Here is a 72,089-nt window from a genome sequence, read left to right as displayed (position 1 = left end):
TATTAAATTCGTTGTTTTACTCTTTTGTTATTTTATGCTTTACATTACTGCAATCACTTATTAATCACCATCTTGTTTATTAAAATCAATTACTTTAAAAATATTAAAATGATCAATTACATGGACAATTTATCGTTGGCTTGCCTAGCGGCGACGTTGGGCACCATCACGGCCTATAGTAGAAATTTGGACCGTGAAAAAATAATTTAAGATTACTCCACTCAATTTCTCACTAAAGTAAGCTATATGTTTTTGGTCTTGCATAAGAACCGTACCTATACCTACCCCAGAAGTATCACACTCAACCTCAAAAGTCTTACTAAAATCGGGTAGTTGTAGCAAAGGGACTGAACTAAGCGTCTTCTTCAATAATTCAAAAGCCTTATCTTGATACTTACCTCATTTAAATCATTATACTTTCTAATTAGTGTAGTCAAAGGAGTAGCTACTGCACTAAAACATTTAACAAATCTCCAATAAAAACTAGCGAGACCATGAAAACTCCTAACCTGTGACATACTCTTTGGAACTGGCCACTCTCTAATGGCTTTCACTTTCGTTTCATCAACCTCTATGCCCTTCCCACTCACAACAAACCCCAAGAAAATCACCCTATCAACACAAAAATCATACTTCATAGAATTTGCAAAGAGTTTCTCTTTCCTAAGTATACCAAGCACGCTTTTAACATGCAAAAGATGATTATCCAAAGAATAATTATAAATAAGTATATCAAAATAGACAGTAACAAAATTACCTCTAAATGGCTTTAAAATATGGAGGGTGTTTACAGTGTTTGATAAAAAAAAAGCTGCTTAAGAAAAGCTAAAAAGTGCTTTAAAAGGCTGAAAACAACAAGTTGGTTGAACCTAACTTCTCCGTTTTTGGTTTAAAAGCTATTTTAGTTTGACTAATAAAATTACTTTCTAGTCCATTATAAGTTTTTATAATGCCAAAATTACCCTCAACCAAATAAACTCTAAAACCTCGTACTTGTCCTCTTTTCTTCACTTCTGAAGACAGCGGTCATCTCCTTTCCTCTTTCTCTCCGCTTCATCTTCATTTTTTCCGTATTTTTTCCTCAAACATTTCAGTGGAAATCAATCTTCGTTGTAAGTTCTTCTCGATTTTTATTGTAATCGTGATAATTTATTGATATTGCGGCAGTAACAAGGAGTAGATGCTGCATGATTTGTGTTTCCTCATCATTTGTTCAGTATTTGTGAAAAACCTATTTGGAAATGCTAGAAGTTATGTTGTTGGGCATATTTATCTGCTTAGAAGCCTGAAGAACATAATTTATGAACAAAAATATTTAGAGTTTGAATTCTAGTTGAGTTAACCTTTCTTAAATTATTATTTTTCACATAATCCAATTGAAGTAGGCTCTGCTGCAATATGAGAAATTAACAACCTATATACTTCCTTGTCTATCCCAGATTATGTTGTTTTCTCATAAACTTGTGTATATGAGAAATCATTTTAATTCTTGTCAAATGAGTAACTAAGTGCCTTTATAATTTATTCAAAATCTTTATTATCTAATTAGTAGCATTTTCAATCGACTTTTCTGAGAAAGTACTAACACAATATATTGTTAGAGACCAATTTTAACTTATTGTAATAATGTATTTCGTCCGAACATGTTATACAGCCAGCATAAATAAGTTCAATGAGCTACCAAACATAATCATAGGGAAGATAAATTTCAAAAGGGTGTTAATAACTCCTATCAAGATAAGTTTGCCATAAACTTTAAGCAAAGAAAGATAAGGTTCAAGAGGATGGCCAAGTTAAGTGAATCAGCAGCCTCTTGCATTTGTGTAGTGTCTGAACTAATAAGATAATCATCTGCACCAAGATGTTCCAATGCCTCTTGTCTCTTCTTATTTGAAGAGCTAATGACAATAACATGATGTCCTATTGCCTTTGCTATTTTCAATCCCATGTGTCCTACTCCTCCTAATAAAATTCCTCCTCTAAATCCACTCTGTTTGAAACCAAAATGGTTCAATGGACTGTATATTATTATGCCAGCATATAATAGTGGTGCTGCCGGTTCAAGTGCCATGCCATCTAAAATTTTCACCACAAACTTATACAAGACAGAAAGAAAATAATTTGGTTTTTGCTTTTACTCAATCTTCTAATAATACATTTTACTGAGAAGAATATTCCTACTTATATACTTTTTATAGTTAAGATATTTTAACAAACGTGTCTATCTACTAGTTGCATCTTTTTGAATAAATATTGTGTTGTGTTTAAGTCTTTGATGTTTTAGCAGTGACATAGATAACATAAACTCTCTTTTATGAATATCATGTTGCTATATAATTGTTTGAATCTCTCTATTTGGATGGAAACTAGATTACCCTATAACTATGTAATTACTTAAATCTTTCTTTTTGAATGGAAACATGATTTGATCTGGAAACTTAAACATATTAAAAAAGAGTACATTCATGTGCTCATTTCTCAAGGGTTACTCAAAAACTCTAGTTAAGGCAGATAACATAAACTCTTGTTGTGATGACTCAAAAGGTCATCACTTATTTTAAAAGTAAATTCTGCATTCTGAGGCCTTAAAAACCTCTTTCGGCATCACCTCAATTTGTGTGCGCAGTCCGGGCGCGTAGGCGGAAAGTAATTTTGTGAAAATCTGTGAAAAATGATGAATTTTGCATTTAAAATGAGTTTGAGTGACTTCGGTCAATATTTTGGGTAAACATACCCGGACCCATAATTTGACGGTCCTGGAGGGTCCGTAGGAAAATATGGGACTTAGGCGTATGCCCGGAATCGAATTCCGAGGTCCCAAGTCCGAGAAATGAATTTTTGAAAGAAATTGTTTTGCTGAATTAATTATGAAGTGAAGAAGAGAATTTATGTTTGAAACCATTGGTATCGTGCATGTATTTTGGTTCCGGTACCCGGTACATGTCTTATATGTGATTTAAGATAAGTTTGTGAAATTTGGTAAGAAACAGACTTGAAACGACGTGAATTAGATCGTTTTTGAGAAGATTTGGAAAATTTGAAGTTCTTAAGAAATTTCATGATTTTGATGCTAAATTTATAGTTGTTGATGTTATTTTAGTGATTTGAATGCACGAGCGAGTATGTATGATGTTTTTAATTTGGTGTGCATATTTGGTTTGGAGCCCCACGGGCTCAGGTGAGTTTTGGATAGGCCATGGGGTGGATTTTAGACTTGGAAAATTGCAGGTTTTCAGGTGGTGTGGTCAGGTCTGCAGGCTTCGCAAATGCGAAGCCTGGCTCTCAAATGCGATGAACCTTCGCAAATGCGAAGAATGGACATGGCAGCCTGAGTCACAAATGCGACTGTTTTCTCGCAAATGCGATGATGACTAGAAATCCGAGTGGATCGCAAATGCAAAAGTCCAATTTTCTGAGGGGTTCGCAATTGCGAACCCTGGTCGCAATTACGATATCAGAGACCTGTAAGTTCATAACTTAGACGCATTTCAACCATTTTTCACACTCTTTCAAAACCAAAACACTCTTGGGCGATTTTTCAAAGACAACTCTTCTTCCAAATTGATTGTAAGTCAATTTTAACTCGTTTCCTTCAATCATTAACATCTTTTCACATGATTTCAACTCAAAATCAATGATTTTTATTGGGGAAATTGGGTGTTTTGGGCAGAACCTAGGTTTTTCAAAAATTAGGGATTTGGACCTCGATTTGAGGTCCGATTTTAAAACAAATTATATATTTGGGTTCGTAGGGGAATGGATAATCGGGTTTTGGTTCGAACCTCGGGTTTGACTATGTGGGCCCGGGGGCAATTTTTGACTTTTTGGGTAAAACTTCGGAAAACTTATCTTCATGCATTGGCATTAATTTATTTAGTGTTTATTGATATAATTAAGTAACTTGTGGCTAGATACGAGCAAATTGGTGGTAGAATCAAGAGGTAAAGAGATAGTTGAGGCTTGAATTGTGTTCGTGGCATCGAGATAAGTGTTTGGTCTAACCTTAACTTGAGGGATTAGGAGTCGAGTCCTATTTGCTATGTGGTATTTGTCGAGTACGATGTATAGGCATGGTGATGAGTATCTATACGTTGGTGTCAAGCATACCCGTGAGTCTTATATTGTGATTATTATGACTTCGTGGTATTTTTCATGCTTTGATGATGATTTATATTGTTGGAAAAAGTTTGTGGAAGTAATTGTGACATTTGAATAGTGAGGAGCGTTGACTCAAGTTGTATAATGAAATGTGAAAGTATAAGTGGTAACTGAACCTTTTAGAGCATTGACTCAAGTTGTGAAGTGAGTTGAGAAATAAAAGTGTAAAAGAGAAGAGAATCATTATATTATCTCCCTTGCCAAGAATTTATTGTTTTTAATGTTATTTCCCTAGCCAGAATGTTGATGCTTCTTTTGATATTATTCCCTTGTCGGGACTTTATTGTTGAACTATTGTTCCTTTGCTTGGATTCTTATTGTAATTTCATTTATTCCCTTGCCCTATTATTTATGATTGTTGTTTGAGTGAGTAAGAGTGTTAAAACACGAAGGGTGATATCGTGTATGATTTGTGAGGAAAGAGTGTAAAGCACGAAGGGTGATGCCGTACCGCACGATGTACCATTATGTGCTGATTATATTGATTATATGGTTAAGACGAGAGTAAAAGCACGAAGGGTGATGCCGTACACATTTTCATTACTTGATTGCTTTGGTGAGGACAAGAGTAAAAGCACGAAGGGTGATGCCGTGCACATTTTCATTACTTCATTGCTTTGGTGAGGACGAGAATAAAAGCACGAGGGGTGATGCCGTGCACTTATTGATTTCTGATTCTTTGTTGATATCTGATATATATTGTGTCTTTCAATTACCTATTGTCTTTCTATTCTAAATTGATAGTTCCCCCGCAGCATGTTACCCCTCCCATACTTGACTGTATATTACTGTTCTTCTTTTCTGTTGTATATAGTTGAATTGCACAGGTTTATTTGGTAGTCTGGTCCTAGCCTCGTCACTACATCGCCGAGGTTAGGCTAGGCACTTACCAGCACATGGGGTCGATTGTGCTGATACTACACTCTGCACTATGTGCAGATCCTGGAGCAGCAACTTTTGGACCGTAGATTGGGTGGCTGCCTTCAGTCTATGTGGAGATCCAAGGTAGTCCTTGTGAGCATGTGATTTTTGTCTTATATGAATTACTCCCACAAATTCAAAACAAAATAAATTTTCCCATTATTTGTAATTTCGTAGATTTTTGTAGCATTTTTCATTAATTGTTTGCATTTGTCTGCGCATTTTAACTTTGTTTAATTAATGAAAAATACAAAAATATGTTGCATTTGCATTTAGGATTTAATTATACATTTTAGGATTAATTAACAAATTAGTTGTTTTATAAAAAAGGGAAAAATCACAAAAAATAGTTTATTTTGCACTTTTTAATTTTAATTTTGATTTTTTTGGTAGTTTTTCCTTGAATTTGGTTTTTAATTATTTGTGGTAAATGTTATTTAGAGTTAGTTAATGCAATAGTATAATTTGATTAGTGATTAATTTAGGTTTATTTTAAATTTTAATTTAAAAGAAACTAAAAAGAAAATTGAAAAAAGAAGAAAAGAAAAAAAGAGAAAACAACGAGGAAAGAAGTGGAAAGGGTAAGCTTAGTTTAAAATTGGCCCAAAACCCTCGCCTATTTCCGCCCAGGTCCGATCCCAGAACCGGTCCAAACCCCCACTATGACCAAACAACGTCGTTTTAACGACTTTTGATCTGAGCCGTTAATTTCTTCTGATCCAACGGATCGAAACTGAATGCTATTAGATATATATATGTCCGAAATGAGCCTACCCCTCCCCCCAAATCAACCCCCTCCATTCATTGTCTCCAAGCTTGGAGACCTAAACCCTAGCGCTGCCCTCATATCCTCTCCGCCATCTCTGCCGGCGGAGGGCCCCAAACCACCTCAAACTAACACCCTAGAACCCCCTTACTCCCCTCTTTCCAAATCCACACTCCATTACCCTCAAATCTACCCATAACCCCTCGAATCTTAGATCCAAATTCAAGCCTTAAAAGTTCAAAACCAGTTGCGGTCGAATCTGGTGGCATGCATCGACCCAGGTCGAATCTTAGATCTCATGTTTGGAAGGTTGACCACTACAAAGCTGATGCTAGTCGTTCTTTCTTGACAGAGAAAAATGACTGGTATCAGTTTCGTATGAGTCAAGATATCGAGTGTTATTTCGAGTTTAGCCTGTAAGTTTCATTTCAGTTTTGGGTCCGTTTCTAGTTTCATTTTCACTTATTGCCCCTCTTCTTTCTTTTCTTTTTCCTTATTTGAAATTTAACCAAATTTTTGGCCATGTTTGAGATTTGTCAGTTTGGTTTTCGCTGATTTTCCTTTTATTCTTTTTGTTTCCAAGTCTGTTCTCCGGTCCTGCTTGATTTGTTTGGTTTCTTTTGATTAAATGGCATGGGTATTGTTCCAATTAGTCACCTAGTCAATTTAATTAGGTCTATTCTAATAACTTGGTTAATTTCTTGCTCATTTGTGTAATCAGTTGATTGGTATAGGCTTAATTCTCGGAATTTTTGAAGTATTTGCCCTTTGTTAGTTGTCTGATTTGATTCAATCTATCTGTGTTTGGGCTTTGAAGCCATTACAGACCTCGCCCCAATGGGGTTTGATTTGGGTAATTGGGTCAGAATTGAGCCCACTTTTGGTTTCATTATCGGGTCAACTTGACCCATTGGGTTTCAGGGGGTAATAACTGGGTTTTAAAGGGGTAGTCTAGGTAACTAGCATAGGGAGTCTGGGTGTAATAACCTTAGGAAGCTTCCTAGAAGGGGGATTTGGGACTATTCTGAAATGTTGAAATTTACATCAGGGGCAACATGCTAAAATGAAAATTTCAGAAGGTGCAAAGTGCAAACCTGATTTTCTTGAGGTTGTCCTAATGCCTTGCCTATAAAGGCACCAAGACTTGCTATTCAAGGGAGATTTTGAAGAGAGATAAAAACTCCTAAAAACTGAGCTGCTAAAAAAAAAGAACATTGAATTTTTTCTGCATTTATTGGTTGAAAAACTACTTGAAATTCCTTTCAGTTTCGATATGTTGATCCTCCTTTGGTCAGAACTTTTGAAACTCCAAATTCCTGCACCTGGGTGAAGAAATGGCTTGATTTTTGGGGCTTGAGACTTTGGTTTGATCTTGTTTTGTGTGGAGTACTATCTAGTTGCTCTTTCAGTTCGAATTCCTTGGTTTTGGCTGACTTCTACACTGTTTCATTGCTGTCCTGCTACTTACTACCTACCGATTTCTGCACTTCTCTTGTTTCCCTTTTCATTTCCAGGTATTTTCAGAGTTGTGGATATCACTTAAGTGTAATTTGAAGTTTGGATCCGGAAAATATAATGAAATTTGATGTTATTTGTTATTGAGCCTCATTTCTCCTTCTTTCAATTTCATGCACAACATGTAATACTTAGCTGTAGAAAGTGTTTGATCAGTATATTTATCAATGAATCAGATGTAATCGAAATCTAGAACATGTTAGTTTTTTAAGTGTTGTTCTCTTAAGTCTTTCTCATCAAACTCTGTAGTCAGTTTGGATTTCTTTTGTCCGGTTTGCTCATCTCTGTCTTTACCTTTTTGAATTTGGTTTGTACTAATGGATAAATTATGAATGTAGCTCCTTGGGTTTAGATGAGTTAGCATCGAAATATTTCCAGTCAAGTTGTATGTGTTACATCTGAGCTTGTTCAGCTAAAGTCAATGGTTCGTTTAGTGTTGATTTCTGATTTTGAGCTTTACCAGAATGATAAATATAGGCTGAAATATGAAACCTCCCTTTAGGAGTATAGATTAGTAGATGTTCTTTTTTTTTTCTATCACTTTGAGGCTATGCATGCTATTTGTTAAAAGTGATGATGGTAATGAATGCTAGATAACAAAGGGGTTATTGTATGATTGTGTCTTCTAGATAGAGATCAATTGACGTTAAATATGCTTCAGTATTTGTGTAAAAGATGATCAGTATTTGTTTTAATTTTCATGCAACAATATGATTTGCAACTTTGAATTCTAATGATTTGATGTTTTGTGCCTTGTGAGGACTTGATCTTGAGTCTCAAGTCTGTTGAAGTTGGTCCTGTCTCAATGTTTGGGCTCTCTTTTGAGGCCCAACATGGATTATTGTGGAATTGGCATATTGGGCAATCTTGCATTTTTGTAGGCTATTGGGCCTCATGCTAGGCCCAGGCTTTTAAGTACACTGTATCTCGTTTATTGTTAGTCCACCGTTTAATGAATTAAATTTTAACTTTTAGCATAGGAGGTAATTTGAGTTCCTTTAGGTTTTTCCTTAATTAACTAGACTCTTTAAAAGGGGTTGAGGAGTGCCATATTAGCCAAATGTATAATTTATGGCCCTCAAAATTTAGTTTGAGTCTCCCTTAAAATTGGAATTGAGGTGTGCCGTGCCAAACAAAATCTCAAAATGCATGGCCCTCGCTTAGTTAATATTTTAATCCTTAGAATTCGAGGTGTGCCATTTAGCGAATTTTCCATGGCCCCCGCAAAGTTGAAAACGCGTAGTTGCTTTAGGCGCGTAATTTAAAATTACATTCTTAAACTCGGGTGAGCATTTCATGTGACCCAAATCCAAATCTTAACAACGTTAAATAAAATGCGTCTCGGACTGTGGGTGCATTTCATGTGGCGCGGTCTAAAGACGTATTTTAGATAACGTTAAAATCTTCCTTAAAATAATTAAAAGCGGTTTTAAAGTTAAAAATGCACATAGGCTTAAAACATGTACTAAATTTAGATAATAAGCCAATTATAACAGTTGAGCGACCATGCTAGAACCACAGAACTCGGGAATGCCTAACACCTTCTCCTGGGTTAACAGAATTCCTTACTCGGATTTCTGTGTTCGCGGACTGTAAAACAGAGTCAATCTTTTCCTCGATTTGGGATTTGAACTGGTGACTTGGGATACCATAAAATTATCCCAAGTGGTGACTCTGAATTTGTAATAAAAATAATCCCATTTCGATTGTCACTTAAATTGGAAAAACTCCCTTATACCCTTTCGGGGTAGGAAAAAGGAGGTGTGACAGCTCTGGCGACTCTGCTGGGGATCGAACCCAGAATCTCTGGTTCAGGGTTTAGAATTCGAGCTTAGAATAATTGTTGTATTTGGCTTTATTTATTATCTGATTTTATTCACATGTTTGGGCCTAATGTGCTAAGTGCTGCTTTTTACCGCTTTGATATTATCTGAACTGTATATAAACTGATACGAAACACTTCTCTTCTCATCTTCGGGGATGTGCACACTGGCGTGACTCCCTATTCTGTTAGTGTCATACCTTGAAATAAGAAAGAGGCCCGGACAAGTTACTAAGCCAGATGACCTTTTGGTTCCCGGTACGTAGCCCTCTCCTCGGCTCGAGTTGTCCGCTCGGGTGCACAAGTCTAAAACATTATACCCAGGTTTTATACTTAGAATAACTCATCCTCATGCCGGATCCCTAGTAGGAACGTTTGTTTGCATCACGTGCATTTGACTTAGGGGACTCAACACAGGGGTTGGGTCCGTCTAGGACAGGTGTACCCAAAATAACAATCCATCTTGATGCATCCTATGTGCTACATGTTGCATTTTTCAAGGGTAAAAGGGTCATTTGGCGGACCAATGATAATTGTGGGCAAATGAAAAAAAAGAAAAAAAGAGAGGGTAAAGTGTGAAGATAAAGCGAATGGGACCCAATTATGTTTTCTGTCAGATTTTGTTAAAAAAACAAGTTTGAAAATTCAAAAAAAAAAAGATTTTGCAATTTTTCATCATTTTCCGAAAATCAAAAATCCAAAAAAAAAGAAGGAGCAAGAAAATCCAAAAAAAAAAGATGTTGCATGTTTCATCATTTTCAAGGAAAGGCAAAAAATGTGTTTTCTTTAAATTAGTTGTTTTTTTAATTCTCGCTCGTATCCAATCTGCCCGAACTACGCGAACCTGAGTCTCGTCTCTCGGGATGGGACACATAGGCAACCCACATAGGGTCCGGTCTTCCTAGTAAGTCTTAGATTCTTGGCTTCGCGGGATCTTAGCCAAATCTTGCATTTTATCCACTTTTAGCCGCATAGGTTAAATTTGCAGAATAGCTTCAATCATGTATGGCATGTGTCTAGCAAGGAATGTTATTGTCTCATATAGTGTTGGTTTCAGTTTTCTCATACAGGTGTGAATCTACTTACCGGAGTTTGGGCATGACAGACGCCTTAGGACCATCCAGTCGGGAGTTTGCTTAAGGAATTTTTTTTAGTTATTATGTTTTGAGTCTGTTGTTTTTTTTATGTCGTTTCTTACCTTCTAGTTTTGCATAGTAATGTTGGATCTTTTGTTTTTATATTTCCTATTTTGTATTGGAAAAAGATGTGTTATAAATCAAAAATCCAAAAATGGGATATTTTGCGTTTTTATATTTCCGTTAGAATTTTCTTTAGAAGTACTACTCCTAGAAATTGAAAAAAAATCGTTTGATGTGGTTTTCCCTTAAGGCAATTAATATCTAGAACTTAAAATAAAAATTTGTTTTTATATTTCCTTTAGTATATTAGGACTAAAAAAAGAGAATTTTTGTTTTTAGTACCTCTTTAAATGTTTTCTCTAAGATATTAATTCCAAAAATCCAAAAAAAGATTTTCTTTTGAGGTTATAGAAAAAAAATTTCTTCTATTTTTACTAGATTTAGGACATTGCACCTAGAAGAAATAAGATACCTTATCTTCTGTTTATTTTTAAAATTTCTCCTTTAGGTAATTAAAAATTGAAATCCAAATATAATTTTTATCTTTTTCATTTCTCGTTACAAAGTTTTTCTTCAGGGATATCAAATGAAAATTTAAAATAAAAAGAGTCAAAAATATCTTTCTCTTATAGGATTTTTCTTAATAGAGTATTTGTTTCCAAAAAGAAAAGAAAAAGAAAAAAAAATCTGTTAAGCTTGAGTTTAGAATAGGTTATAGAACATTAAGTCTAGAAAATTAAAAAAAAAAGGTTTTGCTTCTTTTATTTCTCTTTTCTCATTAGAGTAGTCATTAAGGTAAAAAAAAAGAAAAAAAAGAAAAAGAAAAAAAAGAGAACGTTTGTTTGTTTACTTAATTCCCGATCTTCCAGAACTATGCAAAGATCTGATTCATGCAGGGTCATGATACGTAGGCAACCTACATAGGGTTCAATCAAATCATTTTTTTAAAAAAAGAAAAAGAGAAAAAAGGGAGAAGAAAAAAAAGATGGTGAAATTATGGGAGGTAAGAAATGAGAGAAAATAAAAGAGCGATAATCAGAAAGAAAAAAAGGGAAAGAAAGCGAGCAAGCTAAGAAGTGCGAGGAAAGAAAAGAAAAGAGAAGATTCAAATGGACAAACTGGGATGATGCCAAGTGACCTTATGACCCTCGAAGTCATTCTAGAACCATTAATTGTTGCTAGGTGCATTGCACGCAATGTGATATTTTTGCTGTTAAATGCCCTAACGCTAACGGGATGACTCCATTTTGTTCCTTTTGATATCTTCATAGAAAAAGGTGGTTGGTTTGTGGTTCTCGAAGTAGTAACTCCTCTCCACAACATAAAGTCAAAAGGCAATAGCGGACAACAACAAAATTGGGTTGGTTGATACCGGTGCCCGAAAGTAGTTGGTTGAACAGGACACTGGTTTGGTTGATGAGGTAAGGATGTTAAGACAACACATGACGGACATGTATCAGGCCTGGATGACTGGGAAGGCACCACCCCCGCCACCACCTGGCTTCCTAGATGCTGCCCTTACCCAAACTCCGAACACAATCCCAGATGATCCTCCATACTCTCCAGATTCACCCGCTTATCATAGCTTTACCAACCACCCTAGTAGCTCCATCACTCGTTCTCAAACTATCTTTTCCCAAAAGCGCCACCCTGTCACATCCACTATCCCCGACAATGAACACCCAATCAAAGCTCATGATGCCCAATATTACCCCTCAGAGGTTGCCCACAAGATTCCCAACTCATACAAGCAGGGCCCGCGGGATGAGCCTCATGTTGAAAATGAAAAGTTCACAGGAAGAGAAGGGCGAGATGGGATGCCCAGGAGGCTGAAAGGCATATAACAGTCCTTAAAGAACAAGCAAGGAATGGGAGACCAGGGTAGCGTGGATTACAAAGAACTATCTGTGTCCCCTAACGTTCGCCTGCCCACGGGATTTAAAGTGCCTAAATATAACTTGTATGATGGGTGTGGAGATCCGGTAGCCCACCTAAGGGTTTACTGCAGTGAAATGAGAAGTGTTGGAGAGAAAGATGACTTGTTGATGGCCTATTTCAGTAAGAGCTTGACTGAGGCATCTTTGGAATGGCATAATCGTCAAGATGTTGGTAAGTGGCCTACATTGGGTGACATGTCTCAAGATTTTGTTTGATATTTTCAGTACAAATCAGGCATTACCCTAGACCATTCCTCCCTATCTAAAATGGAAAAAAAGCCGGAGGAAAGCTTTAGGGAGTTTAGGCTCAGGTGGAGGGAGCAAGCTGCTCGAATCAGTACCCCGATTGGTGACGAAGAAATGGTTGAGCTTTTCCTACAAGCCCAGGGGCCCACCTTCTTCAATCATTTGATCCCGGCCTTAGGAAAGCCTTTCAATGATGTGTTAAAAATGGGGGAGATGTTAGAAGAGGGAATCAAGTCTGGCAAAATCATGAGTTGTTCGGCATTGAAAGATACTACGAAAGACATTCAGAACATCCCAGTAAGTTTGGGTAGAAGAAAGAGAAATAGAAAAGATGATCCGCTGGGCATTCCTGCTCAACACTTTCAGCCTCGACATCGGCCCTATGGATATCCTTGTGCACCAGATGATCCTCCCCAATGCTACTTTTTTCCACAGAAACCCCAAAGTCGTACGTCACTTTCCTAGTACCCTGTCCACAATGCACCACCACATGCTCCACACCCATGAGGCCCGCGATGGCCCACACCACTTCCCTAAATGTCTTACCCGCCCCCTCAATCATATCAACCCCTCCCGCAAAAGGTTCCAACTGAGGCCAGAATATAAATTGAAAAGACTACTGAAAAAGAAAAGGCTTTCACCCATATTGGATAATCATATGCCAGTTTGTTCCAAAGGTTGAGGCAATTGGACATGTTGAAACCGATTCAGATAAAAATGCCAAACCCTCTGCCAAAGAAGTTTGATTTTTCTCAAAGGTGCGCATATTTCTCCAATGCCCCGGGTCACAGTACAGAAAAATGTTGGCACCTGAAAAAAGCAGTTCAAAAGCTTATTGATATAGGTGACAATGTCGTGCAAAATCCAGATGCAGCAGACACTAGCCAAAGTCCATCGCCTGTCCGTAATGAGACACATATGGTGGGTATGATTTGTTCTGAAAAGGAATATGAGAATTCTTCTAAGATCCTTGGAGGTCCACGTGCTATGGATCTTTCAGCGCTATCAGAGTTTGATCTTAAGAACGAGCCGGCAAAAGGAACCCAAAAGCAATTTGTTAAGAACAATGTGATAAAGACTTGTGAAGGTCCTAGTATTGTTGATGCAGAATTCAGTGGCTAAGATGCTGAGCTTGGTGATCGGAAAGATGTTCCTCTCTTGGCTAGCCAGGGAGGAGTCTTGGTGGTTTATTTTGTTGTCATTTCTATTATCTGGGTTATTTCAGGGTTGTAATCCGGATATTGTCGTGTTACTCAAACCCTTCTATCCTTTTATTTTTGCCTAGTCTGTTTAGTTGTAGTAGCTCGTTTAGTGTTGTCTAGGTTTGTTCCAAGTTTGTAACCCCAGTTTAGTTTGCTTGTTTCGTTGTTCAAATTCTTCCACCATCTGTCTAATGCAATTTTCTGTTTTCTGTTATTTTTTGTCATTTTTGTTTAGTTCTCTTTTCTTTTATAGTTCTTTTCCTATTGACTCTAGTAACATGATATGCATGCGTAATTCTCAGCCTGGTATTAAAAAGTCAGTTTAGTCATGAAGCAATGAATGAAACAATTTTGAAGATGATAGGGACATTTGAGGGAAATAAGTAAAGGCATTTTGAGATCACTTCAAGCCCGAATTGTGTGAAACTAGGGCAGATAGAACATAAAGAAACCCTATTGAAATGCATCATGCTGTATCGATTTGAAGCTAAAGGCAAGTTTGCCCAAGTTAACAGGGGTCGTTCGTGGTAATGAGAGTGAGAGTGTTGTTCAATGGTACTTTGTATTTAATAGATGTAGAAGGAGAATGTGTGGATATCGTTATCAAGTCTGGTACAATCAAAAGATGTTACGAATGTTTTCCTTGGTTTGTTTAATTGTGTTGTTTGTACTTGGCATATTTTGAAGATTGGAATGACGAAGACATTTTGTTCTGCTATCTAAACACTTTATCCTTTGTTACCCCTTTGAGCCTTATTTATTTTCTTTCATACCCCTATTTTGGAATCAGTAGCAATGTTCAGAAACGCAAACGCAAAAGATAAGTAAAGGAAGAAGAGAAAAATGAGAAAGAAAAGAGAAAAAGAGAAAGAAAAGAATGAAAAGAGAAAGAAAAAAAGAAGAAAAACAACAAAAAGAGAAAAAGAAAGCAAAAAAAAAAGAGAAAGAAAAGAAAGAGAAAAGAGAAAATCACAACAACAAAGTAATTTCTATGACATGAACTATGTTCGACCTGATTCCTTTTAAGGATACGTAGGCAGCCTCACGGTTCGGTCCCATCAAAATAAAAATCCAAAAGTCCCCAAGCAAAGAAACTAGAGCAGAAGTTGCGGTTGTTGCGAGAAAATCTGGTTCCAAAAGTTGTAATTTTGAACCCGGTTGAGTTTGTTTCGAGCCTTTTGATACCCTTTCTTTCTAACCCCATCCAAAAGCCCACATTACGGTCCAGAGAAAGACTTTCCGATCAGTCTTTGAGAGATGCCGAGGCGAGCAAGTAGAGGTGAATCATATCAGGGGCAACATTCCGGTCCAAACAAGGAAAATTAAAAATGAGAGAGTCTTATTGGTGAAAACCCTCACGGGCACAAGGCGATGAAAGCTGAGAGAAATAAAAAATGAGCGAGTCTTATTGGTGAGAACCTTCATGAGCACCTTGAGGCGACTGTAAGTTGAGAGAAAGAACAAAATGAGAGAGGCTTGATGGTGAAAACCCTTTGGGCACTACAAGTCGAATAGGGATTGTGAATCAGATTGGATAATCGGAGCATTGAAGCCCAGTTTCACGGTTTGGGGGTATAATAGGAGTTGAACATCAGACTTGCTTGACAGAATATCCATAGGTGCATGTCATGGTTATTAGAGTTGGTATCCACATCTGATAGGTTTCTACTTTGTAGTTTTCTTATTAGGAATCATATCTTTCCATTGTCCTTTACTCTGTTCTTTTTATCTTGTTTACTTACTCTTCTTGAGTCTGTTTGGTCAGAACAAGTAAGAAATGACTTCAAAATTTGCCACCAGCTTTCCAATTGCACAAAATGGGATCTGGCTAGCACATCAAAGTGTCATAAGTCAAGAAAGAACAACAAGCGCATTGAGTTGGTAACAATTAACATGCTTTGGGATCCATGTGAAATACAAAGGTTTGGTATATATCAATTCATGAACAATGCAAAAGATGGAGGGTGTTAGGTGAACGGATCAAAGGTATTTTCTATGATAAAATTGACAAAGAAAGTGGTTAGTCAATAAACAAGCAAGGTCTTCGAGTGGAAATCAAAGTTATCATGGGAAGTGAAGGAGCAATCGCCCTCAAAGTCAAGGCCACAAACCAACCACCATATTTTTAAACTGACAAGATTTTTCTTTGATTGAAACAGGGGCAGAAAATTTCGTTTGTTTCGGAGAAACCCTCCTAAGGAAAGGCAAGCACCAGACAGCTACCAAACTGGGGCAGAAAATTTTCTTTGTTTTGTCTATTTTGTTGAAATCAGGTGCCCACCTGAAGAGCACGGGAATACAGTTCAAGTTCAGCAATCAGGCGTCCGCCTGGAGAGCACGGAAATACAGTTCAAATTCAGCAATCAGGCACCCACCTGGAGAGCACGGGAATACAGTTCAAGTTCAGAAATGAGGCGCCCCCTAGAGAGCATGGGAATACAGTTCAATTTCAGCAATCAGGCGCCCCTGGAGAGCACGGGAATACAGTTTAAGTTCAGCAATTAGGCGCCCACCTGGAGAGCAAGAGGGTTCAAGCTCAACAATCAGGCGCCCGCCTGGAGAGCACGGGAATACAGTTCAAGTTTAGCAATCAGGCGCCCACCTGGAGAGCACGGGAATACAGTTCAAGTTCAGCAATCAGGCGCCCACATAGAGAACAAGGGAATACAGTTCAAGTTCAGTAATCAGGCGACCACTTGGAGAGCACGGGAATACAGTTCAAGTTCAGAAACCAGGCGCCCACCTGGAAAGCACAGGAATACAGTTCAAGTTCAGAAATCAGGCGCCCACCTGGAGAGCATAGGAATACAGTTCAAGTTTAGAAATCAGGCGCCCACCCGGAGAGCACGGGAATACAGTTCAAGTTCAACAATCAGGCGCCCACCTGGAGAGCACGTGAATACAGTTCAAGTTCAGAAATCAGGCGCCCACCTGGAGAGCATGGGAATACAGTTCAAGTTCAGCAATCAGGCGCCCACCTGGAGAGCACGGGAATACAGTTCAAGTTTTGGCAATCAGGCATCCACCTGGAGAAAAGGAAAACATCTCAGATTATAATTCGAGTTCAGCAATCAGGCGTCCACCTGAAGAAAAGGGAAAGTGTCTCAGATCACAATTCAAGTCGGCAACAAAGGGACTTCATCTAGAAAATACAAGTCAACAAGGCAACAAGAATTACAAGATCAAGTTTGAAGATATAGATAGGATTCTTGTAATGCATAGATCATAGTTTAGTCTAGCTTTTTTTTATGTCATGGTGTAATAAGGGGTTCAGTAAGCAGTAGCAGCAGCAACAGCAATAGTGAAATCACAGCTTTATGGTAGTCCCAGCTACCAAAATTTCCCGAACTACACTGACCTGATTCCTTTATAGACAAGGATATGTAGGCAACCTCAGAAGCAGGGTGCGGTCAAAATATTTCAAAAATGTTTCCCACAGAGTATTCAAACGGGCAAAAATCGATCGTATCCGCTCACTTTATCTTTGCACGAAAACTCTTCGTGTTTCCGAGCAAAGAAAGGCAGCTGTGAGCACGTAATTTTTGCCCTATATGAATTACTCCCACAAATTCAAAACAAAATAAATTTTCCCATTATTTGCAATTTCGTAGATTTTTGTAGCATTTTTCGTTAATTATTTGCATTTGTCTGCGCATTTTAACTTTGTTTAATTAATGAAAAATACAAAAATATATTGCATTTGCATTTGGGATTTAATTCTACATTTTAGGATTAATTAACAAATTAGTTATTTTATAAAAATGGGAAATATCACCAAAAATAGTTTATTTTGCACTTTTTAATTTTAATTTTGAATTTTTTGGTAGTTTTTCCTTGAATTTGGTTTTTAATTATTTGTGGTAAATGTTATTTAGAGTTAGTTAATGTAATAGTATAATTTGATTAGCGATTAATTTAGGTTTATTTTAAATTTTAATTTAGAAGAAACTAAAAAGAAAATTGAAAAAAGAAGAAAAGAAAAAAAGAGAAAACAAAGAGGAAAGAAGTGGAAAGGGTAAGCTTAGTTTAAAATTGGGCCAACATTTGAAATTGGCCCAAAACCCTCGCCCATTTCCGCCCAGGTCCGATCCCAGAACCGGTCCAAACCCCCACTATGACCAAACGACGCCGTTTTAACGGCTTTTGATCTGAGCCGTTAATATCTTCTGATCCAACGGATCGAAACTGAACGCTATTAGATATATATATGTCCGAAATGAGCCTACCCCTCCCCCCAAATCAACCCCCTCCATTCATTGTCTCCAAGCTTGGAGACCTAAAACCTAGCGCTGCCCTCATATCCTCTTCGCCATCTCTGCCAGCGGAGGGCCCCAAACCACCTCAAACTAACACCGTAGAACCCCTTCACTCCCCTCTTTCCAAATCCACACTCCATTACCCTCAAATCTGCCCATAACCCCTCGAATCTTAGATCCAAATTCAAGCCTTAAAAGTTCAAAACCAGTTGCGGTCGAATCTGGTGGCATGCATCGACCCAGGAGTGCTTTTCTCATGTTTGGAAGGTTGACTCACTACAAAGCTGATGCTAGTCTTTCTTTCTTGACAGAGAAAAGTGACTGGTATCAGTTTTGTATGAGTCAAGATATCGAGTGTAATTTCGAGTTTAGCCGGTAAGTTTCATTTCAGTTTTGGGTCCGTTTCTGGTTTCATTTTCACTTATTGCCCCTCTTCTTTCTTTTCTTTTTCCTTATTTGAAATTTAACCAAATATTTGGCCAAGTTTGAGATTTGTCAGTTTGGTTTTCGCTGGTTTTCCTTTTATTCTTTTTGTTTCCAAGTCTGTTCTCCGGTCCTGCTTGATTTGTTTGGTTTCTTTTGATTAAATGGCATGGTTATTGTTCCAATTAGTCACTTAGTCTATTTAATTTGGGCTATTCTGATAACTTGGTTAATTTCTTGCTCATTTGTGTAATCAGTTGATTGGTATAAGCTTAATTCTCGGAATTTTTGAAGTATTTGCCCTTTGTTAGTTGTCTGATTTGATTCAATCTATCTGTGTTTGGTCTTTGAAGCCATTACAGACCTCACCCCAATGGGGGTTTTATTTAGGTCATTGGGTCAGAATTGAGCCCACTTTTGGTTTCATTATCAGGTCAACTTGACCCATTGGGTTTCAGGGGTAATAACAGGGTTTTAAAGGGGTAGTCTAGGTAACTAGCATAGGGAATCTGGGTGTTACAACCTTAGGAAGCTTCCTAGAAAGGGGGTTTGGGACTATTCTGAAATGATAAAATTTACATCAGGGGCAACTAGGCTAAAATGAAAATTTCAGAAGGTGCAAAGTGCAAACCTGATTTTCTTGAGGCTGCCCTAATGCCTTGCTTATAAAGGCACCAAGACTTGCTATTCAAGTGAGATTTTGAAGAGAGATAAAAACTCCTAAAAAACTGAGCTGCTAAAAAAAAGAACAATGAATTTTTTCTGCATTTATTGGTTGAAAAACTACTTGAAATTCTTTTCAGTTTCGATCTGTTGATCCTCCTTTGGTCAGAACTTTTGAAACTCCAAATTCGTGCACCTGGGTGAAGAAATGGCTTGATTTTTGGGGTTTGAGACTTTGGTTTGAGCTTGTTTTGTGTGGAGTACTGTCTAGCTGCTGTTTCAGTTCGAATTCTTTAGTTTTGGCTGACTTCAACACTGTTTCATTGCTGTCCTGCTAATTACTGCCTACTGATTTCTATGCTTCTCTTGTTTCCCTTTTCATTTCCAGGTATTTTCAGAGTTATGGATATCACCTAAGTGTAATTTGAAGTTTGGATCCGGAAAATATAATGAAATTTGATGTTATTTGTTATTGAGCCTCATTTCTCCTTCTTTCAATTTCATGCACAACATGTAATACTTAGCTGTAGAAAGGGTCTGATCAGTATATTTATCAATGAATCAGATGTAATCGAAATCTAGAACATGTTAGTTTATTAAGTGTTGTTCTCTTACGTCTTTCTCATCAAACTCTATAGTCAGTTTGGATTTCTTTTGTCCTATTTGCTCATCTCTGTCTTTACCTTTTTGAATCTGGTTTGTACTAATGGATAAATTATAAGTGTAGCTCCTTGGGTTTATATGGGTTAGCATCGAAATATTTCCACTCAAGTTGTATGTGTTACATCTGAGCTAGTTCAGCTGAAGTCAATGGTTCGTTTTGTGTTGATTTTTGATTTTGAGCTTTACCAGAATGATGAATATAGGCTGAAATATAAAACCTCCCTTTAGGAGTATAGATTAGTAGATGTTCTTTTTTTTTCTGTCACTTTGAGGCTATGCATGCTATTGGTTAAAAGTGATGATGGTAATGAATGTTAGATAACAAAGGGGTTATTGTATGATTGTGTCTTCTGCATAGAGATCAATTGACGTTAAATATGCTTCGGTATTTGTGTATAAGATGATCAGTATTTGTTTTAATTTTCATGCAACAATATGATTTGCAACTTTGAATTCTAATGATTTGATGTTTTGTGCCTTGTGAGGACTCGATCTTGAGTCTCAAGTTTGCTGAAGTTGGTCCTGTCTCAATGTTTGGGCTCCCTTTTGGGGCCCAACATGGGTTATTGTGGAATTGGCATTTTTGGGTAATCTTGCATTTTTGTAGGCTATTGGGCCTCACGCTAGGCCCAGGCTTTTAAGTACACCGTATCTCGTTTATTGTTAGTCCATCGTTTAATGAATTAAGTTTGAATTTTTAGCATAGGAGGTAATTTGAGTTCCTTTAGGGTTTTCCTTAATTAACTAGACTATTTAAAGGGGGTTGAGGTGTGCCATATTAGCCAAATGTATAATTTATGGCCCTCAAAATTTAGTTTGAGTCTCCCTTAAAATTGGAATTGAGGTGTGCCATGCCAAACAAAATCTCAAAATGCATGGCCATTGCTTAGTTAATATTTTAATCCTTAGAATTCGAGGTGTGCTATTTAGCGAATTTTCCATGGCCCCTGCAAAGTTGAAAATGTGTAGGTGCTTTAGGCGCATAATTTAAAATTACCTTCTTAAACTCGGGTGAGCATTTCATGTGAGCCAAATCTAAATCTTAACAACGTTAAATAAAATGCGTCTCGGACTGCGGGTGTATTTCATATGACGCGGTCCAAAGACATGTTTTAGATGACGTTGAAATCTTCCTTAAAATAATTAAAAACTTTTTTAAAATTAAAAATGCACATAGGCTTAAAACATGTACTAAAATCAGATAATAGGCCAATTATAACAGTTGAGCGACCGTGCTAGAACCACGGAACTCGGGAATGGCTAACACCTTCTCCTGGGTTAACAGAATTCCCTACTCAGATTTCTGTGTTTGCGGACTGTAAAACAAAGTAAATCTTTTCCTCGATTCGGGATTTGAACCGGTGACTTGGGATACTATAAAATTATCCCAAGTGGCGACTCTTAATTTGTAATAAAAATAATCCCGTTTCGATTTTCACTTAAATTGGAAAAACTCCCTTATACCCTTTCGGGGTAGGAAAAAGGAGGTGTGACAGTCCTGCAAACGTCCGCAGGCCCTGGCATCTTCCTCTATTCCTTTACTCCTGTTTCATTTACTTAGTTCAGAAACAATGTATCTTTTATCTTTCAGACTATGTATGTAGTCTTCTTAGATCGTCTGTGAAACTGTGACACCAGTTCTGGGTTGTTGAGGCTCAACAGTTGTATTAGATACATATTTCAGATAGTTTACTGTATTTCTTCCTCTTATTGTAATTTCCGTTGTCTATACATTATTGCTTTATAATTGTTAAGGAATATAATATTGAAAAAGGTAAATTGTCCAAATAGTCGGCTTGCCTAGCTCACATTAGTAGGCGCCATCACGACTCCCGAGGGTGGAAAATCTGGGTCGTGACAAGTTGGTATTAGAGCTCTAGGTTACATGAGTCTCACAGTTCACAGACAAGCTTAGTAGAGTCTGAGGGATCGGTACAGAGACATCTATATTTATCCCAGAGGCTATAGAGTTAGGAAAAACTTCACATTTATTCATTCCTATCGTGCGGCTTGGTTTCTCAGTGTTAATTGAGTTTCTACTCTGTTCTTTCGCAGATGGCGAGAACACACACTTCCTCATCCACTGACCAGCAGCCCGAGTCCCCAGCAGCAGCTCCCACTTGGGACAGAGGGTAAGGCCAAGGCCGTGCTAGATGCCGAGGTAGGGGCAGAGCTCAGCCCAGAGCAGCAGCACCAGTGGCGGAGCCTCAGGTTGACTTTGATGATGAGTTTTCAGCCCCGGCAGTTCCAGTGGGCCCAGCTCAGGTCCCAGAGGGGTTTATTTCTACCCCAGTACTCCAGGATGCTCTGGTCCATCTACTGGGCCTTATGGAGAGTGTCACTCGGGTAGGCTTGCTTCCTGTAGCCCCAACCATCTCTCAGGCTGGAGGAGGAGCTCAGACTCCTGCTACTCGCACTTCAGAGCAGGTAGCTCCCCAGTTCTAGACTTCAACAGTTCAGCCGGGTGTGGTAGCTCAGACCAATGATGGAGCAGCTATGTTTGTCGATGCTTTGTGGAGGTTGGACAGGTTCACCAAGCTCTTCACTACTACTTTCAGCAGTGCATCTTTTGAGGATCCCCGAGATTATCTAGATAGCTTTCATGAGGTTCTCAGGAACATGGGGATAGTGGAGACCAATGAGGTTAATTTTGCTACTTTTTGCTTGTCTGGATCCGCCAAGACTTGGTGGAGAGATTATTATTTGGCTAGACCAGCCGGAGCACCAGCCTTGACTTGGGAGTAGTTTACTCAGCTATTTCTAGGGAAGTTTCTCCCTATTACTCAGAGAGAGATCTATCGGAGGCAGTTTGAGCGTCTCCAACAGGGTTCTATGACTGTTACTTAGTATGAGACCAGATTCATCGACTTAGCTTGTCATGCTCTTATCATACTTCCCACCGAGAGAGAGGGAGTGATGAGGTTCATTGAGGGACTTATTCAGTCGATTCGACTTCAGATGGCCAAGGAGACAAGGAGTGAGATTTCTTTCCAAGAGGCATCCAATGTAGCCAGGAGAGTTGAGATGGTTCTATCGCAGGGAGGTGGTCAGAGGTCTGACAAGAGGCCTCGTCATTCAGGCCGATTCAGTGGTACCTCGTTTGGAGCCTCCTAGGCCTTTTTAGTCAGCCCTTCAGGTTTCTCATGGTGCTTTAGGTGGTCATGGTTCCCATATTCAGTATTTCGACCAGCAGCCCTACAGTGCACCACCAGCTCCTGCCAATGCACCGCTGCTTTAGAGTTTTCAGGGTGGTCATTCAGGTCGTCAGGGTCAGTAGTCTCAGCAGCCAAAGGCTTGTTACACTTGTGATGATATGGGTCACATTGCTAGGTTTTGCCCTTGAGCACTGAGTAGCTCTCAGCATCAGGGTTCCCGTGCCATGGTTTAGGCATCGAGTGTTCCACACCCCACCCACCCAACCATCTAGAGGTGGGGGTAGAGGTTCTAGAGGTGGAGGTAAATGTGTTAGAGGTGGAGCTCAGGCCGCTAGAGGTGGAGGCCAGCCAGCAGTAGGCTATCCCAGAAGATGTAGTTCAGAGTGGTGGGGCCCAACCCCGATGTTATACTCTTCCAGCCAGGCCCGAGACTGAGGCTTCCAATGTAGTTATCACTGGTACTGTTCTGGTTTGTAGATGAGATGCTTCAGTTTTATTTGATCCGGGATCTATGTACTCCTATATGTCATCTTATTTTGCACCGTATCTGGTCATGACTAGTGATTCTTTGAGTGCTCCTATTTTTGTGTCTACACTGGTGGGTGATTCTATTGTGGTAGATTGAGTCCATCGTTCATGTGTAGTTATGATTGGAGGTCTTGAGACTCGTGTAGATTTTCTTCTTCTAGACATGGTTGATTTCAATGTCATATTAGGGATGGACTGGTTATCACCTTATCACGCTATCTTGGACTGTCATGCCAAGACTGTGACCTTAGCTTTGCCGGGTTTACATCATTTAGAGTGGAGAGGGACTCCTGGTCATTCTACCCATAGTGTTATCTCATATATGAAGGCTCGGCGTATGGTCGAGAAGGGGTGTTTAGCCTATTTGGCCTATGTTCTTGATTCTAGTGCTGAGGTTCCTTCTATTGATTCTGTGACCGTTGTTCGTGAGTTTCCTGAGGTATTCCCTTCAGACCTACCGGGTATGTCACCTGAAAGGGATATTGACTTTTGCATTGATTTGGCTTCGGGCACTCAGTCCATTTCTATCCAGCCGTATCGTATGGCCCCGCCTGAGTTGAAAGAGTTGAAGGAGCAGCTGCAAGACTTGCTTGAGAAAGGTTTCATTAGACCTAGTTTTTCTCCTTGGAGTGCGCCAATGTTGTTTGTTAAGAAGAAGGACAGATCGATGAGAATGTATATTGATTACCGGCAGTTGAACAAGGTTACAATCAAGAATAAGTATCCATTGCCGAGGATTGATGATTTGTTTGATCAGCTTCAGTGTGCGAAGGTATTTTCGAAGATTGACTTGAGATCTAGCTACCATCAGTTAAGGATTAGGGTATCCGATGTCCCTAAGACAGCTTTCTGCACTCGGTACGGGCATTACGAGTTCTTGGTGATGTCATTCGGGTTGACAAATGCCCCAGCAGCTTTTATGGATTTGATGAACCGAGTGTTCAAGACTTACTTGGATTCGTTCGTGATAGTCTTCATTGATGATATTTTGATCTATTCCCATAGCCGGGAGGAGCACGAGTAGCATCTTAGAGTGGTTCTTCAGACTTTGAGGGATAGTCAGTTGTATGCTAAGTTTTCGAAGTGTGAGTTCTGGCTGAGTTTAGTTGCATTCCTGGGTCATGCTGTATCAGCAGAGGGTATTCAGGTTGATCCAAAAAAGATTGAGGCAGTCAAGAACTGGCCTAGACCAATATCAGCTACAGAGATCCGGAGTTTCTTGGGATTGGCAGGCTACTATCGTCAGTTTGTGGAGGGGTTTTCATCCGTCGCAGCCCCGATGACCAGGTTGAACCAGAAAGGTGCCCAGTTCAGATGGCCGGACGAGTATGAGGCGAGATTTCAAAGGCTCAAGAAAGCTCTAACTATGACACCGGTGTTGGTTCTGCCCACAGGTTCAGGTCCTTATACAGTTTATTGTGATGCATCTCGTATTGGACTTGGTGCGAATTGATGCAGGATGGCAAGGTCATTGCCTATGATTCACGGAAGTTGAAGATTCATGAGAAGAAATATCCAGTTCATGATTTGGAGTTGGTAGCCATTTTTCACGCGTTGAAGATTTGGAGGCATTATCTGTATGACGTGGCATGTAAGGTGTTCATGGATCACAAGAGTCTATAGTATTTGTTCAAGCAGAAGGAGCTAAATTTGAGGCAGAGAAGGTGGTTGGAGCTATTTAAGGACTATGATATCACTATCTTATATCATCCGGGAAAGGCCAATATGGTGGCCGATGCTTTGAGTAGGAAGTCAACCAGTATGGGCAGTCTTGCTTATATTCCGGTCGGTGAGAGACTGCTTGCTTTGGATGTTCAGGCTTTGGCCAATCAGTTTGTGAGGTTGGATGTTTCGGAGCCCAGCCGTGTGTTTGGTTGCATAGTTGCCCGTTCTTCTTTATTGGAGCGTATTCGAGATCGGCAGTATGATGATCCTCATTTGTGTGTCCTTAGAAACACGGTGCAACACAGAGGTGCCAAGCATGTTACCTTAGGTGATGATGGAGTTTTGAGATTGCAGGGTCGAATTTGTGTGCCTAATGTGGATAGACTCCGAGAGTTGATTTTAGAGGAGGCCCATAGTTCCCGGTACTTTATTCATCCGGGCGCTGCTAAGATGTATCAAGATTTGTGGCAACATTATTGGTAGAGAATAATGAAGAAGGACATCGTTGCATATGTGGCTCGGTGTTTGAATTATCAGCAGGTTATACGAGCATTAAAGACCTGGTAGTTTGTTCCAGAAGATTGAAATTCCTGAGTAGAAGTGGGAGCGTATCACTATGGACTTCGTTGTTGGACTCCCACGGACTCAGAGGAAGTTCGATGCAGTATGTGTTATTGTTGATAGGCTGACCAAGTCAACACATTTCATTCCGGTGGCAGTCTCCTACTCTTCTGAGAGGTTAGTAGAGATCCATATCCGGGAGATTGTTCATCTTTATGGTGTGCCCTAGTCTATCATTTTGGATCGAGGTACGCAGTTTACCTCACATTTATGGAGAGCGGTCCAGTGAGAGTTGGGCACACGGGTTGAGTTGAGCATAGCATTTCATTCTCAGATGGACGGGCAGTCGGACCATTCAGATTTTGGAGGATATGCTCCGAGCTTGTGTCATTGACTTTGGAGGCTCGTGAGATCAGTTTTTGCCTTAAGTAGAGTTTGCTTTCAACAACAGCTACCAGTCGAGTATCCAGATGACTCCTTATGAGGCTTTGTATGGTAGGCAGTGCTGGTCTCCTGTTGGATGGTTTGAGCCGGGAGAGGCTCGGTTGTTGTGTACGGATCTGGTTTAGGATGCTTTGAACAAGGTCAGGATTATTCAGGATAGGCTTTGTACAGCTCAGTCCAGGCAAAAAAGTTATGCCGACCGTAAGGTTCATGATTTGGCATTCATGGTCGGTGAGTGGGTATTGCTTCGAGTGTCGCCTATGAAGGGTGTGATGAGATTTGGGAAGAAGGGAAAGCTTAGCCCTAGGTTCATTGGCCCGTTTGAGATGCTTGATCGAGTGGGAGAGGTAGCTTACAGACTTGCATTGTCGCCGAGCTTATTAGCCGTGCATCTAGTGTTTCATGTGTCCATGCTTCGAAAATACCACGGCGATCCATCCCACGTGTTAGATTTCAGCACTGTCCAGTTGGAAAAGGACTTGTCTTATGAGGAGGAGCCGATATCTATTCTAGACCGGCAGGTTCATCATTTGAGATCGAAGAGTTTTCCTTTTGTTCATGTTCAGTGGAGAGGTCAGCCCGCTAAGGCATCGACCTGGGAGTTTGAGTCCGCTATGCGGAGCCGTTATCCCCATCTGTTCCCCGACTCAAGTACTTCCTTCTTCTGTCCGTTCGAGGACGAACGATTGTTTTAAAGGTAGAGGATGTGATGACCCAAAAGGTGTCATCACTTGTTTTAAAAGTAAATTCTATGTTCTGAGGCTTGAAAAACCTCTTTCGGCATCACCTCGATTTGCGTGCACAATCCGGCGGGTAGCCAGAAAGCCATTTTATGAAAATCTGTGAAAAATGATGAATTTTGCATTTAAAATGAGTTTGAGTAGACTTCGATCAACATTTTGGGTAAACGGACCCGGACCCGTGATTTGACGGTCCCGGAGGGTCCGTAGGAAAATATGGGACTTGGCGTATGCCCAGAATCGAATTCCGAGGTCCCAAGCCCGAGAAATGAATTTTTAAAAGAAATTGTTTTATTGAATTAATTATGAAGTAAAGAAGAGAATTTATGTTTGAAACCATTGGTATCTGGCCCGTATTTTGGTTCTGGCGCCCAGTACAGGTCTTATATGTAATTTAAGATAAGTCTGTGAAATTTGGTAAGAAACGGACTTGAAACGACGTGAATCGGATCGTTTTTTAGAAAATTGGAAAATTTGAAGTTCTTAAGAAATTTCATGATTTTGATGCTAAATTCATAGTTGTTGATGTTATTTTAGTGATTTGAATGTACGAGCGAGTTCGTATGATATTTTTAGGTTGGTGTGCATATTTGGTTTTGAGCCCCGAGGGCTCGGGTGAGTTTTGGATAGGCCATAGAGTGGATTTTAGACTCGGAAAATTACAGGTTTTCAGCTGGTATGACCAGGTCTGTAGGCTTCGCAAATGTGAAGCCTGGCTCGCAAATGCGAGCTCGTAAATGCGATGAACCTTCGCAAATGCAAAGAATGGACCTGGCAGCCTGAGTCGCAAATGCGACTGTTTTCTCACAAATGCGATTTCACATTTGCGAACAGTCTCTCGCAAATGCGATGATGACTGGAAAGCTGAGTGGATCGCAAATGTGAAAGTCCAATTTTCTGAGGGGTTCGCATTTGCGAACCCTGGTCGCAATTACGACATCAGAGACCTGTAAGTTCATAACTTAGACGCATTACAACCATTTTTCACACTCTTTCAAAACCAAAACACTCTTGGGCAATTTTTCTAAAACAACTCTTCTTCTAAATCGATTGTAAGTCAATTTTAACTCGTTTCCTTCAATCATTAACATCTTTTTGCATGATTTCAACTCAAAATCAATGATTTTCATGGGGGAAATTGGGTGTTTTGGGTAGAACCTAGGTTTTTCAAAAATTGGGGATTTAGATCTCGATTTGAGGTCCGATTTCAAAACAAATTATATATTTGGGTTCGTAGGAGAATGGATAATCGGGTTTTGGTTTGAACCTCGGGTTTTGACCATGTGGCCCGGGGCGATTTTTGACTATTTGGGCAAAACTTTGGAAAACTTATCTTCATGCATTGGCATTGATTCATTTAGCATTTATTGATATAATTAAGTAACTTGTGGCTAGATACAAGCGAATTGGTGGTGGAATCAAGAGGTAAAACGATAGTTGAGGCTTGAATTGTGTTCGTGGCTCGATGTAGGTGTTTGGTCTAACCTTAGCTTGAGGGATTAGGAGTTGAGCCCTATTTGCTATGTGGTATTTGTTGAGTACGACGTATAGGCATGGTGATGAGTATCTATACGTTGGTGTCAAGCATGCCCGTGAGTCTTATATTGTGATTATTATGACTTCGTGGTATTTTTCATGCTTTGATGATGATTTCTATTGTTGGGCAAAGTTTGTAGAAGTAATTGTGACATTTGAATATTGAGGAGAGTTGACTCAAGTTGTATGATGAAATGTGAAAGTATAAGTTGTAATTAAACCTTTTAGAGCATTGGCTCAAGTTGTGAAGTGAGTTGAGAAATAAAAGTGAAAAAGAGAAGAGAATCATTATATTATCTCCCTTGTCGGGAATTTGTTGTTTTTAATGTTATCTCTCTAGCCGTGATGTTGATGCTTCTTTTGATGTTATTCCCTTGCTGGGACTTTATTGTTGAACTATTGTTCCCTTGCCAGGATTCTTATTGTAATTTCATTTATTCCCTTGCTCTATTATTTGTGATTGTTGTTTGGGTGAGGAAGAGTGTTAAAGCACGAAGGGTGATGCCGTGTATGATTTGTGAGGAAAGAGTGTAAAATACGAAGGGTGATGCCGTGTCGCACGATGTACCATTCCGTGCCGATTATATTTATTATATGGTGAGGACGAGAGTAAAAGCACGAAGGGTGATGCCGTGCACATTTTCATTACTTGATTGCTTTGGTGAGGACAAGAGTAAAAGCACGAAGGATGATGTCGTGCACTTATTGATTTCTGATTCTTTGTTGATATCTGAGATATGTTGTTTCTTTCAATTGCCTGTTGTCTTTCTATTCTAAATTGAGAGTTCCCCCGCAGCATATTACCCCTCCCATACTTGACTGTATATCACTGTTCTTCTTTTTCGTTGTATATAGTTGAATTGCACAGGTTTATTTGGTAGTCTGGTCCTAGCCTCGTTACTACTTCACCGAGGTTAGGCTAGGCACTTACCAGCACATAGGGTCGGTTGTGCTGATACTACACTCTGCACTGTGTGTAGATCCCGGAGCAACAGCTTTTGGACCGTAGATTGGATGGCTGCCTTCAGTCCACGCGGAGATCCAAGGTAGTCCTGCAGGCGTTCGCAAGTCCTGGCATCTCCCTCTATCCCTTTACTCCTGCAGTGTATCTTTTATCTTTCAGACTTTGTATGTAGTATTCTTAGATCGTCTGTGAAACTGTGACACCAGTTCTGGGTGGTTGAGGCTCAACAATTGTATTAGATACATATTTCAGATAGTTTACTGTATTTCTTTCCCTTATTGTAATTTCTGCTGCCTACACATCATTGCTTTATAATTGTTAAGGAATATAAGATTGAAAAAGGTAAATTGTCCAAACAGTCGGTTTGCCTAGCTCACATTAGTAGGAGCCATCACGACTCCCGAGGGTGGGAAATCCGGGTCGTGATACTTGTGATGAGGAATATGCTTCTACTTTAATTAGATATTTTTTATCCTTTCTTCAGATTATTTACATTCAATCATGATAGAAAATAGTTTGTGACAAAGTAATGCTAAGTGGGTTGATGAGGCTTATAATACATTTATTAAGTTGTGTGAGAAAGAGATTAGAAAAGAAAATAGACCAAACACTTACTTATCTAAAGATGGATAGAAACATATAATTTATGAGTTCTATAAGAAGACGGAAAGATTGTATAATAAGAAAAATTAAAAAATTATTAGGATTACATAAAAGCTGAATGGACTCTTTTTAAGAAGTTGATGAAAGGAGAGATGAGTTTAGGATGAGATGTCACAAAAAATACAATTATAGCAAATGGTGATTGGTGGGAGCGAAAAATTAAGGTACATCTCTCATATTGCTATATGTGTCGTTATTTTTTTTCATTGCTAAATTTCTTTATTAGATTAAAGTGGCTTTAAATTTTTTTTATAGAAGAATGCTCGATATAAAAAATTTAGGAAAAAAGATATTTCGCTCATATTTTTTCACTACGCACACTATTTACTGATGTTGTTGCCATAGGATAAAGATCACATGCAACAAATCAAGAACAATATTTTTGACTAAATTTTGTTGTGTGTTGAAGTCTTTTATGTTTTAGCAGTGGCATAGTTGCTAATAAATTATATTGTAATAATCCGGCTGGTCATTTTGAGAGTTGTTTCCCCGTTCCCCTATTTACTGTTGATTTTATGCTTTACAGTTGTTATATGACTTACTGAGTTAGCCAGTTCAGGTCCATAGAGATTTCGGAATGAATTGAGACACTTAGTCTCATAATTGAAAGCTTAAGTTGGAAAGGTTGACCGGATGTTGACTTATATGTAAACGACTCTGAAATGGAGATTTTATGATTCTGTTAGCTTCGTTGGGTGATTTTGAACTTAGGAGCATGTCTGAATTGTGATTTGGAGGTCCGTAATTGAATTAGGCTTGAAATGGTGAAAGTTGAATTTTTGGAAAATTTGACCGGGAGTGAACTTTTTGATATCGGGGTTAGATTGGGATTCCAAAAGCTAGAGTAGGTCCGTGGTGTCATTTGTGACTTGTGTTCAAAATTTGAGGTCATTCAGGCGTGATTTGATAGGTTTCGGCGTTGTTTGAAGAAGTTGAAATTTCCTTAGTTCATTAGTCTTGGATTTATGTGCGATCTGTATTTTTGATGTTGTTTGAGGTAATTTGAGTACTCGACTAAGTTCGTATCGTATTTTAAGACTTGTTGGTATGTTTGGTGAAGGTTTAGAGGGCCTCGAGTTAATTTCGGATGATTAACGGATAGAAATTGGAAGTTAGTGCATTGCTGAAGTTGGAACTCTGCTGGTGTAACCGCACATGCGGAGCTTTGATCGCAGGTGCCGACTGGGTTGCGTAGGTGCGGAGTTTGGAGGGGTGTGAGCAGTGATCTTAGGTGTGAAGATTTGCCGGACCTGCGTGTCTGCAAATACGACGATAGGAGCGTAGAAGCTGAAGTTGTGAGGGGAGCTGGTTCCGCAAAAGCGGATTGGTTACTCGCAGAAACGAGTCCGTAGGAGCGGATGGTTGGGACGCAGGTGCGGAGGAAACCGCAGAAGCAGGCGTCGAGTCGCTCCTACGAATCCGCATAAATGGCTAAGTTGGCCTCAGAAGCGAGATTGTTGGGCAGACTATTTAAAAACGAGGGTTCCCAGATTTTTACCATTTCTAAAATTCAAGCTCGGTCTAAGGCGATTTTTGAGAGGGTTTTTGAGGAGATACTTGAGGTAGGTCCCTTGTGCTCATTTTTATTCAATAATCTTGTTTCCCCATTGATTTTTCCATCTAGTTTGTGTAGTTTTAAGGTAAAATTTGAGGGCTTGAGGCTAGGGATTTGTTGAGTTTGATTTGGGGATTTGGGTGATGATTCGGTGTCGGATTTTGATAAATTTGGTATGGTTAAACTCGCGGTCGAATGGGCTTTCGGGGTTTGTGACTTTTTTCGGATTTTGAGACGTAGGCCCTGTGGCCGGCTTGGAGCCGATTTCAGATTTTTGATTTATAACTTTGTATTTTCTTGTGGAATTGATTCCTTTAGCCCGTGTTGATTGAATCATATTGTTTGTGTCACGACCCAATTCTATTATAGGCCGTGATGGGCCCAACACGGCTGCTAGGCAAGCCAACACTGAACAATCTAGTGATTTTCATTTTTAAATAAGTTTACTAAGTAAATAACTTTCCTCATTTTAAAAGATTTAGGAAATGACAGATGTAAAATACATAAACAAAAGCAACTGAGTGCAAATCGAAATCATAAAAATAAACCCAAAACCATAAGTCTACTAGTGTGTGCCAAGACCTGGTGCCATAAGTATATGAGAATTCTAGTAGAATATACAAAAGAATACTAGTCCACTATCTTAAATGAAATAGACAGAAAGATATAACAAAAGAAAGACTCCAGCTGCTGCAAAACAGCTCGGAAGACAGCTCACCGTGAAGTCTCGAAATGTAAGTCAAACGTGCGCGCCGGACTGATATCTAGATGCACCTTCCTCAGATCCTGCACATTTAGGTGCACAAGTGTAGCGTGAGTACATAAACAACATGTACCCAATAAGTATCTAGTCTAACCTCGAAGAAGTAGTGACGAGGGGTCGACTCCGACACTTACTAAGAGCCAACAATATAATAATATGAAATTCTAATTAAACATGATATATGGAGATGACAATAAAACTTAGAATAAGAAATAACTGAACAATCCTTTCACCATATTTAACAACCGAATCATTTCCTTCATTTAAAACAAGTAATCTCTCAAACAAATGAATTAATATAAAATATAAGGGACTTCCAGTTCTATTATCACGCACGAATTATGCCTTGGACGTATGGCCTGATCCAAATATACATATACATAACTGTGTGCACTGCCGAGGGTCAAATGGCACGAACCATAGATGCAGCTATTAACCTACTGAGGAAACAGCCCGCTCCCATGAGAGTAGTGGAAAAGTCACCCCGCTAGCGAAATATACTTGCGACACGGTTAAATATAATTTATCAGGTTAATCATAACATCCCTCAATTCTTTTCAAAATAAAGAAATTCAACTTCAAACCTTTAAAATGTTAAAATCCTTGACTTAGCCCCATTCGATACAATTAACAAATAAAATCAGATAACGGTATCCACAAAGCATGGTGTAAACCTAAAACTACTCGAACATAAGCAAGAATAATAGCTATATACGGACTCTCGTCACTTCGTATGTACATAGCCCCCACAAATAGCAACACATATTAATTAAGTTCAACTATAGGGTTAATACCCTCTTACAAGGTTAGAAAAGAGACTTACCTCGTCTCAAGGCTACCTTTCGGTCCAAGATTGTGCCCAAACCCTCAATTTGGCGCTAAACGACTCGCAACTAGTCAAATGTTATTTACAATAATTAATACATGCTTGAAAGTTCATATCGTAACTACCAAAGTGTGTCATGATCTAAGTTCTACCTCCGTGAGCTGTCGTGACGGCACCTAGTCTCTACAACTAGGTAAGCCTAATACATAGCGAAAAATGAATTAAAGATAGAAAACTAGCCAACTAACAGGTAAATATTATTAAAGAGTTTAAAATACCACTCAGCATATATAATAATAACACTCTCGACTAAATATAGCACTCCTAAAACCTGGAATCTCATGAATCACAAGCTAAAGAAATACATAGTGTTCTAACTCCAGAGATCTAAACGAAGGAAAAATACAAGTCTATAACAGAAGGGATAATAGAGAGGGACTTCTAGGTCTGGAGACGCGGCAGATATACCTCGAAGTCTCTGGATCACCTCACCTCATAGATAGTATGGCTGAGCAGAAGAACCTAGATCTGCACACGAAAAACATGTGCAGAAAATGACATGAGTACACCACAGCGGTACCCAGTAAGTGCCAAGCCTAACTTCGGTCGAGTGGTGACGAGATCAGGTCAGGGCCCTACTGGTATAAATACAATAAATATGTGCAAAAAATGGCATGAGTACACCACAGCGGTACCCAATAAGTGTCAAGCCTAACTTCGGTCGAGTGGTGACGAGATCAGGTCAGGGCCCTACTATATATATATATATATATATATATATATATATATATATATATATATATATACTAATAGTTAATAAAAATGAAATCATAGAAAGAAATAACTCAGTACATAGAGATAACAACAAGGGATCTCCTAGGATAACGTCTCGTAGTCCCAAACGTAAATATACAGAGGATCTCCGGGGATACGGTCCCGTAGTCCAAATCGTAAATGTGCAGGAGGATCTCCCAGAATACCGTTCTGTAGTCCCAAAGTAAATATCCAGTACAACGGGGATCTCTCGAGATACCGTCCAGTAGTCCCAAATATAAATGTGCAGAGGGATCTCCCGGAATACCGATCCGTAGTCCCAAAGTAAACATGCAGGGGGATCTCCCGGAATACCATTCCGTAGTCCCAAAGTAAATACACAACAGTCTCAATAAAAAATCGACAGTTCTATTCAAGTTCGTATCTAGAAACATGTAATTCCTACTCTAAACATGATAAACAGAATCCAAGTAAGCAGTTAAAGCAGATAAGGCAGTTAAGTCACATAAACATGTTTTTCTTAAGCTAAAGAGGCTTCACATACTAGTATTGCTCAATTAAAGGAAAAAACATAGATTATTTAATGAAAATGGGGTTTTTCAACAATTAACACATGTACGCACTCGTCACCTCACGTACACGACATTCATATAACAATAGTACCAAAATCTTAAAGGGTATTTCCCCACACAAGGTTAGGCAAGCCACTTACCTCGAACCAAGCTCAAAATCAATCTGATATCACTCTCTTGTCCTGATTATCCAACTCTGGTCTGGACATGTAGGCAATCACCCTACCGTCCTGCATCAATACCGCTCCAAGGCCAATCTTTGAGGCATCACAAGAGATAGTATAAGACCCCGAACCTGTAGGCAATATCAATACTGGAGCCGTAGTCAAAGCTGTCTTGAACTTCTGAAAGCTCTCCTCACACTCCTCCATCCACCTGAACGGAGCACCCTTCTGGGTCAGCCTGATCATAGGTGCTACAATAGATAAAAATCCCTCAATAAATCGACGTTAATAACCCACAAGCCAAGAAAACTACGGATCTCTATAGCTGAGGATGGTCTGGGCCAACTCTGCACTACTTCCACTTTCTTCGGATCCACCTTGATCCCTTCACTCAATACTGACATCTCTCACATAAGCTAGATACGCGCCACACCTTAAGAAATGAAATAACTCTACTAGGATTGTGATCTAAAGTATAGCCATACTCAAAACAAGCTCTAGAAGGGCGTGGCAGCTGTGATTGGCTCGGGTCAGGTCTGCTAGACTGACCACTAAAAGCACCCCGTGCAGGAGGCACACTAGATATGGAGGTGCATAATAAGGCTCCTGAGGCCTAGGCAGAGCTGGAATACCACTATCTGCTAGAAGAGCTGAATGAACGGGGCGGCTCATATAACCCCCACCATGATGAACTGCAGCTGGGGCACGGGCACCAGAATAATGGCCCAACTCTCGAGACCTCTTGGCCTATCTCTCTCTTCTATATCCTGAGCATGCATACCCTCTACTTTCCTAGCAATGCTCACTACTTGCTGATAAGAAATATCCATCTCTAACTCCCGGGCCATTCTAGACCTGATGCTGGGAATGAGCCCCTCAATAAACCAGCAAACTCTCTCATGAACTGTAGAAACCAAGGCCGGTGCATGCCTAGCCAAGTCAGTGAAACAGACAGCATACTCCGAAATAGTCATAGTACCCTGGCGCAAATGCTTAAACTCTGCATGCCATGCGTCCTTGAGGCTCTGAGGGACATGCTTCCTCAAAAGCATATTTGAAAACTGGGTCCATGTAAGGGAAGCTGCCTCAGCCGGACTGTCCAACTCAAAAGTACGCCACTATTGATAGGCTGCTCCTCGAAGCTGAAAGGAAGTGAAGGAAACCCCAATCGACCCTGATATACCCATAGTGCGGAGGATACGGTGGCGCTCCTCCAGAAATCCCTGAGTATCCTCTTGATGCTAGACCACTAAATGTAGGAGGCTTGTACTTCTTGAACCTCTCAAGCTTCCACTGCTCCTCCTCTGAAGCTATTTCCCTATCCTCATGCTGAACTGGGGCTACAGGCGATACCGATATAACCTCTAGGATCTGATCAACCTAAACCCGCTGCTCTGGGGTGCGGGTGGCGATAGTCTGTGCTCCTCCCCCGACCTGAGATGTGGCTGCATCAAGGGGAATCAACTCTGTCTGAGCTAAAGTGGTGTACATGCTCATGAACTGCGCAAGGGTCTCCTAGAGAGCTGAAGTAGTGAAGAAGTAGGCGTATCAGGTGCCTGGGCTCCGGTTGGAGCTGCTGGTGGCTCCTCTGTAGCATCTCGCGCGAGTGATTTGGCTGCACCACATGCGCGTCCTCGTCTTCTACCCCGGACCCGGCCTTTGGCAGCTCTAGTAGGGGGCGCGAGTGCCTGGTCATCTCTAGTAGCACGTGTCCTCACCATCTATGAGAGAATAGAAGATAGAGGTTTAGAATTTTGATATCAATAATCTCGCACGACAAGGAAATCAAATGAAGTGGAATTTTCCTAACAGTTACATAGCCTCCAAACATAAGTACAGACGTCTCCGTACCGATCCGCGAGACTCTAATAAACCAGCTTGTGATTTATGACTCCTATGAACCTATAGCTCTGATACCAACTTGTCACGACCCAAGTTCTCCCTCCATGAACTATCGTGACGGCACCTAGTCTCTACGACTAGGTAAGCCTAACATATTGCGGAAAATGAATTAAAGATACAAAACTAGCCAACTAACAAGTAAATATAATTAAAGAGTTTAAAATGTTGCTCGACATATACAATAATAACACTCTCGACTGAATATAGCACTCCCAAAACCCGGAATCTCAAGAATCACAAGCTAAAGAAATACATAGTGTTGTAACTCCAGAGGTCTAAACGAAGGAAAAATACAGTAAGTCTATAATAGAAAGGCGAATAAGAGAGGGACTTCTAGGTTTGCGGACGCAGGAGATATACTTCAAAGTCTCTGGATCGCCTCGCCTCACGGATAGTATGGCTGAGCAGAAGAACCTGGATCTGCACACGAAAAATATGTGTAGGAAAGGGCATGAGTCCACCACAGCGGTACCTAGTAAGTGCCAAGCCTAACCTCGGTCGAGCAGTGATGAGATCAGGCCAGGGCCCTACAGGCTATATATATATAACAATGTAAAACAATATAAAATGTGACAGTATAATTAAAATACTAACAGTCCATAAAAATGAAATCACAGAAAGAAATAACTCAGTACACAGAGATAACAATAGGGGATCTCCCAGGATAATATCCCGTAGTCCCAAACGTAAATGTACAGAGGATCTCCCGGGATACCGTCATGTAGTCCAAATCGTAAATGTGCAGAGGGATCTCCTAGAATACCGTTCTGTAGTCCCAAAGTAAATATCCAGTACAAGGAGGATCTCTCGGGATACCGTCCCGTAGTCCCAAATATAAATGTGCAGGGAGATCTTCCGGAATACCGATCCATAGTCCCAAAGTAAACATGCAGGGGGATCTCCCAGACTACCATTTCGTAGTCCCAAAGTAAATACACAACAGTCTCAACAAGAAATCGACAATTCTATTCAAGTTCGTATCAAGAAACAGGTAATTCCTACTCTAAACATGCTAAACAGAATCCAAGTAAGCAGTTAAAGCAGATAAGACAGTTAAGTCACATAAGCATGCTTTTCCTAAGCTAAACAGGAGGCTTTACATACTAGTATTGCTCAATTAAAGAAAAAACACAGATATTTTTTAATGAAAACGAGGTTTTTCAATATTAGCACATGTACACACTCGTCACCTCACGTACATGGCATTCATATAACAACAATACCAAAATCCTAAGGGGTATTCCCCCACACAAGGTTAGGCAAGCTACTTACCTCGAACCAAGCACAAAATCAATCTGATATCAATCTCTTGTCCTGATTATCCAACTCTGGGTGGCCCAAATCTAATCAAATCAATTTCATAACGTAAATATAACTACAAACAACTAATTTAGCTAATGAAATCGAAGCTAAGGCAAGAAAATAGAAAACGCCCAAAAATCCTCCCTGGCCCCACGTCTCGAAATTTGGTAAAGTCACGAATTATGAACACCCATTCACTCACGAGTCTAACCATACCAAATTCACTCAAATCCGATACCAAAATCTCAAAATTCGGCCTAAGAACTTTTCTCAACTTTTCACCCCAAATCCAAAATTAAATGATGAATTCATGTTTAGATTAATAGGTTATATTCAAAAAGGAGTTAGGAATCATTACCCACAAACTTCCTCCAAAAATCTTTCCAAATTTCGCTTCTACCGAGCTCTCAATCAATTTTTGAAGTTATAAACTCAAACCCTTGTTTTGAACTTTAAATTTTGCCAAGTGATTTCCTAAATCACGATCGCGGAAACACCCTCGCGATCGCGAAGAAAAACTTCGCTGGCTCCCAAGTTTACACTACGCGGACGCGTAACATCCCTCGTGAATGCGATGCACTCGCTGCTCAGACTTACGCGATCGCTGTTGACCTCACGCGATCGCGAAGAGTAACACTCCACTCCACTGTTTCTTCATTTCTTCTTTGCGAATGTGGCATAGCCCATGCGTTCGCAATGCACCATTCCACCACTACTAAGCGTTGCGAATGCGATGAAAAAAACTTCCTCTGCCTTAGCTAAACCTACTCGATTGCGAGCCTCCTCACGCGATCACGAATAAAGATCTTCTACAACAGAAATATCAACAAAATCTGCCAACTTCTTAAGTCCAAAAATGACCCGTTGAGCATCCGAAACTCACCCAAGGCCCCCAGGACCTCAACCAAACATACCAACCAATCCTAAAATACCATACAAACTTAGTTGAGCCCTCAAATCACACCAAACAATGCTAAAATCACGAATCACCCTCCAATCCGAACTTAATAAACTTGAAAATTCAAAATTCTACAACTGATGCTGAAACCAACCAAACCACGTCCGATTGACCCCAAATTTTGCATACAAGTCATATTCAACACTATGGACCTACTCCAACTTCCAGAATTGGATTCCGACCCCGATATTAAAATTTCACTATCTACCCGAAAACTCCAAAAATTCAACTTTCGGCATTTCAACCCTAAATAAGATACGAACTTCCAAAACACAATCCGGACATGCCCCTAAGCCCGAAATCACCCAACGAAGCTAACGCAATAGATGGAATTCCATCTTCACACTTCTCCGACTACGGTCAAATTTCTAAGACTTAAACTCTCATTTAGGGACTAAGTGTCCCAAAACACTCCGAAACTCAAGATGAACCATCCTGACAAATCACAATAACAGAAATAAACACGGAGAAGTAGTTAATAGGTGATCGGGGCATTAATTTTCAAAATGACCGGCCGGGTTGTTACAAAGTGATTTCCCAAGCCCATTTGCAAAATTCCTAAAATTCACTCCCGGGCCCAAGTTCCCGGATTCTAGAAATATTGGAAGAAAGTTGTTACCCATAATCTCATGAACTCAAATATATGATTTTCACTAAATTCCATTATCAATTTCGTGGTTAAATCTCATTTTTATATATTAAAAAAAACTAGGTTTTCATCTAAACCCATAATTTTCACTAATTTACATACTATAATCTACCCATAAACTATGTATTTAACTCACAATTGGTAGAAATAACTTACCTCCAAGTGCTAGGTGAAACCCCTCTCAAGAAGCTCCAAAAATAGCCAAAAGAGTGAGAGAAATGTGTTAGAAATGGCCTAAGTCCCGTATTAAATGAACCCTTCTACCCAGCAGTTTCGCACCTGTGGTGCCTTGGCCGCATCTGCGGTCCCGCACCTGTAACAAAATCCTTGCAGGTTCACATTTCCCTTACCTGGCCAAGCTCCGCATCTCCGAACAAAAAGGGGTCGTTCTGCACGCCTTCCGCTCCTACGACCACTGGATCGCAGGTGCACCAAAACTTTCGCACCTGCGGATGGCTGGGCTACCCTCACTGTTTTGCGGCTCGTGTCTCGTACCTGCAGCTGGCCAAGCTCAGGTGCAATTATGACAGCAGTTGGGAGCTTCATCTGTTGCTCCCAATTTCCAACTTGGTCCGAGCCTCGTCTGATTGGCACTCGGGTCCCCCGGAGCCCCACCCAAACATACCAATAAGTTTGGAATCATAAAACGGACTCGCTCGAACTCTCAGAACGCACGAAACAACATTAAAACTAAGAATCACACCGCAAAACTAATTGAATCAAACTTATGAACTTCAAGTTCTTCAATCTACTCCCAATGCGCCAAAATGTACTTAAACTACTCGGATTGACACCATATTTTGTGTGCAAGTCTTAAATGACATTACAGAACCATTCCCAATCTCAAAATTCCATTTGGACCTCGATATCACCATAACCTGTTCCAAACCAAGTTTAAAGAACTTCTAAAACCTTCAAAAAACCAACTTTCACTATTAGGCGCCAAAATGCTCTTGGGTCATCCAAACCCGATCCAAACATACACCCAAGTCCGAAATCATCATATGAACCTATTGTAACATCAAATCCTGAATCCGAGATCATTTACTTGAAATGTTAACTGAAGTCAAACTTAGCCTTTTAAGGCCAACTTAAGGAACCAGGTATTCGTTTCGATCCGAACCCTTCCAAATCCCAAACTAACCGTCCTCGCAAGTCATAAAATAGTAAAAGCATGTACGAGAACTCTTATTTAGGGGAATGAGGTTCTAGAAAGCAAAATAACCGGTCGGGTCATTACAGTTTGTGGTTAGATTCGAGGCATTTGGAGGTCGATTTGCGAGGCAAAGGTGTGTTGGAGTAGAGATTTGCTTGGATTGAAGTAAGTAGCAGTTCTAAATCTAGTTCTGAGGGTATTAAACCCTGTATCATGTGTTTTATGATTGGTTTAGAGGTGACACACATGTTAGGTGACGGGCATGTAGGCGTGCACCATAGGAATTCTGGCTTGGTCCTTTCCATGGAACTGTGAAGTTGAATAACTTGTTGTTAGCTATATGCTCTCCATGCGTTATAGAAATTTGACTGAAAATCATGTTAGAAATCATGTTTAGTCTATGTGTTGGTACTGTTGGGACCCATAGAGGCCGTGTTGCATGTTGAATTACCTGCTAATTGCTATTTGTACTCAGTTTAAGTTTTACTTGCATATCATATCTCAGTCTCTATTATTCCTTATTTGATACATCAAATCATTGCTGTTTAGGCTGATTTTTATGATTTTTCAGAGCGCGGGAGACTGGAGAGACATAACTGAGTGAGGTCGAGGGCCTTATTGTGAGGATGGTTATGGGATCGGGCTGCACGCCGCTGCATGTTTCATTGATTTATGCCATGGTTGGCCTGATATAGCGCTTGGGCTGAAGGAACCCCTCCGGAGTCTGTACACACACCTAGTGAGCACATGTACCTACTAAGTGTGAGTGTTGAGTGCCAAGTGCTGAGCGACTGAGAGGAATGAGTGATTGTGAGGTTGGAGTGAATGGGAGGACTGAGTGACTGTTGCTCTGAGAGGATGCATTTTATTTCATTATTGTTGCACTTAGCTGCCATATATCACTACTTTGAAATTTCTGAGAGATATTACATCCGGTTTACTTGAACTTGACATGTATAAACTGATTTGACTTAAATTGTCGGACTTGAAAGCATGCATACTTTCCTTCGTTGAGACTATTGAAATTGAACCATATCTGTGTAGCTCGTCACCATATTCAATTCTTTACTTAGTCTTGTTATTTACTGAGTTGGTTGTACTCACGCTACACCATGCACTTCATGTACAGATCCAGGTGTATCCGGTCACGGTGGGTGTTGATATTTCGCACAGCTGATCGTTGGAGACTTCGAGGTAGCTGCCCGACATTCACAGTCCTTATTTCTCCTTTTTTATCGTTCTGTTTATTATATATAGTTTCGGACTATCATAGAGAGTATATTCTAGACTTGTGATATTTAAATGCTCATGTACTCAGTGACACCCCGATGTCGGGAGTTCCGCTTTATGTTTTGGTTTTCTACCCTGTTTATGAGAATTTTTGTTATTTAAAACTACTTTGATTCATTTTCTGTTAAATGCTGGGAATATCTTGGAAATGTCATCTTGCCTAATATCACGACATGTTAGGATATTAGATCGTGACATATATATAAAAAATGATGTTTTAGTAGTGGTATAGTTGATAACATAAACTCTCTTTCATGAATATCATGTTGCTATATAATTGTTTGAATCTCTCTATTTGGATGGAAACTGGATTATCCTATGTAATTGCTTAAATATTTCTTTTTGAATAGAAACTGGATTTGATTTGGCAACTTAGACAAATTAAAAAAGAGTACATTCATGTGATTATTTCTTAAGGATTATTACAAAAACTCTGGTTAAGGCAAATAACCTAAACTCTTGTAATGAGGAAGTTGCTTCTACTTTAATTAGATATTATTTCTCCTTTCTTCAGATTATTTACATTCAATCATGACGGAAAATAGTTTGGGACAAAATAATGCTAAGTGGGATGATGGGGCTCTCATTACATTTATTGAGCTATGTAAGCAAGTGATTATAAAAGAAAATAGACCAAACACTTACTTATCTAAAGATGGGTGGAAAAATATAATTTATGAGCTCTATAAGAAGACGAGAAAAGTGTATAATAATAATAGAAATTATTGGGATTACATGAAAGACAAATGGACTCTTTTTAAGCATGATGAGAGGAGAGACGGGTTTAGGATGAGATGCCACAAAAAATACAATTATAGCAGATGATGATTGGTGGGAGCAAAAAATTAAGGTACATCTCCTTTGCTCATACGATTTCGCTACGACGCACTATTTGCTGATGTTGTTGCCACATGAGAAAGAGCATGTGCAGCAAATCAAGAACAATCATTCGGCATTGGACTAAATCTTGATGAAGAAGGAATAAATATTATTGATGGTTGTGTGAAAGAACACTTTACTCATCTTAAAGATGAAATGAGCGATGAAAGTGATGATCTACAAAATATAAATTATGTTATGCTTCCAGAGCCATCACTAAAAAGACAAAAAACAATTGATGGTGTTAGAACTAACAATCAAGTAAGAAAGAGTAAGAAAAAACAGCTGCAACATTAACAAAAGAGGATATACACTCTCTCATAGATTTTATGTCTAGTAAAAGCACAACTACATCTCCTGCAGTTGATGAGACATCCATCGAGAAATGTATAGGCACATTGGAACAAATCTTGATATTCTAGTAGGGGTAAAATTTACAATTTCACAATGAATATGTTCTGCAAGAAAAATAACCGACAAATATTTTTGGGGATGCATACTGATGAAGTTCTCAAGTCTTGGTTGGAGTTTAACTATCAGTTATACCTCAAGAAAAATGTATAATGTATCATTGTGATTGAATGTTTTTATTGTTCCTGTAATGGACCGATCGGTCATTTTGAGCATTTGCATTTAATTCTCAAAAAGTAGCTTAATATGATGTATTATAACTTGCATTCATGGTCAGTTTGGTCTTCGAGTTGTATGGAATTAATTTGGAAGAATGATTCTTAAATAGGAAGCTTTAAGTTTGAAGAGTTGACCAAAATTGACTTTTGTATACTTGATCTCGAATCAGAGTTTTGATGGCTCTATTAGGTCCAGATGGTGATTTTTGACCTAGGCGTATGTCCGAATATGTATTTGGATATTTCTAGAAGGTTTTGGCATTATTTAGCGAAAGTTGGCAATTTGAAGGTTTGGAATGTTCATAAGTTTGACCGGGAGTTGACTTTGATGATATCATGTTCAAATTGTTGTTTTGAGAGTTGGAATAGGTTCGTTATGTCATTTAAAACTTGTGTGCAAAATTTGAGGTCATTCTGAGCTGATTTGATATGGTTCGGCACGAATTTCGGAAGTTAAAAGTTCATTAAGTTTTATTTGAGGTGCGATTTGTGGTTTTGATATTGTTATGTGAAATTTGAGACCTCGAGTAGTTTCGTATATTATATTTTGGGACTTATTGGTATGTTCGAACGGGGTCCCGAGGGGCACGAGTGAATTTCGAACGGGTTTTAGACCATCTTGGCATTGCTGGTTTTCTGTTGGTTCTGGTGTCTCAGTTGTTCTTCACGATCGCGAAAATAAAGCCGCAATCACGTAGGTTAAGCCTGGAGTTGGGCGTTTCCTGCATCTCGTTTGTGACGGGATGATCGCTTTCGCGTAGGTTGTGGGGGCTTGAGCATCGTGTTACCGCAAGTGGCATTGCAGTCTTATAGTGTTGAACTGGAAGTTGGAGGTTAAGTCTTCGTGTTCGCGAGGGTTTGGGTAGCTTTCGATCACATAGTATTGGCTGATCAGTGCATCGTGTTCTCTAGGTGTATGTCATGAACACGTGGTGTAATTTTGAGCTATGATTTTTGTGCTTCGCGATCGTGAAAGGTACACTGTTCAGTGATTATAAAGTACTCTATATCGAAGGTTTAGGGCATTTTATTATATTTTGAGTTATAAAGCTCGAATTTGGGTGATTTTGGAGGAAATATTTACAACATGGATTGGGTTAAGTATTTTCTACTCGGATTTGATTATATTATATGATTCTATCTTCGATTTTGGCATTTGATTGGTGAATTTAAATGATAAATGTGGTGTTTTTATCTAAATTTTTCTAAAGTGAATATTTGAGATTTGAACATCGATTCGGAGTTGGATTTGAGTTAAATTAGTATGGTTGAGCTCGTAATTGAATGGTCCATCTCAATTTACGAGTTTTGTCAGGTTCCGAGGTACGGTCCTGGGTTGACTTTGAGTATTTAATTAAAGATTCGACCTTTATCGTTTGGGTTTGTTTCCTCTAGCATTATTTGATATTTGGAGTTGCTTTTGGCTAGTTTCGAGCCATTAGGAGGTCGATTTGCACGGGATGGCATTTCTAGAATATTGTTTGGCTTGCTCGGTATTTGATTTGGCTTGCTTGAGGTAAGTATCTTACCTAAAGTTGGTTGAGGCACTAGTTGACTGAGTTATTTTTTATAACTACGTGCTATGGGTTTGCATATGTGTGGGGGGTTGAGCCCATGCGAGCACCGGGGCTATTTATCCATACTCGGGTAGTGCTTAAGCTAGACATGCCTTGAATTGATTGTTAAGCTTTAAGCTGTGATGTTTCTCATATTTGTAACCCTGTTTCGAGCTATTTGATCCATGTTTTGAGGTTACATAGAGGCTAATCTCCTCATTGAACTTGATATTTGCTATTTTTGTAATAAAATTGCCAATTGGAGCTATGATAGCACACTTTGTACATGCATACATCTTAGCATGACACTTATACCAGTCCAGGAGTATTAGATCTAATATTCATTGATCATATATATGTATTCTTGTATATTTGCTTATGTGTTATGATTGGGAATGGATGCTTGTGACCATGCTGGGCGGATTGTATTGTTATGCATGTGACCACGCCGGACGGATTGTGTTGTTAAGCAAGTGACCACACCGGGCGGATTGTGTTATTAGCATATGACCATGCCGTGCGGTTTGTGATATCGAGCCTCTGACCACGCCGTGCGGTTTGTGATATCGAGCCTTTGACCACGCCAGGGGGATTATGATATTGATCATGTGACCACGCTAGGCAGATTATGATATTGATCTTTTGACCATGCCGAGCTAATAGCACGTTGAATTGGCCATGCTGCGTGTGAATATGGATCCATCCCCCTAGGGTCACCCTCTCATGTTCCTATCTTGATGGTGTACACGTAGATTATGAGAAATCGACGAGTTTCTGGTTTATGTGAGCTTTGGGAGAGCTGGTTATTGGTTTGGTTCGATTACCGAGATTCTGATGTGGGCCTAAGAGCCGTGATGTGTTTTCTATTTGGATTGGGTGGTGCACCGCAACGGGTTGATATTTGATTATTGCATTTCTTCTTTACTTGCAATTTCCTTGGTTGTCTACCTGATTCATTTGCATATCTTCTTTATATGCTGGATTGTCGACTGAGTTGAATACGCTGAGAAAATATGTGCGCACCAAGGTGGTTTTTATCTGTGATTTCATGATTTTATCATATTTTTGTTTTATGCTTGTGCAAATTTATGAACTGTACATGTGATAGCGAGTATCATTTTTAATTTTTGTTTCTATTACCTTGCCGAGGTTAGTTATTATCACGACCCTAACCCCGAACACGATCGTGACGGCGCCTCTCGTGAAGACAAGGCCAGCCAGACCAAAACAGACCACCTCTTTTAAATATTTAAATACCATAAATTGTTCTAAAACATGATATAATAACCATAATTTGCGGAAATAACAATAACAACAGTAGAAACCATCCCGACACAACCCAAACCGGGGTGTCACAAGTCATGAGCAACTAAGGATCCTGATACGAGTCTACTAGATATAATATCTGGTACAACTGTTTGAAGAATATAAAAGTAATAAGATAAGGGAGGCACGGGGGCTACGGACGCCAACAACTACCTCGTAGTCTCCGAAAACACTACCTGGACTGGGAGGATCAGCTCTCAGGAGCGGACTCTGTGATGCCTGAATCTGCACACACGGTACATGGAGTAATGTGAGTACTCCGACCCAGTGAGTAATAATCATAAATAATGGTTGAAAGCGAGAAAACACGTAAAGGCACAAAACAGTTCTATATCAAGCAGTAAAATCACTTAAAGCAGTAAATCAGCGAAGAAGTCAAATGGAATCCCTTTAAACCAAGTAAAACAGGTAATTAACAAGTAGAAATCCGTCATTCGGGCACAGTATCAATCACTCAGAACAGTATCAGCTCCTCGGGCCCACTCTCATCACTATCAGCCCATCAGGCTCACTCTCAGATCATGATGGGTACCCGCGCTCACTGTGGGTGTGAAGACTCCGGAGGGGCCCCTTACGACCCAAGCGCTATATCAAGCCACCTCGTGGCATCATCTCTCGGCACTCGGCCTCACATCACTCGGCACTCGGCCTCACATCACTCGGCACTCGGCCTCACATCACTCAAGCCACCTCATGGCGTATAAAAGTGTCTCAGGCCCTCGGCCTCAAATCACTCAGCATATCCTCACATATGGCCCTCAGCCTCACTCAGTCCAAAAATCATCACAAGCCCCTCGGGTATTAGTAAAATAATAGTTCTCAGCCCAAAACATCATTTAGAAATATCATTTAAGTTTCAATATGAGTAACAACGGCTGAGTTTGTAAAACAGTAAATATCAACAGGACTGAGTTCAAGTAATAAGTCAAAACAGTGAGGAATTAGTGATAAAATCCCCGGAGGGTTCAAATAATTGGCATGAAGCCCAAATATGGCAATCAACCCAAATCATGATGATAACAAACAAGTTTCAGTCAAATACGCGGTAAAAACATCAATCGGGACGGACCAAATCACAATCCCCAATAGTAAACGACCCCACGCTCACCATCAAGTGCGTGTCTCACCTCAATATAGCACTACAATGTGCAATCCGGGGTTTCAAACCCTTAGGACATTATTTACAATCATTACTCACCTCGAAACGGCTACAACTCTAGCTCGCGACGCCTTTGCCCCTCGAATCGGCCTCCACGCGCGTCGAATCTATCCAAAATCAGAACGAATACGTCACAATATGTTAGGGGAACAAAACCCAAGCGAAAACAATCGAAAATATCAAAAATCCCGAAATTAGCAAAACCCGAGCCCCGGGCCCACTTCTCGAAACTAAAAAATTTTCATATCATTAGATTCCTTATCACCCCACGAGTTCATACATATCAAAAGTTCTCCAATCCGACCTCAAATGGTCCTTCAAATCCCAATTCAAAAGTTCAAAATCCCAAGCCCTACTTCTTCCCTTTTTAGCTTAAGTTCCAAGGATTTCTAGGTTGATTTCACAATATAATCACGTTTTAGGTTCAACAATCTTACCTCAAATCAATTCTCCTTGAATCCTTCTTTAATTACCCTCAAAAAGCTCTCAAAATGCTCAACTATGGAGGAAAAATGACTCACAATCGCGGATGAAATAACTTATAAACCTTTTGCCCAGGTCTGATTTTCCTTCTACGTGAACGCGGTCAACCTCTCGCGTTCGCGTAGCACAAATTTACGTTGACCAACTTTTATCTTACGCGAACGCGACACGCCAGTCGCGAACGCGATGCCTCTTCCGCCTTGACCTTCGCCAACGCGAGACACCTGATGTGAATGCGAAGAGCAAATTCCACTGGACCCCAAATCCTTATACGCGAACGCGGAGAGCCTCATGCGAACGCGAAGCACAAACTCCTAGACTTCCGTGAACGCTAAGGCTTAATTCTGGCCTTCCTCAAATTCTTCTACGCGAAGGCGAGGCTCCGCTTGCGAACGCAAAGAGATAATTCTCTGCAACAGCTGGGCAGATTTTTCTGCAACTTTCAAACTCCAATATGGTCCGATTGACCATCCGAAACTCACCCGAGGCCTCCGGGACCTCAACCAAAAGCGCAAACACATCCTAAAACCTCATTCAAACTTTTTCCAATCATCAAAACACCTCAAACAACACCAAATCCATCAATTCACATTGAATTCAAGCCTAAGTTTTCTAATAACTTCCGAAATACGCTTTCGATCAAAAACCCAACCAAACCACGTCCGAATGACCTAAAATTTTGCACACACATCACAAATGACATATCGAAGCTACAAAAACTCTCAGAATTCCATTCCAACTCTCGGATCAAAATCTCACCTACCAACCGGAAATCGGCAAAATACTAACTTCGCCAATTCAAGCCTAATTCTACATCGGACCTCCAAAACCAATTCCGATCACATTCCTAAGTCATAAATCACCTCCCGAAGTTAACCGAACCATCGGAACTCACATCCGAGCTCTCTGACACATAAGTCAACACCCAGTTGACTTTTCCAACTTAAACCTTCTTAAAAGAGACTGAGTGTCTCATTTCTTACCAAATACTCTCCGAACTCAATCTAATCAACCCGATCACCTAAAACACGGATAACGAAGCATAAAGAAGCAGAAATGGGGGAAAACGGAGTGGTAACTCATGAGACGATTGGTCGGGTCGTCACAGTTATGATATTTATTGAATATATGGGTCGGTTGTACTCATACTACACTTCTGCACCTTGCGTGCAGATTGAGAGTTGATGCTGCTGTGTATGGAAGGGTTGACATTGAAGATATACCTACCTTTCGGATATAGCTACCACTTATCCTTGGTAGTTTTAGATTTTTAATTCTATTTATGTATATTCCAAATAGATGTGTTAGCTTTATATTTTAGCTTTAACTTATGAGATACTTCAAAACAAGAAGTTAGAATGTATCATTTTTGTTGTTTCTTTTTCTTATTTATGGAAGGAAAATGAGCTCGTTTTATTTTTATGGAAGTTTACTTGAATGAAAGTGGTAAAAAATAAGCGTTCAAGAATTATATTTATAAAAATTATATCTTAAGTACTCAATTAAATTGAAATTAAAGTAAAATATAAATTATTTTTTATTTGCATTAATTATGAATTAAATATATTGTAATAATTGTCTCCTTTATAATGTTAACAACTTTAAGGATATTTTTGTCTTTTTAACAGTACCAAACACTTCAACAACTTTTTTTAAGTTTCAGCACTTTTATCCAAACAGGTAACTACTTATTTATAACACAAGCTCCACCACTTAAAACTTGCTTTTAAGCACTTGTGCTTAAAAGCTACTTTTTTCGAGCTAATCCAAACAGGCTCATGATCCATCAAACGCATAAATGTACTAGGTGCATTAGTTAACCCAAAAGGCATAACTAACTATTCATACAAACCATTTTTAGTTTTAAACATTGTTTTCCATTCATCATCATGATTCATCCTAATATGATGATATCCACTTTGCAAATCAATTTACCAGATATCCAGTTCGCAAATCAATTTTTGAAAATACCTTTGCACCATGCAACTCATCCAACATATCATCCAATCTAGGAATGAGGTAGCAATACTTTATCATGATTTTATTGATAGATTTACAATAAACATACATATGCCAAGACCTATCCTTCTTTGGTACCAAAATAACTGGTGCAACACAAGGACTCATGCTCTCCCTCACGAACCCCTTATTTAGCAACTCCTCCACTTGCCTTTGAAGCTCCTTAGCCTCCTTTGGGTTGCTCGTATAAGCCGGTTTATTCAAAATCTGAGATCTTGGTAAAAAGCCAATCTGGTATTCAATCCCTCTAAGTGGTGGCAATCCTTCAGGTAGCTCCTCAAGACATACATCATTGTATTCCTGCAGTAAAGAACTAAAATCACTAGACAGAGTGTTAGAGAGTTTGTTAGTGTTCAAATAAACTTCTTTATACACACATAGTAAAAGTGGTATTCCTTCACTAAGGGTCTTTTCACAGTCTTTGACTTGTACAAAAAGGTTCAACTCTCTTCCCTTCGCCTCTTTCCTCTCACCATCACTCGGTTTCTTTTCATTCTTCCTCTTCCGGCTACCCTCTAATTTTTCCTCTTCTTCACTTTCCTCAATTTCAACAAGTGAAATTTTACCTCTACACTCATTCTCCTTTTTTCCTTCTCTCACCTTCTCCCCACCCAATTGTTTAACTCTTTTATAATCTTTATACACTTGAAGTGGAGACAAGGGCTTCAAGAGATACTTCTTACCTTTCATCTCAAGAGTATAGCTATTACTCCTCCCTTCATGTAGTGCATTCCAATATTGCCATGGTTTCCCAAACAATAGATGGCAAGCTTGCATTGGTACAACATCACATAAAATTTCATCTATATACTTTCCAATTTTGAAGCAAAGAAAAACCTGCTTGTTCATTTTCAATTCCCCAATATCATTCAACCATTGAAGCTTGTAGGGACGAGGATGCTTCATGGTCCTAAGACCCAACTGCTCAACAAGAGACACATTAGTGAAACTTCCACTATCCAGAATTACAAAATAATTCTTCCACTAATGTTACATCTAGCATAGAATAAATTTTCCTTTTGATCAGAATCACCCTCTTTCACTTGAATTCCCATTAATCTCCTAACAACTAACTGTGTGTTTAAGGAGATCTTCCTCCCTGCAACTGGTAATACCATATGTGGATTCCTCTCCATCAGATTCTTCTACATTATCATAAGATTCATATTCTCCATTCTCCTTAATCAAAATAGCTCGTCGATTAGGACATTCATATTGCATATGTCCTCTCCCCTGACATCTATGACAAATAATAGAACTTGAATTTCTATGAGGTTCAGGTTGAGTAGAGTTCCCTCCCTCTTAACCTCTACCTTATTTTACTCTTTTCAGCTGATTGAGATGGCTTGACTTCAGTTTTTACGTCTTTACTCTTACTCGAAGAAAATCTCCAAGTAGTACTATCTCTATTTCACCTGGTAGAGGACGACTTGTTTTGATCTCTAAGTATCCTTTCTACCTTAGTATCCACGTGCAACATCTCTATTACAGAATGACAATCTCTAGAAAGTTCAATCTAATTATCAATGTCCCTGTTCAACCTAGTGTAAAATCAAGTCATAATGGTTTCCTCGACCTCATCTAGGTTAGCCTTCATCCTAAACACCTCCATGGTATTGTAATACTCTTCAATACTTTTGTAACCTTGCACTAAGCCGTGCAACTTCTTGATAATCTATCTATGTTAATATGAAGGTACAAATCTATCCCTTATTGCTCTCTTCATGTCTTCCCAAGTCTCAATTGGTATGTCACCAAGCATTCTACGATCAAGGTCAGTTCTTTCAAGCCAAGCAAAGGCATATCCCTTCAATTCAGTCACCATCATTTAAACTTTTTTCTTCTCAGAGTAGTTATGAACTCTGCAAATCCTTTCACCTTTGCTTTCCGCTCCAAATATACAACCGCGCCAGTTGTCCCCTCAAAGGAAGGAATCTTTATCTTAATGCTACCCAAGTTTCTATCAACTCCTTCATCTCGGTTGTATTGATTCCATTGTCGCATCCCAAATCCTCTGCCATGCCTAGCTCCCCTCCTACCCCATCTTAAGCCTTGATGACCTTAATCAATATAGTCATCAAAGTCTCCATCTTCAATTCTTCATAGGGCGCATATTGTGGAGGTACCCTAACTTGTGGTGGATCCCTCCTCACATTTTGAGGTGGACCTTGATGTACTGCGGGTGCTGGAGCTACTGGTATTGTCTGATTAGCCCTCTACAAGTTTTCTACCTGCAAAGTCAGATGTTATATCTGTTGCATCATAGCTTGCAACATTTCATTAGTTCCTTCAACTTGAGCTAGTGCTTTAGTGCCACTGGTACTATCCTCAACACCATGCATTCTCTCATAATTATGAAATTATCACGTTTCACTCGTATATATTCTCTGCATCATTCCTTAGAAATTCTCAAAGTTTGAGCTCAACTCACAAATCACCTATCCAAGAATGAGTTTCTTGAAAGTAATTTAAGAGTGGAGTTTATATAATCAAGAACATACATTTAAAAACAAAGTACATGAGCCAAGAAATTTCTATGAAAATAACGAGAAAAACACGAACGAATTGGCACGAAAGAAATAGTTAGTTTCAAATAATAAGAACTATTTAATGCGAACTTGAACTAGTTCGTCCTTGACAAGAATGTCCAATGAATCTTTCTTACCCAAAAGCAATCTTTTCCTAACAATCAACAAAAACACTTCAATAATTTTTTTTTCTTGAAACTCAAGAACAATTTTTTTTCTTTGAGTAAACAACTCGACTAGGGTATAGCCGAAACAAGAACTATACTTCTTTTTTTTTTTTTTACTAATTCGGATCTTAATTTCAAGACTGGGGAACTTGAGTTTGTTAGAACAATACCCGAGCCTTTGCTCTGATACCAATTAATACGATCTGAAACAAACAAAACAACAGAATATGAAATAACAATAATTAAAAAAACTAATAACATGTTTGATTAAGATAATCAAAAGTAGTTTGAATAATGAAGTATGAAAGAAAATCTAGAACCCTATTGAATATCTCAAGCAACAATCGTAAAACTATCTGATCGCCTCCCAAGAACGACAAATTAGAAATCCTACGTATAAAGAAAGGAGAAGAAGAACCCTCAAGAACCCAAGTCTTGAAAACATATAATCCAAAGTCGAACTCGAATCAAGAGGTTTGAAATCTCTCTCAAGAGTTTTCTTATTTCAACATATGCTAAGTGGCTAATGAAATAACCCTAGACTATTATAAATACCCAATGGGTAAAATAGGAAAAGTTTCAAAATTAATTTTTCAAAAAAACCCGCCAGGCCAAACCGTAACCCCAACCGCAAGACACAATTGAACCGTGTCGAATTCCAGGAGCTTATTTTCTTCAGCTCTTCAGGCCCCTCTTGAAACGTAGTCAAGGGTTGGTGAATTTTATCTTTGACCATGCTAATACATGCATTAATTGCCTTGGTATTGCTAATACCATAGTTTGCTATTATTAATTATACATAGGATAATACCAAATATGTTATATAACTAATAATTGTATTAGTAATACATGGATTAAAAAAATGTACCAAATAAGGAATTAGTAATACCAAAAGTTAATGTATGCATTATTTTTCTATAATGCATGCCAAATAATCCGGAAGTATGAAATTACATTTAGTAAGGATTATTTTTGCCTTATGAAGCGATTTTTTTAATGCAAAACAGATCCTAACCACTGGAGGAAAAATAAAAAAATTAAAAAATGATTCACAGGCTAGCCATTGGGGGAGTATTGTCATTTGGCATCGTCCAAAATATCTTACCTAAATCGGTGTATACAAAAGGATAGAGGCTCGTCATCTCCGTCCCTCCCCATCTTTGCACCCTCACTTTCCACCAACCACTCCCACGCCAGTCTCTCTTTCTCTCTCTAGAGTCATTCAGTCAAGTACTGAACATTAACGGAGAAACAGAAATCGGCAACAATGGCAGCTACATTTGCTACAGTTGTGAGCCTTTTTAAACTCTCAAAACTCTCTACTATTCTTCACTAATACATTTTTTAACTTCGTCCTTCAGTGTACCCCCTAATTTGTCTTCGTAACACAAAATTATTGGGTATTGAAAAAGGAGCCCAAATAGGGCGGGGATATAAAAAGATTTCATACAATTGAGATGTTGTTTGTGTAATTTTGTTGTTGTTGTTGTTGTTGTCGTCGTCTTTTCACCTGACTTAAATTTCTCCTTTTTACAGTCGAATTTAGGCTCACTCTCAGCTCCACGAGCTGCTGCAAACCCTACATATGCTTCTCCTAAGTTGGTGAAATCTTCATTCTCATCGTCAAGTTTCTTTTCTGGCTCGTTGCGCCTCGCTACTTCATTGAACCGTTCGGTTCTCAGAAAAACCGGCGCTTTATCCGGGTCCATTCAAGCCGCAGTGCAGGTCTGTGCTTGCTTGCGAGCAAATTTATGAGATGCTTTATTATTTACCCTCTGTCCTAGTTTATGTAATGTTGTTTGATTGAGCACATAAAAAGAATAACTTTTGAAAATTATGATCTAAAATAAGTCATAAACATTTATATGTTTATAAATTATCTCATTAAGGTTAAAATACAAATTTTAAAGTTATTTTTCTCCTAAATATAGCAAGGTGTCATTCATTTTAGGACACACTAAAAAGAAAAGAGTATGTTTTTTCTTCAAAATTAAATATGTCAAATATGGACTTAGGAAATATGCTATATAGGGTTTCTGTGAGGAATAGCCTGTCAGGTTAAGTTCAAGAGCTTAACGTCTGTAAATAGTTAGCAGATGAATACATAGGCCATAGTCGGCATGTGGTGCAGAGTGTTGGTATGCCGTCTTATTTTATATGACAATAATTGATTGTAGACGGATTTTAAGATGTTAAATTGGACTTTTATCTGTATAATAGACTAATGACAAGTTGATAGTAGAAGAATATACACGAGGCATTTAAACAACTTTGGAGTTCTTTTTCAAATGGTTGGGTTAAAAGAAATTGTTGTTTCTATGATATTCATGAGTGAAACAAGGACTTTCTTTAAAAATACCAGAAAAACAACTTCTTCAGAAACAATTTCTTGAAACACTCTTTTACATTAACTTCTTTAAGAAACTCAAACAAATGCCTTCTAAAGTAACAGTTAGTTTGATAAAGAAAATATCACATCAAAGTTTAAAATTCAAACAGTTAGTGAATTTTAATTCTTGAAACTTGTAAACATAGTAGTATAAAAAATGAAATGATGTCAAATATGTCCTTAAATGAAATAGTGTCTTAAATTGGAACAGGAGATGTTTTCTTTTTTTAAGTAACAAAGTGAATTCTGGCAGTGGATTGAGCCTTTATACATGTAGAAAGTGGTTGTGGTTCAGTTTTCAGCAAACATTGTGTTATGTTTCCGTCTGTGGGACTGTGTTCCGTAATTTGTTTATTACTTAGTTGAAGTTTATAAATTGGTCTGAGTGTATTTATGGAAATCCAGGCGGCCGAGGTGCAATCCAAAGTGACACACAAAGTTTATTTTGATATTAGCATTGGGAATCCTGTTGGAAAGCTTGCTGGGCGAATTGTAATTGGATTATATGGTGATGATGTGCCACAAACAGCAGAAAATTTCCGTGCACTCTGCACAGGTTCTTTAGTAGATTTAATGTTATTAGTGTTGTCGCTGATGTTATAATCACTACTACTCTTGCTACTACTTTATCATTATCATCAATATTATCATCTTCTGCCTTATTGCTTGAGTTTCATGTCTAACTTACTGTCTGTTATTTACAGTTTGCTTATAGTTTGTACTGATTTCTTTCAATCAGGTGAGAAGGGTTTTGGCTACAAGGATTCTGCATTTCATCGTGTTATTAAAGATTTCATGATTCAAGGAGGTGATTTCGATAAAGGAAATGTAGGTGTCTCAATACATGGTTTGCTCTTTTTCTATTTGTTCCACTAATTGGCATTCTTCTGGACTCAATCACATCCTTCACCCAGTTCATATTGTTTTCAGTAATACAATTGAATGAAGTATGTTTTGGGATGCTTATTATTTAGCCTTTTATTTTCTTTGTTTCTATCTGAACAAGATTTTAAATGGGAGAAATGCTAAACCTTGAATTTGATTTCCTTGGCCGGTGGTATCTTTTTTTCTGATTGATGGTTTATTCTTTTCTGTCTTTTGGATCTGCAATGGCTCCAATTTCCACCATGGAAACTCAGAGAACAAAAGGGTTACAATTTGTTTCAGTTCTGTATTTGTGAGATTTGCCGGTTACTTCGTAAGATATTTGTATTCTGAGATGATCAATCTTCAGGATGTAAACGTTTTTTTAATGAAGTAATGAACTTGCTGATATCAACTTTTTGCTTCTTCTATGTTTTCTGGAAAGGAAGATTTTCTTTGATCAGTAGTTAACTGCATGAAAGAGTGCGTGAAGATGCTCAGTGGAATATGTACTTCTGGCATATTTGATGGTTTTAACAGCCTCTCTTCCTCTCCAGGTTGGGGTAAGGTCTGCGTACACACTACCCTCCCCAGATCCCACCTGTGGGATTATACTGGGTTTGTTGTTGTTGTGGTTGTTGTTGTTGTTGTTGTTGTTGTTGCATATTTGATGGTTTTGTTCAGTTGAATATGTTATGCCATGCAACTTGAACTTCTTACTCTTCTAAGCTTTAATATGCATATATTAGTTAGATTGAACAGTTCTAGTGTTTTCAGTTTCAAATTTGGAAAATATTCAGTTGCCATGTCCACACATTGTAATCTTTTCCCCATACATGGGATGCTTTATTCGCAGGGAACCGGTGGTAAAAGCATATATGGTCGTACCTTTAAGGATGAAAACTTCAAGTGTAAGTGACTTTTCTCTTCAAAATTTTGTTTGAAGCTCCTTTTTGTGGCTAGGCCTACGGGTTCCCTTGGTTCAATTGTGTAGAATGTTCTTTGTGACGAAAATATCAAATAACTGCAGTGACTCATACTGGACCTGGAGTTGTTAGCATGGCTAATGCAGGCCCTAATACCAATGGAAGCCAATTCTTCATTTGCACTGTCAAGGTATGTGAAGTGGGAATCTCAATCAGCAGAATATCTTCTGAATATTGGAAGCAAAGACATGATTAAAATAGTACTCCCTCTGTTTTAATTTAGGAGGTAGTTTGACTCGGCACGGAGTTTAAGGAAAAAAAGAAAGACTTTTGAAATTTGTGGTCATAAAAGCCTAAGGGTAAAAGCGTTATGGGGTCATGACATTTGTGTGGTTATAAAAGTTTCTCATTAAGGGTAAAATGGGTAAAATGAGGAGTTTAAGTTGAATTATTTCCAAATTTAGAAATGTGTCATTTATTTTTGGAACAGGCTAAAAAGGAGAGTACCTCATCTAAATATGAAACGGAGGGAGTAGCATATTGCAATTGGCATATGCAATGAAAGAGAACTGTATATACTTATGTTGGTATTTGATCATTGAGAATTCATTTTGGCTGCTCTTAATTCCTAGAAACAAATAGTTGACTTCTTTACTGTTTGCTCTTTCTTTCTTCTCTTTTTCTTCTGAATGTTCTCAGCGATCAGCAAAGTCGGTGTTTTTGAGCTTGTGAAAATATATCTTTGAGCAACATGTATCTGGTAGTTAATACTTACCATGCTTTAGCATATGTGGACTTTGCCTAGTTTATACCCAGCTTAAACAATAATAACATCAAATACACTCTTTTTAAATTTCTTTTCTTCCTCGTTATTTGTCCGTGCAGCTACAGTTATTCAACCAAATAATTTTAGTTTGTATATTTAAAACCTAAAAATGAAGAAGGAACTAAATAGCACATGGTAGTGCCAGCAAAATGTATCTCTTTTTTCTCATTCATACCTGTGGAATGAAAGATAAAACATGAAAGTTTTGGATTTTGGGTATTTTCAGGAAATTCGGTCAGTCAAAGGATATTTTAACTATTATAGTTGGTCACTTACAGGTGCTCATTGTCGGCAACAAAATATATTTTTTCTGAGCATTAGCCCATTTTATTCCTAGCCTGTTTTAGATAGTGTATTTTAGAAAACCGAACTTTTAGTCAACTTTTAACTTTACATGATATTGTATGCATTTATGTTTTTGTGCATTTATATTTTGGTGCATTGCAGACCCCATGGCTTGATGAGAGGCACGTTGTGTTCGGGCAAGTTTTAGAAGGCATGGACATTGTGAAATTGATTGAGTCGCAGGAGACCGATAGGGGTGACCGTCCAAGGAAGAGGGTTGTCATCAGTGACTGCGGTGAGCTACCAGTGGCATGAGGCGGGAATACAAATATAAAGCACTTTATTATGTTAAGGCCCGTTGCCAGATATAAGAGGATTCTCAGTACTGAGTTTTCATCCAAAACCCGGCTTTTCCCTGTTCCTTTTTTGGGTCTCTGTAGGATTTCGAATTACAGGGTAAAAAATTTCTTGCTAGTAGTGAGTATGTTGTATTCCTGTAACCTGGGCAGATGCAGTTTAGTTGACATTGAATATACTAGATGGTAATAGACTTGTTGCTTCTATACAACCACTGTTTGGATTATGTTTGTCTTGATTAATGTGATGAATTAGTGTTGCATCATGTATAGAAAGGGGATCCCAGTTTACATGCTACTTGGTCTGCGAAATAAGAAAGGGGATCCCAGTTTAGTTTCAAGTAAGGGTTGGATTTGACACAGCAATTGGAAGTATATGGTTATATCTCCTGAGAGAGGCGACAATGAACAAATAACATAGAAAAGGACAGTAGGAAAAAAGGTTTGGTCATTGTTAAGCAGCACACTTGCCTGTGTATGAACGATCATAACTTACCCAACAGCTGCAGTTGGGCACATAACAGATAGCTCCATTTTGTTAAAGGAATGTGGAAAATCCAGTTGCTTGCTTGATTCTGTGCCGGGGTTGAGAGGTAAGTCAGACGAGAGGGAGAGTAGCTTCATAATATACTCCTATACCAGAACTTTTTGTAAACCCGTCTATTCTGAGAATTAGAAAATCCCGCCATGTTCTTTACCGGCTTTACATGTTTGATAGATTACCAACTTTTTCTTTAAATAACCGTGAGGCTGAGAATTTGAACCTGATGTCTCATGGTTTTCATCACTTTCATTGATCGATTGTTAGACCTGGTTTTCACCAATTTCATTGATTGCTTGGCCACATGGTTTACAAGCTTGATAAGCACTAGCCACTAGGAATTGATCTCCATTAGCATATGAATATTTGTATACTAAATTATCAGAGAAGTTTTGCAGCTGAGTAAGTAGAATGTAATGTAACTGTCTGTCTTCGGAGTTCAAAAATAAATGTCCTACAGATAGCCATCAAGGATCTGACCCAAAATCATTTTGTACATTCATTTTTGTATCTTTCAACTGTTCGAACATCCATCTACAAAGCCGACGTGCACTTTACAGAAGGTTTATAGCAGTGAAATTAACCAAGGAACTTCAAAGAGTAATTGTGACATAAATGAATAAAACATCCTTATTGTAACGTCTTATAAAGCAAATTTCACCATAATGCTTTATTATGCTATATTAGTTGTTAACTTCTTTATACTGTACTTTTTCAATTAAGAAAAATCTAAAAGTGCATCTTGTAAGATTTTAGAGGAGTAACAGAAACTACTTGTTGCCAACCTCGACGGGATAATGATAAAGTAGAGAAATTACCTTGCAATGTCACTTTCTCAGACACAATTTCTTTGTTTATCTTGGAAATATGGGCAAAGGAAGGAGAATAGGATTACCTGTTATAAGTTAAAACCAATTAGCATGTCTATATCTGTGTTCTTGTTACAATTTTCTTGCTCTCCAATAGGCAAAAGGATAACGAATAACTATATGCAAAAAAGAAATGTCAGACGAACCTTTTAAGCTCAAAATTAAGGACATTTGTGTGTTAGTTTAAATCTTTTTAATTCTTAAATTTTCCCCTAGATAAAATTTTATATGGAGGAGGAATATATCTTGGAGCGTTGCTATTTGGATTTGGGAGGGCAAAATCTATAAACACAATCTGCTGTGTGTGTGTAAAACAGAAGGCTAGTTGGAGGTGGTCCATGTGGTCACAAAATTGATGATTATGAAGGATCAGTGTCAGGATCATTGAGGCCGCACTCTATCCATTCAAAAGAGTAAATGATAAGACTCCTTTTAAGGTTTTGGTCAGAGTTTTTATGCCACGTCCTTGCCCTTGTTTCTATGTGGATTTTCCAGAATCTTGAACATGTGATTGTGTGGTGAGGACTGAGATTAGTAGTACTAGTGCCCCATCCAAATTGGTCGCAATTCCAAAAGGCAAATAGGAGACAAGTTGGACACTAGGACTCCATACATAAGACCTCCCACACAATTAACAGAGATTAGGAGGATTAATCAAATGTCATTCTAGTCTTGACTAATCCAAAATCACAGACGCATAAGACTCATTACAATGAAAGTATTCTTTACCAATTTTTATTAATTTTTTAGGCTACCTCTGATTAAGAATAAAATGATACTATTATACATAAATTATAAAGTATTGAGTTATTCACATATGGAATAATAAACTATAAACTATTACTTCTTCCGTTCATTTATATATATATTTTACTTTCTTTTTTAATTTATTTTTTTAAAAAAGTCACATTTTTATACTAGTAAGTTTTTAGTTTCAATACTTTTAATTACATTTCCTTATAGGAATGACATAATCTTTTAACACTCACATGATTTTAAGTTTTTTTTTTTTTTTTTTTAATATGTTATACACACCTTTTGGTGGCAAATTATGGATTGACATTTTTTCCTTTCTTTGTTCCTTCCAGTTTTTATTTCACTCGCTATTCGTCATAATAACGGGCCTTACTCGACGCGATTCTAGATTAATCAGGGCCTTACTCGACGCGATTCTAGATTAATCAAGACCTCAATCGAGTTAGAAAAAAAAAGAATCTGTTTTACACAAATGACTAGTGACTACTATGACCAAGGGATGATATTTCATATTGTAAAGGAAGCAGAGCATTATTTTAACTGCCAACAAATCAAACTGTGAAGCCTTTTATGTCCGCAATGAGTGCTCTATTGTACTGGTCAGTTCAACATCTCACAAGAAGAAGATTTAGCTATTATCAATGGGCATTGAACTCTTCCTTGTTATTTTCCCCCTTTAGTTTCTGGGGTTGATAAGAACTAGTACTAGTCTAACAAAGAGGACCACATAGACATTGAAAGGGAGAGAATGTATTGTATTTACAATGCCCCCAGGTCACAGGATGGCTGTACATTTGTTTACAAGATTGAAACAGCCTGAGATCAGCAAGGGGTTTACTAACTAATGCTTTGCTTTGCTGCAAAGCCTACGACTAATCACATCTATGCTAGCATTCCTATCTATCAACTTCTCATGAATATGACTTTGTTAATCCCAAGTTGTAGAGAAATTTCTCTGATCTTGATCTAAATATGTTACCTAAAGAGAACCTGGCTGTTTGCTGTGGTGGTGAATTCGAGTAGAGATCGTCCCTTACTCGAAGAATAGTCATACCTATTTCGTTCCGGACTGCCTCAATCGTTTCACTTTTAACTGGACCCCCTGATGCGTCAGTCACATAAAACACGTTAATAGCTTGTGAGCCCTTTGTCATGACCTCAGCTCGGGAAACAGAAAGACCGTTCTCCCTAAATATGCGAGTCACATCAGATAGAAGCCCGATTCTGTCATCACCACACAATTCCAGTCTTATTCCCTGCATATTACAGAAAGAAGGAATTAAATTTACAAGTGCGGAGACTCAGCACTTAATTTGCATTCGAATGAGTTTATACCGTAGAAGTTCTCCTCTTGACTGCTGCCTCTAAGCAGTGTATTACACGTTGCCTCTCCGCTTCAGAACTAACGGGGCACCCATCCATATGCCTAATGTAATATTCCTGGAAAACACGTATAGAGGATAAGATCACCACAATTCTCTCATTATCAAGCTCATTCGTACTCCTATGACAAGGTAGCTTCTAAACAAGAGAAAATAACAACTCTTTCTTGGTCTGAGGCTGCTAATGGCCCAAGATGGTGAACCGCATTTCTTTGAGAATGCAGTTTTAGCAAAAGAACCAGGTTCATGTAGATTAAGGCAGAAGAAAACAATTTAGGACATTTTCAAGAATTTAGAAGAGTACCTGAGAAGCCTCAGGTCCTTCAGCAATGATGGTAGCATGATACACTACATATTGCATATCTGTTAACGTGCACACTGCATCAAAGAGCAGCTTTGGACGGTCTGCACATCTCAAATTTACGACGGTATAGCCTTTATCTGCACAACTTTCTACGGTTACCAGGGGCTTCCTCTGGTCAACCGATACACAATCTGTATCATCTTTATCATAATCACGATCAGCATACATCATTTGATGTAGCCTCCTTTCAGTATGAGTGGAGCCAACGGAAACTGCTGTATTGGCGCCTCGCCTATCTCTATCTCCTTTTAAAACATACAACAGTAATTTCCTGATTTTGGCAAGCCTATCAGGATCAGTTATTGCTAATCCGCTTTCTTCATCAGTTATGTAAACAACTGATGCCATTCTTGAATTATGAGTCCATACTTCTGCTGCTACAACATTATTTTTATGGTCGGCGAGAACAGCAAAGATCTCTGAAAGCAATCCTGGTCTGTCTCGCCCCGTCAGTTCAATGGTTGTGTGTTCTGCTGCAGATTGAACACCTACAGATCTTTCCATAGAACGGAAGCTGCGACCCCTCGGTCCAAGTGACTGCAACACAAGAAAATATTCCTCTTTAATGTTACTCAATCTCACACCATAAAGCATTTGTTGTATCTTCTTCTTTAATTTGGTGATATCCACTTGCTGACAAAAAATTCAATATTACATACTATTTCAACGAGCACACCAATCCTAAGAGCTTTATAGTAAAATAAACTGGTGATTGATAGACTCAAGAAAAAGGGGAAATGAGGGAATTCACTTTAAGGCACATGAACACAGTGGACGACAAAGCATCTAAACATATTCCATTTCCTAAAAGTGATTAAATCTTTAGCATTAATGCTTCAGGAGAGTAAATAATCGATACCCAATCAATCAATCAAGTACGGCTCAATGCTGATTAGGTTTACCTGCTGAATGCGTTCGGCAACATTATCTTCAGAGAGCTTATTTCCATGTTGATCAGTGACATGAAATACTGCAATCAAGAATGCAGAAAACAATTAGTAGGAGGAACACACAAGGGTTTATTCCTAAATAAATTGAGGAAACCTCAGTAAGAAATTAAAAACTTACCATCCATAAACCATTCCCCATCAGAAGATATATAAGCTCTCCTGATTATAAGGTTCAAATCAGTAAGAACTTGAACCACTTCTAACAAGCTTCCTCTTTTATTTGCACTATCAACCTGCATATTCCATTAATTTTATAGGTCAATTCTTTGAATTAAGTATTCCAAAGAAATCTGATTCAAACCCCATATAGAAAAAGAAAAAAAAAAGATTGCATCTTTAATAAATACAAACATATTCATACCTTGATCAAAGTTGTTTTCTTGTCAGAAGTATTATCAACAGTAACCCTATAAATACCATCATCAAATTTGACAGTTGAATCAGCATAAGAATGCATAATTGTCTAATCTTGGTTACAAATTTGAAGGCAAATGGACATACCTTGGGGGGTTCATTCGAAGAACAAGCTTCTTGAATTCATCATCAACAGTGAAAGAAGAAGACCAGTTATCCATTGGAAATATCAAATTATTCTCTGTGCTGTTTTAATTCTCTGATTTCTTGTCACACAGTTTGTGTTACTGCTTATAGATAGAGGTGTGTGTGTCCCGAGTTTGAGTCGTAGGAAAGGATCTGTGTTATTTGCTGGCAGTGGTTATAAAGGTGTGATTGGATGGCTCTTGAGATTTGCCAAGAGTTCTTTAATTGTTTGGGACATTATTATAATTATAATCTTACATAAAGAAATATAGAGATGGCCAGTCACTTGGTCAGGCCTCATCGTGACTACTACACCTGTTGCTCATTGCCTTGTCATCTGGACCCCACCATCACAAACACGCCGCCTACCTTATTTGGCAAATATTGTTACATCAGAATTTAATAAGCTCCCGTTTGGAATCCGGATTTAGGACTCAAGCTATCAAAATAGGTAAAAAATAAAATAAAATAGGGTATCATAATATATATAGCGCGGTTATTCACCGCGGTATACCTCAACGGCACATTTGTCCGTTAAAATATAGCACGGTGAATAACCGCGCCATACATAAAAGATGGCCCCACCAATAATTCATCTACAACTAACTGACACACCAATGCGCGCTATACATCAAATAATTGTACCCATGGAGTGATTTTTCCTTATTTAAAGAGTTTCAGGATTTTGTAAAAATCTATTTAGGATCCTTCAAGTCTTCTGAAATATTTGTTCGTTAAGTTATTTTGTAATTTGTCATAATGTTCGAAGAACGAAAAATTAAAGTTTCATTATATTTGGGCTACCTAAACACACAGTCTTTCGGAAACAACCTCTCTATTCTTTCGGGGTAGGGGTAAGGTCTGCGTACACACTACCCTCCCCAGACCCCACTAGTGTGAGGGCTATGCGTTGTTGTTGTTGTTGTTGTTGTTGTTGTTGTTGTTGTTGTTGTTGTTGTTGTTGTTGTTGTTGTTGTTGTTGTTATATATTGAGTATAGGGTGAGGTTGTGGTGGAGAATAACTTAGTATGCTATAGTTGTTCTCCACAGTATCATGTTAAGTTGCCACTTACAATGGAGTACGATAGATTGATATCGTTGTTATGTAATAAAATGAGTGTAAGCAAACGTTCGGTGAATATTAAAGTAATCAAAAGATATTCATATTCTGTTACTCCGCAAGGGGTTGCTTGTTATGCTGAGTTTGACATTGAAGACGATGAAACTCTAACAGATTTTTTGAGGACTCCGAATGAACACTGGGAACTTTTTGTGATAAAAATATTGGAAATGTACGTCAAGACTGAGGACGTTCGCAATAATGAGTTTCCGCAAAGTAGGGATATCCCTCAATCATTAGGTGGTTATTTTGGAGCAGTTTTAGCAGAACGTGTTCCGGGTGAAAGAGTTTGTCCTGATCTAAACTTATCTCCATGGGCGAATGAGGAGCGAGAAAATAATTTCTCCCCAAATTTACATAATCCACAAGCCGAGTGGTCAACTTAAATTTTGCTATGTGTTACGATGTTTATTTTTATTGTATTGAATTTGTATTAACACTAATATATTTCCTACGGGGTACCGTCCAGATATGAATTTGACAAGTTATCAACCAACGGCCAGTTGGAATATGCCTAATTTTGGTGTGTTGGATCATAGTGGTCCATCCGGGAGTCATCATCAACATGATAATGTGCATCATGGGATATCAACACATTATGATTTGTAAGTGAAGTGATAAAGTTATATGTAAAGTTTGGATGAATTTGAGAAACTCATTATTTTATTGGTTGTGCAGTGGAACGAGCAACTCGAAGGTCCTGTCCTTACTCAATTTCCCAAAGAGGACATATTTAATCAGGATCTGGCAGATGCGCTGAGTCAGGAAGATAATATTGATTTTGACAACAATGCTGATGAGTCTGGAGATGACACACCCTTCTCTGATGAGGGTGATTTCACCTCCCGTTAGACCAAGATTATACGAGTCCCATGTGCCGTTTCATTCAAGGAGGATTCTCTACCTTGATCATTTTTCAAGTATGTCGGATGTGGATGACCTCATAAGGTATCTTGACGAAATTCAGACAGCAATGTGGGATAAATCTAGAGCAATGGTACTGTCAAAGTGCATACTTTTTGCTGATAAAGCTTGCCTAAGCAGGGCGGTGCAAATGTACAACATAAAAGAGTGTCGTGAGATCGTGGTTAATGAGTCATCTCCGAACATATACAAGGTTATTTGTCATAGATGGTTTACGGGTTGTAATTGGATGTTGCGTGCGAGGAAGAAGAAAACAAATATGTGGGTTGTGGGTAAATACATTGGCACCCACAATTGTGAAATGGACACATTTAGTGGGAATTATTTTAACTTGAATGTTGACTTGATTTCTCTTATCTTGATTCCACACATTGAAGCGTCCATAAGGTACAAGATCAAGGAGTGTATAACATCTGTCCACCAGGTATATGGATGTACCGTTGCCAAAAGAAAGGCATTTCTCGGGAGCAAATGTGCATTTGAAATTGTTTATGGTAACTGGGATAAGTCATTTGCCTCTCTACCCAGGTACATGGCCACATTGCAACACTTTAACCCCGGGACTATTATTGAATGGAAGCTTGAGCGGAGTCCGGAAATACCAGAACGCATATTCATATATATGTTCTGGGCATTTAAACCAGCCATTGATGATTTCGTGCATTATCGGCCAGTAATATCCATAGACGACACTCATGTCTATAGAAAGTATGATATTAAATTGTTGATCGTTGTTGCAGTAGATGCTAATGGAAGCATATTTCCCCTCGCATTTGCTATTTGTGCCAATGAAAGCCAAGATATGTGGACATTATTTTTGAACCACTTGAAGGAGCACGTTGTTAGATAATGTTCATGTATTTGTCTAATATCTGCTTGACATGGCGGTATTTTAAGTTCTGTACAGAATTGGCGTGCATGGTAGGAACCGTATGCTTACCATCGTTACTATGTTAGGCACTTGAAGGCCAACTTCCAGAGAGCTCATCCGAACAAGGACTTATATGATTTAATGTGGATGGCTGCAACAGATCACCAAGAGTGTAAATTCAGGAGGCGAATGGAATTGATTAGGCAAGAAGACCGAGAAGCCTATCGTTGGTTGATGCGACATGAGCTTGACAAATGGAATTTGCATAAGGATGATGGTAGAAGATGGGGCATTTTGACTACAAATGTGTCAGAGTCTTTCAACGGGTTATTGAAGTCTGCACGTGGATTTCCTGTCACGCCATGGTGTGAATGTCATACAAGTAGATGTCGAAGAGGTTTGTTGATAGATCTAGAGGTGCGTCGTCGTTGATGGAAAGCGGTGTTGAATTTATGCTAATACCAATGAAAAGATTTGAAAATACAGGAAGTGAGCACAGTGGCATTTATTTTTGCAGTATTACAACGAGCGAAATATTTTTGAAGTTCGCACTGCTATTCATCACAACCGGGGGAAAAATACGCACACACACCATCAATGCTCCTATGGAAAATGGTCCATCTATAAAATGTCGTGCTCATATGCCATGAAGTGCTTTCAACATATAGGTTCCTCGACAACGAGTTATGTTGATAAATAATATAGTATTGCTGCATACTTAAACACCTATAGTGGACAGTTGCAGCCAGTTGGTGCTGAAAATTATTGGCCGTCGAAACCATTCAAAATGGTGTGTAATAAGGATTATGTGCGTCAACGAAAAATGCAGAAAAGAATGCGTATATGGAACAAAATGGATATTGGTGATACCGTTTATATGCGTAAATGTGGCATATATTACTAAACAGGATACGACCACCGTAAATGTCCTTCAGCTGGTTTGGGTACCGGTGGTAATTCATCTCTCGGTGGAAGTTCATCCAATGTGCCCAATTATCAAAGATACACTTAGTGTTTTGTTGTAATAAATGTATGTAAATGTTCAGCTTGCAAAATGTATGAAATAAAATTATATTTCCAATGGGGTTGGATCTAATTGATATTTTGCATTAATACTTCATTACAATAATTTAACATACACCCCAAATAAAAAAAAATTATCATTCGCCATTATCATCGCTGTTTGGCACGATTTCAATGTCACTATCTTCATCTTCATCGTCAATATCGTTTACGTACCCGTCGGGACCGAGGGCATCATAATTTATCATCAATAAGAACACTTTTTTGATTTCTACAACAATATGGGACTCGTATGTCCAACGTCTGTGGTAGAAACTTAGGTAGTCCCTCCCACTCGACAACTATTGGGAAAACAAGATAATCATTGTCTCTATGTAATTTTTTATTTTCTAATAAATCTCAGTACTAATCCTCCGTTCCTTCCAGGTAGTTAAGATCATCCATTTCACGATGAATAACTAGTGCCTTTTCCATCTCTAGAATCTCCTTCATCAAATGCCGAATCACTTCTGGTTCATCTTTGTGTGTGCTTGTTACGAAGGTTGCAGCCACTGCTTGTGGCACAACAAGCCCATGCCAGCGACATAGTACTTCATAATCACATCGTTTTGAATAAAGGCGAACCTATTGTAGTCTTTTGCCCCAAATTCGCATACCTTCAGGCTTTGTAGAATTCACTTCGCCCTCAATAATGTGCCCTACAACTTTGAGATCAGTGTGTATATTGATAGGCTTATTTTTCAAGGGACGCAGAACACCATACCACTTGTCATCAACCAAATCAGTATATCAACTGAGCATATTTTGTTCAGGGTAGGGATCGATTGTGTTATGACGTGTTCCATTTGGATCTTTCGACCTAAAAATGATGTCCTCTTCTTGAACCACTTATTAAATGTTAGTGGCATTTTTCAAATGGATATTGTAATGTCTCTTCAAATGGTCTTTGAATACAGGTTTCTTGGTTCAGTTTAAAAGGTTGTCTTATACACGAAAGAATCATTATCACGCGAAACATAGCGCGCCACCAATATGCGTTATGTGTATTGTCTTGTTGACCTGAAAAAGCTGCCGTTATGGAAAAACTGTCTTGTACCCTAAAGAATCATTATCACGCAAAACATAGCGCGCTACCAATATACGTTATGTATATTGTCTTGTCGACCTAAAAAAGCTGCCGTTTTGAAAAAGTTGTCTTGTACCCTAAAGAATCATTATCATGTGAAACATAGCGCGCCACCAATATACGTTATGTGTATTGTCTTATCAACCTGAAAAAGCTACCATTCTGGAAAAGTTGTCTTGTACCCTAAATAATCATTATCACGCAAAATATAGCGCGGCACTAATGTGCATTATGTGTATTGTCTTGCCTATAAAAGCCTAGAGCATTTTATTTATTATTTGCGCTTAACGAAACAAATAGAAAAACTTTCCATAAATTTCAGTTTCCTTGCATTAAGAAATGCCTGGACGCAATGACGTACCAATGTGTTATTGTGGCAAACGTGCGATTTTGAAGCCATGTTGGTCAAATTACAACCTGGGGTGCAAACGTTGGATCTATCAACAACTTGTAAGTTATTGTTTTGAAAAAAATATTTGTTAATATTTTTTATATAACATGTTAATTAATAGTGTTGTGTTATAATCCCCATTGATAGGACGAAAATCAATGTAGATTTGAAGAATGGTATGATGAACATATTAACCAGGAATACTACAATTCATGTTTGCACTATGTTTGGAATATGACCGGTGAATACGAACTCCAGATATTTAAATTACAACAAAAACAACAATTTGCGGTAGTGAAGGAGAAAATAAAAGAGGTAGAAGAAGAAAAATATAGGTTGGAAGAGAAATTTAAGTGGTTGAAGCACAGAGTAATGGCCGATAGTGACTAAACAAATACATGGATGTGTTGGGTGTAGTTTTTTATCTTTATGTTTTACGTGTCATGTATTATCATTAATTGTACCGAATTGAAATTATGTTAAGTTATCGTTTTTGTTTTTGTGTTGAAGTATTAAACTAATAAATAACCCGAGAAATAAAAATACATGCGCAAATTATTTAAAACATAAATAATATTGCTATTATATATTTAATGTCATATATACAGATAATCATAAATGTCAGTGTGTCTCACAACCTGTATGCTTTAAAGCATTGGCTGGCCTGAGGCGCATCTCATCTCGCCCGACTACACTATTAGGATGATCCTCATCACGTCGCCTCTTTATTGGAGGATGCGCTATAGTATGATTGTCGGTAAGGCTGGCAGACTCGATAGAAGCAGTCGTTGGTCCAGCAGTAACCTACAAAATAATAAGATATTTTAGTATATGAAATATATATTACTAACGTACGTGTTAGCTAAATATTTGTAATGGTCTTACCATGGTCTCGGCGGGCTACTGAATATAATCATCCATCTCAGGTATGTCAGTATCGCACAAAGTGGCCTCTGTGATGGGCGAGGATAATGTCTTTAAAAAAAATAGAAACGCTTTAGATATTGATGACTCATCAATAAGATAAAAACAAATATAAATAAAAGTAATACAAATATACCTGCGCCTGTGAAACATCCTCAGCATCCCTCGATAATGAGCCATAACTCAGTCGGCGCCTACTATGCATATCTCGTGTCGGACGATCATCAACGACCGTCGATGGCTCTAGGGGACCAGGAAAATACTGATTCCAGTCCTTTCACATAATGGCCGTGCCCGCGATCAATAATAGAGCTGACGGGGTCACTGATAAGTAGGGATTTTAACATATTATTTGCTCTCTTTTACTTGTGTTTTGAGCCAAAAATGTGTGAAGGTGTTCCCGAAAACTAATGTAATATGCTTTCCTGCAGGAATTGTTCAAAATGAGCAAAAGGAGTCATAATCAACTCATAAAGGAGTCAAAACTTGAACAAAAACCAAGACCAGGCCAAGAGATCTGAAATGCGGACCGCACAAATATTGTGCGGCCGCGAAAACCACAACACGGTCGCGATCAGAAATACGCGGTCCGCAAAAAAGAGATTTAGAGAGTTGTATTTTCAGGATAAATGACAAGCGTGGTCCGCGCCAAAATTATACGACCGCAGAAGTCCTTCACGCGGCCGCGATTGAAATTAGGCGGTCTGCAAAACTCAGCTCAACCCAAATCCAAATTTGAAGAACACGGACTGCAATCAGAATTGTGCGGCTGCGAAAGCAAGAATGCGCCCGCGCTCAGAATTACGCGGCCCCACAACCTCCGCAGGGGCATTTTTGTCTAGAAATTTTAGCTTAGTATAAATAGAACTTTTTATCATTTTTAGGTTATGTTATGTATTAGAGTAGCACCTGAGACAACGAGTTTACTGCTTTTGAAAATTTTGTACTAGATTCATATTTTAATATTAGATTTTCATCCTTTAATCTAGTATTATGAATTTCATCTTCATTTCATCTTTAATATCTGTTATTTCCATGAGTAGCTAAACCCATATCTAGGGTTGTGACCCAACTCTAGCATGTGTATTTGATGGGTAATTGATTTAGGGCTTGAATGTGAATGAGTTAGTGATATTTAGTCTAGTTCTTGCTAGAGCCTAGTTCTTGCTAGAACTATAGAATTAATTGTTGCAAACATTAATTCATGCCTTTATGACTTAGTCTCTACTCGAGAAAAAAGGTCTAAGTCTAGGAAAACTAGGTTAACAAGGAATTGGGGTGAACTCAAGAAATTGATAGCTCCAATTAAAGGGTTAAACCAAGAGATAGTAATACCCGACTTGAGCTAATATCCCTTGAATTGCATGAATACCCATTTGGACTTGAGAAAGCCAAATTGGGCAAAATCACTCAAACTACCGAGAGGGATAGAGTGAGTACCCGGGTGTGATAGCTATATTATGATCACAACTAATCACGAGCTTGACTTAGATTTTACTATCCATTAGATATCCACCTAGGTAGAAGTCACGACCCTAGTCTCTTTAAACATCTGACAATCAACAACAAAAATATTACCCTTAAGTTCAATTATTGTAATATTTAGAGTAAAAGTTAGAAGTAGAAATCAAACCCAAAACTTGTGGAAGAGCAAATAGACTCAAAGCCCGTATTTAGCTTAGATATAAACCTAATTTCAATTATTAACTCCCTGTGGATTCGATCCCGACCTAATTGGGTTAAAACTGCACCGACTCCCCCTCTCTACTCAATAGTAGTGTAGGCTTGGACCCAATCAATTTTTTGTGCCGTTGCCGGGGAGTTAGATGGTTTTAGCTATATATCTGAATATTTGTGTGTTTTATTTTTCTTTCCTTCTGTTTTCTTAATTTGTGTGTGAATTGCTCTTAGGTACCAAATGACTCTTAACAACGAAGCCGTCAAAAGCTTGCCATTGGGGGAGGAGGTAGATGATGATCAGGTGGGTGAGATTCAACCCGAACCTCAAGTACAATTATTAACTCCCTGTGGATTTGAT

The 72,089-nt window shown here is 38.7% G+C and overlaps 2 protein-coding genes across 3 annotated transcripts; one reads left to right on the top strand and one right to left on the bottom strand.

Moving 5' to 3' along the window:
• Nucleotides 1-53,697: 53,697 nt before the first annotated feature.
• LOC107802154 (photosynthetic NDH subunit of lumenal location 5, chloroplastic) lies at nt 53,698-58,475 on the top strand. Of its 2 annotated transcripts, none has more exons than XM_016625601.2 (7): nt 53,698-53,915; nt 54,161-54,349; nt 55,419-55,569; nt 55,753-55,841; nt 56,734-56,788; nt 56,908-56,993; nt 58,077-58,475. In XM_016625601.2, exons 1-7 carry the CDS (start codon nt 53,892-53,894, stop codon nt 58,227-58,229), a joined length of 747 nt encoding a protein of 248 aa, XP_016481087.1. In that variant the 5' UTR covers nt 53,698-53,891; the 3' UTR covers nt 58,230-58,475. The 2 variants fall into 2 exon arrangements, with proteins under 2 accessions (XP_016481087.1, XP_075093192.1); XM_075237091.1 differs by having other exon boundaries at nt 53,746-53,912.
• Nucleotides 58,476-61,144: 2,669 nt separating this feature from the next.
• On the bottom strand, nt 61,145-63,892 carry LOC107802155 (ACT domain-containing protein ACR4). Its single transcript, XM_016625603.2, has 7 exons — nt 63,634-63,892; nt 63,494-63,539; nt 63,251-63,365; nt 63,085-63,152; nt 62,123-62,719; nt 61,772-61,876; nt 61,145-61,692 (listed from the first exon to the last, which is right to left on the bottom strand). The coding sequence occupies exons 1-7, from the start codon at nt 63,705-63,707 to the stop codon at nt 61,348-61,350; spliced, it is 1,350 nt and encodes a 449-aa protein (XP_016481089.1). The 5' UTR covers nt 63,708-63,892; the 3' UTR covers nt 61,145-61,347.
• Nucleotides 63,893-72,089: the final 8,197 nt, after the last annotated feature.

This window comes from Nicotiana tabacum, chromosome 18, assembly GCF_000715075.1.
Source record: "Nicotiana tabacum cultivar K326 chromosome 18, ASM71507v2, whole genome shotgun sequence".
NCBI lineage: Eukaryota > Viridiplantae > Streptophyta > Magnoliopsida > Solanales > Solanaceae > Nicotiana > Nicotiana tabacum.
The sequence above is the reverse complement of the archived record's forward strand: the minus strand, read 5'-3'. Positions and strand labels throughout refer to the sequence as shown.

Bases quoted from the DNA above. Each gene is read 5' to 3' on its own strand.
- LOC107802154 (XM_016625601.2), top strand. From the start codon at position 53,892: ATGGCAGCTACATTTGCTACAGTT. The intron at 56,789-56,907 runs GTAAGTGACTTT...AAATAACTGCAG, and splicing joins TAAGGATGAAAACTTCAAGT to TGACTCATACTGGACCTGGA. The intron at 56,994-58,076 runs GTATGTGAAGTG...GGTGCATTGCAG, and splicing joins TCTTCATTTGCACTGTCAAG to ACCCCATGGCTTGATGAGAG.
- LOC107802155 (XM_016625603.2), bottom strand. From the start codon at position 63,707: ATGGATAACTGGTCTTCTTCTTTCACTGTTGATGATGAATTCAAGAAG. The intron at 63,540-63,633 runs GTATGTCCATTT...TGGTATTTATAG, and splicing joins CTTCGAATGAACCCCCCAAG to GGTTACTGTTGATAATACTT. The intron at 63,366-63,493 runs GTATGAATATGT...TGGAATATGCAG, and splicing joins AGAAAACAACTTTGATCAAG to GTTGATAGTGCAAATAAAAG.